At 47.3% G+C, this 71,815-nt stretch overlaps 1 protein-coding gene across 1 annotated transcript; it reads right to left on the reverse strand.

Moving 5' to 3' along the window:
• Positions 1-2,009: 2,009 nt before the first annotated feature.
• Positions 2,010-50,084, reverse strand: NGF (nerve growth factor). The gene is made up of 3 exons (XM_024570407.4): positions 49,872-50,084; positions 8,915-9,038; positions 2,010-2,906 (listed from the first exon to the last, which is right to left on the reverse strand). Exon 3 carries the CDS (start codon positions 2,892-2,894, stop codon positions 2,169-2,171), a length of 726 nt encoding a protein of 241 aa, XP_024426175.1. The 5' UTR covers positions 2,895-2,906; positions 8,915-9,038; positions 49,872-50,084; the 3' UTR covers positions 2,010-2,168.
• Positions 50,085-71,815: the final 21,731 nt, after the last annotated feature.

The following is a 71,815-nucleotide window of genomic DNA, read 5'->3' on the forward strand; positions in this document are numbered from 1 at the left end:
GCAGGCAAAATGATAATCCCACGCCCTGTGTAAGAACATCACTCCAGGGCTTGGCCTGGAGCCAACGCTGCCTTTGGGGAAGGCCTGGTCAGCAGGGTTGGGGCTTCTCCATTACCTGGCCCTTAGCCTCCATCCTTCCTCAGATGCTGTCTTCCCTCCAGGCAGGCCAGGGGAGTCTAACACTTGTTTTGGGGGTCCCAGTGTCTTGTAGGGTAGAGCAGCTCTCCAGAAAAGCCTGAATTGCCTCCCTCAACAGCCCTCTGTCACCATATCTGGGACCCAGAAGGCCCATGCAGCTCTAGGGGAAAGGACCCCAGGAGCTGTTGGCTAAGTGGGGTCCAGGAAGGCCAAGGACCCTGGCACTGGAGCCCAGTGTAAGCCAGACACAGGTCCGTGGGAGGGCTCCCGCCCTGCAGCCTTTATCTGACCAAGTATCTCCGCACAGAGTGTACTGGTTGGTGTTCCTTTAACATAAATCTTCATTCCAATTGCAGTAGCTTTAATAGGAAAAACAAGCTACATGTCATCATGCTTTCACCCTAATCAAATTCCTCTTGTGCCAAAGTTCTCTACGTTTCTAATTTGCCTTATTTGGATTGGGTTGGGGGTGGGGTGGGCCAGTAAGAATTACAGACGAATAAAGATGATCATTTGCTTTTTATATCAGGGGGACAATTTGGGCCTGTTCTCATAAAAACAAGGGTAGGCATTTCACCCTGGGGGTAAGGGGATGGGTAAGGAAAGCCAAATTTCCATTTCAATTTAAGTGTTCTGTGTGTATGTGTTTGGGGAGGGGCGTGGGGGGAGGAGGTGGGGATTGTCCCTTCAGGAAAAATACAAAAAAAAAAAAAACAAACAAAAAAGTTACAGGGGAAGGTGACAGCTGATGCTGTAGGCTAGACCCTGGAGTCTCTCTGTCACCTCCCTCTCTCTCTTAAGACAAAATGCTCTTGATGTAGTCAGTGTTGATGAGCACCTCTACCCCCCAACAAGGGAAGACTGCCCAGGGTGCTGGATTTCTTGGAGGCAGGGGGAGGCTGGTAAAGTTGAGATGACCTCTTCCCCCTCTTCTGCTCTGTGCTCCCCCCCTCCCACCCTCTCTACTCTCCTCTCTCTCCTGTTTGGTTCCCTTGTGGGGAGCAGCAGAAAGGCCTTGTTCCCTCAATCTTGGCCCACCCCCACCTTACCTGGTTTATTTGTGTTGGCTTTCACTCCATTTATCTTTGTCTTTTCTCCCTCCACCATCTCTCTGAGGGTTCCATGACCCTGTCCACCTTTGGTCACTTGTGGAAATCACCCAATTAGAATTAAGAGATTTTCAATTATTTTTCAGGGCAGGTCTCTAGCTCCCCTGCATCTAGGCTGACGTGTGAAGTTGCTGTGAGTCCATTAGGGGGTAGCAAGAGTGTTGGAGGCCCTAATATTTCCTTGGGTAATGAAATCTTTCTGTAGGGAGCCTCCAGGGATAAACCAGAGGACCAGCATTAGTACTCAGGCAATCTTAACATGAAATCAGATCTACCGTGACAAGCCTCATGTGATTATTTTGTTACAACTCCGCCAGATAGCTTTTCAGCAAAAAGATCATCCATTAGAAGCAAGCCAGCTCACAGGTCCTTGGGGCTAGTATCCTCCTATCTACAGAGAGTGAGTGGGTCGCTCCAGGACCGAGCCTTCTGATGAGGCCCCACTAATTTCCCAAGTGGAGCAATCAAGGCTCGTGGATCCAGGCTGGGGGGCAGGTAATCCAAGGATTAGGCAGCTTTGGCTCTGGAATGCAGAACAAAGTTGTAATCCCACAGACTTCCCTTTGTAATCACGCCCAGTTTAGGCTAACATCTCAAACCAGTGAGCCTTCCCTGAAGCCATAGCGTTGGCTGGGGTGGGCTGAGGGTGACAGGCAGGCCCAAGGGGCAGCTGAGTACTGCTGTGGACAGTGCGCCCTGTGTGGACCGCAGACTTGCAGATGGCCACCCTGGGGAAAATGACTGGAGTGCGAGCGCACAGGATGCTTCCAAAAATTTAATAAATAATGACTTTTTAAAAAATTGTATAAACTATAAATTACCATGCAGTCCTTATAACTTAAAATAATTTACAGGTTGAGGTAGGGAGGGGCCCAGAAGAGTGTGGAGGGGAGCTGGGGGTGGGTGGGGGCTGGTGTGTGGTCAGGCTCGCCTCCCAGTCTTCCTGCTGAGCACGCACACACAGGCTGTGTCTATCCGGATAAACCGCCAGGCAGCCTGCTTATCGTCCATGGTCAGCGCCTTGACGAAAGTGTGTGTTGTGGTGCAATACGAGTTCCAGTGCTTGGCATCAATGCCCCGGCACCCGCTGTCCACGGGGTTGGGGTCCCGGCACTTGGTCTCAAAAAAGTACTGTTTGAACACACTGTTGTTGATGTTCACCTCTCCCAACACCATCACCTCCTTGCCCTTGATGTCCGTGGCCGTGGTCTTGTCCCCCACCCACACACTGATGCTGTCGCACACGGAGAACTCCCCCCTGTGGAAGATGGGGTGGGACGTGGATCGCTTGCTCCTGTGAGTCCTGTTGAAGGAGGCTGCACCGCTGGCCTCAAAGTCTGGATGCTGGGCATCTGCAGCGACAGGCGGGGGCTGGGTGCTGAACAGCACACGAGGTGAACGCAGTCGCCGCTTCTTAAAAAGTTTGGGGTCCACTGTGATGTTGCGCGTCTGCCCTGCCACCCTGGCAGCTATTGCCCGGGCCGGGGCGCTGCGGGCTCTGCGGAGGGCTGTGTCCAAGGAGTGTTGGAGGCTGGTCCAGTGGGCTTGGGGGACGGCGTGCCCTGCGGGGACATTGCTCTCTGCCTGTGGGTCTGCCTGGGCGCCGATCAGAAGAGCTGTGATCAGAGTGTAGGACAACATGGACATTACGCTCTGCACCTGCAACGGAGCAGAGATGAGGTTATTCACTGAGGACGCCTGTACAAAGGCGGTGTCTCAGCTGCTCAGAGTCCACCTCCCAAGAGGATTACCTGGGAGTTGGTGGGCAAGGTGACCCTGGAATTCATCCTTTGAACTGGGGTACTTTTGGAATTGAAAGGGGGTGATAGCCACAATGACACTGGGACAACGGGCATAAACAGGACCGGCTGAGACAACCCAGATATATGGCCACCCCTGTAAGGGATGGGCTTTTCCAGGAAGGGGCAGAGGCACTGACATTCTGCCCTGTGGTCTGGTCTGAGCTTGGGAGCATCCCTCACAGAACCCCTGGAGTTCTCTGCCTGCCAGCCCGAGGCAGCCGTGAGCAGGCAGTGCATGCGCATGGTGCACTTGGGCAGCAGGGAGGTGGGTTTGACCCCTTGCCCCAGCACTGAGTCCTGCCTGGACTCCACTGGAAGGCCGTGGGGAAGGTTGACTGGGACTCGTCTGGAAGCCTTAGCCTGACCACATGCTCTTCAGAGCAGCAGCATGGTGTCAGTTCGGAGATCCGGTGACTCTGGACCCTTATGGTGGGTCCACGAAGCATCATGTTTGAGCAAAAACTGTGTGGTTCTGAGGCCATCTTAGCCAGTCCTTCTAACTGGCCATCAGCCCTCACATATAAACATGATACTAATAACATTTCCTCTTTGTGTTGCTGTGAAGCTTTTCCAATATGTTCACTTCTAATTTCTCATTAGTCTGCGAGTTAGGCTAGAATTCATCCTCTGTCTTTCATCCATGAGGAAAGTGATCCACAGAAGATTAGCATAGGCTTAAAGTCACTAGCAAACACTGGAACAGAAATAGAATCCAAGTCTGATCCTTTACTGAGCCAGTCCACCCTTCTATTCTTCTTTCCTTCCTCCTTCACTTTCTCTTTCATTCTTCAATATGTCTTTTCTTTTTATTGTTTGTGTAGACCAAATGGCATAATTATATCTGTCCCCAAAGGCAGTGTAAGTCCCTCTTCAGCACGTGCCAGACAGGACACCATGCTGCACATGCTCACCATTGACCAACCCCCACAACCCAGGTCACATAAACTGTGGAACTCTCTGGGTTCCTAAGCTGACTTTTGGTGAGCTTTTGTCCACACCAGGAGGTTCCTATCAAATGTCACCTCCTCTGTGAAGCTACCCCTGATCTTCTCGGTAGGTTAGAGCATCACCCGTAGAGGGTTCTCAAACTTCTAATTCTATCACTTCCCCCAAGTCCCCTCCCCACGCCCCCTGGTCATTCTACTCCCTCCCACTTGTCCAGCCTGGCACAGATACCGCCTTTGTCTTGAGGATGCTGTCTCAGATCACCCCAATCAAAAGTGATCTCTTTCCATTCTCAACTTCAGAAGTGTGTGTGTGTTCATTCTCTCCTGCTAAGTCAACGTAGTGAAAAAAAGTCTGCATTGGATCTGGGGTTCGAAAACCTTGTTTGGATTCCTATCTTGTCTACTTGTTAGCAAATGGAAGCCATTAATCTTTCTGAGCCTTTGTTTCCTTATTGATAAAAGTGGATAATAAACACCATTTCACAGAGTTGTTGGCGGATTAAATAGGCACTCACAAAATCTGAGTTAACTCTGAGTCACTCTCATTTCCTGTGGGCAAAAGCTTGGTCTTCTTCAGTTGTATTGCTGCTTGGCCACTCCCTAAGCTCACTCCCCAATGTCCTTTCATAGCACCTTGTTTTTCCTCTACCAGTCTTCTTTCAAAGTGTGATGATTGGAGCCTGTCTCCTTACTGGCTGTGACATGGTGGAGGGCAGAGCTGTGTCACAGCAGCTAGTTGCTCCATCCCTGGGTGTGCCCCTCCCTTGTCTTCTGTGCGTGACCCTCTCACCCCTCCTAGCTGCGGATGATCATTTACATGCCTGTCTCTCCGAGAGCGCTTTAGAAAGCCATTTGCCTTAAAATACTTCCAGGGCCATGTACAGTGCCTGGCATTGTAGTAGGTCCTCAACAACTATAAGGAGTATGGATGAAAGGGTGAACAGGGGTGACCAGGGAAGCCCTCCATTTGCCTTCTTCCCACCATGGTGCATGGTTTCTCTTGGATTTTGTACAGATGGCCAAATACAGCATTCCTCATGTTTTCAAGTGATGCATTCTTCTCAGTCCTGTGCTTTTCTGCAGCTAGAAATAGACAGTTCTTTGGTGAGATACCAAGAACAAAACTGCCACATTCTTTTCTCTTTGATTACTTTGAAAATGGTTGTGTTTGCTCCAGTTTTCCAGCCGGCCATGCAGGGGGTGGGGATGGATCTGCACTTCTGACCACCCCTGTTTCTGTCCACCAGTGGCCGTGCAGCTCACGTCCAACCCACTGTTATAGGGCTCACCATTCAGGTGGCAGCGAATCCAAGCCCTTTACGTTTGCTCCTTTTTGTGTTTCATTTCTTCCTGCTTCTCAGTCCACGATATCCCGCATCCGGTTGATGAAGGGAAAAGAAATGAATCTGATATTCATCCCTTTATATACAAATTAGTAGTAATACTTAGAACTTGGATACTGAAATGAAAAAAAATGACTAAAATTTAGGGTTTCGATGGTACTAAGGGCCACACTGCTCCCTGTTTTCCATTTCCAAGGGTTCCCTCGCTCCAGTCTCCCCTTGGGTGCGCTCACCCTCTTCTAAGGAGTCGACTGAAACTTCTGCGCAGTTGATACTTGTTCCAGGTCTGCTCTTTTGCAAGCCAGTTTGGAACCTGCAGCTTCCTGATGGGCAATGCTCCATGGATACTGACATTTTAAAAGCAAGATGCCAGAAAGAGTCCTCTTTGGGTTCATCACCCCTTCCTCCTCTTTCCTCAACAACAGCAGCCCATTTGGGGCCCCTTGCTGATTTACAAAGCCATTCCACAGCTATAATCTCCTATGAACACCTCTCCCTATCCTTCAAACAGGTTTCTCCGCATTTTCCTTTTTCTGTGACTGGGACCAATATTCCTTCACTCACCAGCTCCAGCCCTTGGCTTATCCCTGGACTCTGTTCTTTCCTCTCTGCTCTCTGCCAGCCCTTTAGGTTCTGGTCAGTAGCATCTCTTGAAAGTAATTTCTCACCTCTGTGCTCCTAGTTCAGGTCATGGCACAGTATCTTAACTTATGTCCTGGACTCTCACCTCTCTGCTTCCAGGCCTGCTATCCCTGGCCTCCCCATTTAACCCCATCACCCTGCTGGGAGGACCCAGCGCTGGGCCCATTGCCCAGCTAAGCCAGTGGGACTGCTAGGCCTGACAGGCCCTGCCTGCCTTCTCTCCTGTCACATACTTTGCATTCCAGGCAAACTCCTCCCAGGAGCACCTGCGCTGTGCTTCCCTACTGTCTGTCGCCTTCAGAGTCTCTGTACCAGCCATACTCCCCACTGCCCCGGTGGAGGGTCTGGCCTCGCTGTGGGTGAAAACGCAGTATCTGCGAAGTGCAACAAAGCAAAGCATAATAAAACGAGGTCTGCCTGTGTGATGTTTCCTGCTCTGCTGAGCTGCTTTCACAAAGCTCGGACAGTCTAATGCGCCTTCTGGGCTCACTGTCAGGACATAGCACGTGGTACCCGGTGGCATGTCATCCCAGCAGAGGTTTGTGTCGTGGACAGATCATTTTGTTAAGGTTTGAAAATGTTGCAATTATGTTTCTCATTTGGGTTTCAGATGAAAAGGTGGTCTTTAAAAACCACTTATTTGACTTATAATAATGTGCCCCTATAATCTTCTTAAATTAAAAAGTATTTCTTAAAAAAATCATCATTAGATAAAAAAAAAAGAAAGAAACAAGAAGTGTGTTTTCTATTCTAGTGATGTAATGCACAACTCTTTCAAAAATAAAATAACAACACAACCATTTTTTCTTTGGTTGAAGTGAGCCCTGGGGAGGACTTTCACTTAATTATTTTTTAAAACAGCCTTTGAAGCGATGACAGCCCCCACCAGGGCTCCACTAAGTGGAGCGATGCGAGCTGAATGATTAGCTGGGGGAGATGCAATGAGGGGCTCACAGGAAGGAACATGTTCCGTGTAATGTGTGAATGTTCTGTAATGTCCCGCTCCTCCCAGAAGGGAAGATCAATGACTGAGTGTGGGGGGACCCACTGGTGCCTTTTATCCAGTTACCAGCAGGGCACCCAACTCTGTTGCCCTCTCCTGGTCCGGGGGTACATTCTGGAGCTAATTTCCAGTAGCTCACACATGCCAATAGTAAGAGAAATTTCCTGCACCAGGTCAATGATCTTCACACAGGTTTTGGTCTCACCTACATAGGTAATGAAGCTGCTGGACAGAGGTAAGCAACTGGCCCAAATAGGAGGGCTTGGCAACCTGCCTTTGGAGGTATGTTGCAAAGGGGAGTAAGATCATTCCTGCCTTGACAAAGTGATGCCAAGAGCTCTTAGTGATTGGATCAGGGAACCAATCACTGATTGGTCACTGAGTGTTAGGGAGAGAGGAAATTCTTGCGGCTGAGGAAATCCAGCCTCCTCCTCCTCCATTTCAATTGCCACATTATGACAGTGGGTCAAGTGTCATGTCTTGTTTTACACTTGGCCCGCACTGTAAATGTAAACTGGCTGCTGTCTTCAATTGTAGACTCAGACACTCTCAGTTGTCGGGGCCTGTGTGGCATGTGAGAGGCATTCTGCGGCTCCTCAGCTCCCCAGGGGAGGTAGTCCGAGGCTGCAGCGGAGAAAGGCATTGACAGAAGAGAAGCCAGTGCCTCTGCTTAGCATCTCCCAGGGGGCAGCATGGACTGGAGGGGACATCAGAGCTTCTCAAGTCCAGAGGTGCAGTGCATGGAAAATGCCTAGAGAGTTTGTTAAATCACAGACTGCTGGGCCCACCCCCAGTTTCTGATTCAGTCGACCTGGGGCGGGGCCCAGGAATCTGTATTTCTCACATATTCCAGGTGATGCTGATGCTGCTGGTCTGGGGACCGCATTTGGAGAACCACTAATCTAGCACAATCATTGAACTTTACAGAGCAGAGAAATGGGCCTTGAGAGGCTAAGTGATCTGGGGTAATGCACCTAGTGAGCGGCAGCCTCCACATGCAGGCACTTGATGTTGCTTAGCACCTTCCAGGGGACAGAGGCTTGAAGCCCACACACATAGTAACTGATGGGTCCTGGGATGTGTTTACTCAACCCCCAACATCAAAGTGAAAATTCCTTTCAATAGACTATAAGTCTTGCTGCCCTTAGGCCACAAGTCCAGATACCAGGGAACACTTGGATATTTAAATATTTTAAAATCTAGTTTATCAGGTTCCTGGGCCTCAGGTAAACTTGATTCAAAAGCACTAAAATGCCCATGATGAAATATGCAGCCAGAAAGCACTAGCAGGTGCAAGCATCTGGGGTTATATTAGTCTATTGCAGGACAAAATGGAAACAGAATCTACTGATGCTCATTCTTAGAGACCCATCTTAAGAGGAAATGATCACCTGTTGGGCATAATTGTCTCATTAACCATCACAACAAGCCTGGGAGGTAGGCCTTATTATTGCCACTTTATAGAGGAGGAAACAGGCAGAGTAAGAGTAACTTGACCACAGGCACAAAACTGGAGGAATGGAACTTAGAGCTGAGCCTCTGTCTACAGATCTGGAGCTCTCCCCATGCTCCATTCCATAGCCAAGGGCATGGGAGTGATCAAGGCCCTTCCATCTCACAAGGCTGCCTGCTCAGACAGACCAGAGGCTGTGTGGAGGGTATGATCAGTACTCTGTGTCTGTTTGAGGCCCTGTGTTCTGTTACTTTAGACATGGGCAGCTCAGACTCCCAGTATGTCCCTGGAAGCCATGGGGCCAGCCTGAGAGCACAAGGGACTTCCTCTCTCAGATGGGCTAGGAGTCACGTGTGTTGGAGCCCTGTGATCAGCAGTTGGATCCAGTGCCCCTTCCTCAGGCTGGGGCTCATTTTCAGCTGTCCTGGCAGCTCCAGAGCCAGGACCCTTGGTAAGACATATACCCCAGGTACTCACCTCGGTGTGGCCAGGACGGAAAGCTGCTTCCTTGGAAAAGCTGTTATTGGGCCCGGACGCTGAGCTGAGCTTGGGTCCAGCATGCCATCCAGCCACCTGGACTGCACGACCACGGGCCAGGACTCTGTGAGAGGAAAGAGCTGGCATTAGATGGACACTTCACCACATTCTCGAGCAAATGGAGAGCTGTGCCCTAGGCAGGCAGGGAGGGATGTGCCAACAGGACAAACCCCATTTCCCTGAGTTCTGGGATTTTACCAGCAGCAGAGCTCAGGAAGCAGCTCGAGCCCAGCTACCCAAACTGCCAGGGGCCTGACCTTGCGCAGGCCTAGAGTGGCATCTGCTTTTCACTCTTGTGCCAACACTCTTGGTTTCTGCCTGGACACGGTCTATGGCTGAGCTTATGCCCAGTGTAGGTGCTTCCAGTCTCACACCAGAATCCTGCTCCAGCAGACCTCTAACCCAGCATCAGAATGGGTATTATTCTGTACGTTATACACACGCAGAGTAGTATACCCACCTCTGGACCGGCCTCAGACACCTTACACAGAAGGAAAATCCCTGACGATGCAGAATAAATTTGCGCTTTGATGGAGCACCAGACAACCTGACCATGTGGCAGATAACAGAGAGCTCTTACAGGACTCGGATGGGGATCTCGAGAACCGTGCCAAAAGTCAAGTTTCAGGAGTCGGAAGCTATGGAGATCACACAATGAGGAAAAAAATGCTACTCAGGTTGTAGTTCCTAGGAAGCAATGGAAGGTTCCTATTTACTTGTATAAACCTTATATATGTTTGTGCTTCATTCATTTATTTAACAATATTTCCTGAGCACCTACTATGTGCCAAGCACTAGACAGACAAGGTCTCCACTCTCATGAAGCTTATAGTCTTGTGTAAATAAGCAAGATTATTTTCAGACTCTTCATATACCATGAAGGAAATAAGTGGGGTGCGATTACAGAGGGCAAGTACAGGGTATAGTGAGGGGTGGCTGTAGACAGGATACTCAATCAAGGGTTCTCTGAAGAAATGGCCTTCAAGTTCAGATGTGAAGGATGAGAAGGAATGAGGGAGAGAGCATTTCAGGTAAAAGGAACAGCAAGTGCAAAGGCCCTGAGGCAGAAACAAGTCAAAGTTGCTGAGCATGTAGGGAAGAGTCCTGGGAAATGAGTTAGACAGGCAGAAAGAGCCAACTCTGGTAACTGTGGTTTTATCCTAAGGGAAATGGAAAGGGAGTGGAAAGATTTAAACAGAAGAGTTACATGACATTTAAAAAAAATGAATGAATGAGTAAACTATTGTGTCTATGGCAGAACTTGTAGGGTAGGGTAGCCCCCCCTCCAAAAGAAAAAATCTAGAATGACATTGTTATCCTTCCTGTCCATATTCTCTTTCCAACCCCCTCAATCCCCTTTCCCCATCATGACTTTTCCCAGTGTGGACCCCTACTGGTTACCTTCTTTCGACACTCTCTTATTTTGTGCTACAGAAGCAAATGTTACTAAAGACTCCGTGGCTCCAAGTCCCTCACATGGAGGAGCCAGAGGACAGAGGAGGCCCCCAAAGGTGTTTTCCTACTGTTAGAAACCATGATTAAGAACTGGGGTGTTTCCATTCCTCTTTCTTACCCACTTTGCTTAAAATATCCTTTTTTGCTTCAGAAGTACCAGGAAAATCTTCCTACTCAATTGGGGTTCAGGCTTAGAGATGAACACTTATTCAGACACTCTTAAAAATGGTTAAATTCTGTGGCAAAGAACATTTTCACTCTCTCTGGGTTGGATCTGGTGCTGGAGAGGGAGGGTGTCACATAGTCCAGGGTCAGACGTGGACCTCATGGGGTCTGGGTCCATCACGTGTGCGCAGGAGGAGCTGATCTAGTCCACAAACTCTCCATCTGGGTGTTCGGCCGAGCCTGGCTGATCTCTAGACTGGAACCCAAAGTGCTGCATTTTGGTCCAGTCCACTCTCCTTCTTGTGTAGGTCACTCTGTATCTTTAAGCATCTCTGAGCTTCCTCCTTCATAGGATGAGGAACTGCCGCAGGTGATAGCTAAGGTCCCCTCCAGCTCTGATCTTCTGTGACTCTTTGAGTGTTAATGTTTTCCAGCCCACATTCCTACTGGTACTGAACAATGCTTTCCCCCATGCAAACACTGGAATTCATTTATATCATTAATTAAACACTAAACTGTGCCAACTACTGTGGTAGGTGCTAGAGACATGAAGAATAAGACATAGCACTTAACTTCCAAGAGCAAACAATCCAGAGGCAAGGAAAGGCAAGTGCAGGGACAAGCACTTGTAGCACAACGTGGTAAGTATGATGTGTAGTGGGCATGATATGGAAGGAGGACTTAGTTTTGTCTGGCCAGATTAGCCAGAGACATATGTCCATAAAGGAAGCAACATCTGAGCAGGGTTCTTAAGGATGAATAGGAGTTCATCAGGGAAGAAGGAGAGGAAAGGCATTAGAGAGACCTACAATTCAAGAACTGCCAAGAAGTTTAACATGACTTAGGAAGAGGTTTGGGGGAGGTGAGAGGAGTATGTGATGGGCCTTATACAGCAGCAGGTGCCTGTGAGCTTGTCCAGCTCACTGCCGCGGCCCACCTGTTGGCTATAACTACCTCTGTGATACAAAAAAGCCTCTACTTTTAATCTAGGGAACACCAGGGAAGTAAGAGTGACTGTCCCTAGAAGTATTCTGGACATTCTGCTATAAGCCAGGATGGCCTCCAATCTAGATGATTAGAAGAAGAGAGAAGTTTGCTCTCAATAAAAAAACACCACAACCTCTAGGCAGACCTGCTTTCTTGGCAACCAGCTATAGACCCACCACAAAAGGTTTCCTGCCTCCATGTCTGCAACCTCTGGGTCACACCGCTTTGGTGCATGCCAGGGTCCCCTGCCAACCACACTGAGATGCCTGATTGCTATATTTGAGACCCTGTCTGGCATCTCCCATGCCCACGGCCTTCTCTTGTTCAGTGCAGGCAGAGGTGGTTTGCTACTAGAGAGAGCAATTCACTGTCCAGAATACTGACACATTAAGTGATTTTCACAGATATTACTGTCATTGTTTTCAGTCTCATGCTAATAAAGGTTGGGAGCTCTAAAATTAAATCTGATTTAAATATTACCAGTTTCTAATGCAAAAATATTAGGAACAAACAACCCAAATGCATATCTATTTTTAAAACCCTGTCTGTTCTCATGAGGTAATCACTTAATCAGAGGCTCTCACATTTGTATACATGCATGAAAATAAACCCCAGCTCATCTTGGGATCATGTTCTATTCCTTCTAAGGGCACAAAGGAATATTATTGACATCTGGCGTGTCTCTTCTAGACCCAGACAATCCTGTCCTGTCATGGGTTTCATGCTTTAAAGCAGTGATTCTCCAAGTGTGGTACATAGGGGTATTAGCAATATCTCGGAATGTGTTAGAAATGAAAAATCCTTAGGCTCCCCCATAGACCTAGCAATCTGTGTTTTAATCCCTGCAGGTGATTCTGACACACACCTAAGCCTGGAACCACTGCTTCAGAGGCTCCCACTCTGGCCCTCCTCCAAGTGCAACCTCCCCATGGGGTGAGGGATCCAGGGCTGAGAGAGGGTGCCAGCCCCGAGTCAGTCTGCTGCAGTGGGCTGCCTGCCAGCCCATAGCCTTCTACATTACAGTCAATATCGTGTCTTGACCATGCTCCCAGAACCCACGACCCCAGAACCCCTGACCAACCAGCCTTGAGTCAGCTCGAGCTTCTGAAGACCAGCCCCCCACCTGCCCCCCCCCCCCCCCCCCGGCCGAAGTTAAGCCTGTTGGTATGGCTTTCATCACTGGTATGATGCTTGCCTCAGGATCCCCTTCACTTTCTTAAGGCCCCTGTGATACTTTGGTCGATTTTGGCCAAGAAGCTTAAATTAATGGCAAATCTTTCAAAATCTGATCAATGTAGAGTTTCACGCAACTGAGCCTCTGCTGGTAGTTTATCAGGAGACAAGGGTATCAGCAGCAGCTGTGGCAGCCTTCTAACTTCAATCAGTGCCCTCCAAACTCCTCCAGGCTCAGACTCCGTGGAAGATTCTACCTACCTCCTGGCTCTCACTTTCTGCTGCCCTCCTCCACCCCCAAATCCTCTGTAGCGGCTGCCCTCAGCCCTGGCCACACACTGGAATCACCTGGGGAGCTTTATGAGCTCCTTACACCTGTCCCACCTACAGAGATTCTGATTTAACTGGTCTGGAGGGCTGCCTGGCTCTCAGTATTTTGTAAGGATCCCAAGGACAAGCCAGGGCTGAGAACCACTGCTGTACAGGATGAACAGGATGTTTGACATTGGCTTTGATGAGCTAGTAATTAAGAGAAATTATTGAGAAATTAACATAGCTCAGCAAATGAAAGTGCAGGTGTGGTAGCATTGTAGGCAATGAGGTGTGAGAATATAGCTTGCATGCTCTCTGGGGGATGCTGTCCCTATCTCCCCTGCTCACCTTACGCCCTAACTGTCTAGATATAACCGATATTTGTGAATTGCAAGGTTTTCTTTTTACTCCTTGCATGTCACTTAAAATGTTTGATATTGGAGGTATGGTTAGCTTATTTTTAAGCCTGATGGTTATTGGCTGACATTTTTAATACCAAAGATTTGGGGATGCCTAACCAAGAAGATCTCTTGGATGACTCTTCACATGTGCTTGGAAGCACAGGCCAGTCCCAAGAGCTGCTTACACCACCGGTCCCCAACCTTTTTGGCATCAGGGACCAGTTTCGTGGAAGACGATTTTTCCATGGACCACGGCGTGGGGGGGATGGTTTTGGGATGATGCAAGGCTTTGCATTCAAGTTCACCTCCTGCTGTGTAGCCTGGTTCCTAACAGGCCCTGACCACTACTGGTCTGTGGCCGGAGTTTGGGGACCCCTGGCTTACAGCACATCAAAGATGCTAGAACAGCTGGCATGAAGTGCACTCTCCTTTCTCCTCACTTCTACCTGCTAGAGGCCTGGGAGTTGGGAAAACTTACTAAAAATGTTGAGCTTAAGAGCCTGTTGTTGGGGGCATAACAATAATTGTTGGTGCCATTGCTGTAATTTTCATTACTGTAACCGTTCCCTCCCATTCTCTCCTCTCTCTGTTAGATCCTACTCTGAGCCTTACAGAAAGAGAACATTTAGAGTCTCACGTTGCAAGTCTGTTTTCCTAATTTTTAGTCTAATCAGAAGTTTTCTATTATAGATTACGATTGTGAGGTTTGCTGAGTAGGAACTCTTTTTGGGGGGGGGAATTCAATTTTGGCCATTTTGAGATGATTTGATGTGTTTTAACTATTTAGTGGTTTTGGCACATCCAATAGGAAAATAGTGCATCTGGCACCAAGGACTTAGGAAGACATTCAGGTTCAGTAAAACCACTATTCTTTCTCACTGGGAGTTTCAATACTGACAATTCTAAAGGGCCTTGCCACATTTCCCCCAAAAGGAAATGGTCCTATGGCTCTCTTGGAGATTCTGGGATAAATTACAAAATCTTCCCTAGTAGCTCCCCAGAGAGTCAGGCAGCTCAAGGAAGAAGCCATCGTGGCTGGTTGACCTTGAGCCTCAGAATCAAAGAACATTTGCTAGGATGGTGCATGACGTTCTGCTGTGTGTGGTGGGCCCCAGTCTGCGTGGTGCTTACCTGACTGGACTTATGAGCTGTGCAATGCCAGGACCACAGAGAGGATGTCATAGTGTGGGTAGTTACACCATCAGTGTGGTCGGAGATAAGACATCAAACAGAGAGCTACCTTCCATTACGGAGCTGAGAGCAGGAGATTTCTGCAAGAATGTACTGCTAAATAACAGTCGTAGTACAGCCCATCAGCTTAGTAAATTATAGTAATATATCTAAAACCTACCTTCAAGTGTCAAAAACAGTCCAATAATTTTTCAAACTTTTCTGCAACCCTAAGAAAACATCTCCTTGGTTCCAACTGGCTGATCCTTAAACCACAAGGAAAAGATCCATTTCAGCTCTGCTTTTGGCTTCTCCCTGCCTGTTGTTCCCATATTTGGGACTAAGAGCAGACAGAAGGATTGGGGAAAAAAGTGGACTCTCGGGTTGGCTGGAGTCAGGTTTACATCCAATAATACTAGCACCTATTGAAGTTTCCACCTGGGAGGGAATATGTACATGAATGAAAACAAAACATTGCCAGTGAATGCAAACTCGGATCCAAGCTCTTTATTCGATTTATTTTATAGGATTAAATGTCCTCAGCTCTTCTTGAGCTAACCTTTTCCTCTCAGTGTGTGGTATGTTTTCCAAGCAATAGGTCAAGCAATGTTACAACATATAAGTCTATAATGCAATTCGGATGTCATTTAGGAAAGCCAGACAAGCTCGAGATTCATAGCCTTGAAAAAGACCAGGAAAAATCCTGGCTTAACAGATACACAGAGTTCTGGAGCTTTTATAAAGGCAAGCAGTCAGTCTATCCTTCAATTAAAGAGGGATAAAGGACAAGCTATGGGACTCAACTGTAAGGATCCCAGTAAAATGCCACCCTTACTGGTTAAAGTGTCTGTGAGGTGAGGCCCTTTCTGCCTGAGCAGCTGGACGTCAGTGTCACTGCAAAAACAGCTCCACCTCAATGAGCCTGCATCCGAACCCCCTGGGCGAAACCCAGTCCCAAGGGCACGTCAGATGCCTTCTGACTCCACACCATGCTGGAGTGACAGCTGCCACCATGTCTCCAGCTCCCTTGTTCTTCTGTGCTGATATTTCCTGTCTTGTCTGCTGACTTCACACCCAGAAAATTTGACTCAAGGCATGAAAGAGAGAATTCAGCCCAGCTTTGCCCAAGCACGCAGCACAGGTAACCCAAGGCTAAGATAAGAGCTGCAAATAAGACTTCACTTCTCTGTGTTTGTCAGGGTGCTTTGCGCTGGTTCAGCTACTTCCTGTGTATGACTTTAAAATGATTCCAGTCCCAAATGGGCTCCTGCCACACAGTGACATACACGCCTGATGGGGGATGTCAGAATGTCACCGGGGTGGTTAGCTGTCATGAAGGGCTCTTGGGCAGGCATCTTTAAGTTTCTTTCAAGGAGTTCCCTCTAGCTCTTTGATTATCTCAGGAGGAAAGGCCAGGAGAGATGAAAACCTGCTGTCCCTTCTAAAGTCATTTGAGTCTCATAGAATTATATTTCAGAACATTCCTGGTCATCTAGTGTTTCTCCTTTTAGGTTTTACTTGACTGTGACATGAACAGAAGGGAAATCTGCCCTGGGGACATTCACCCCCTAGCTAACAAGAGGCCCACAGAGTGCGTCTGTCTCCAGAGACTCATAACACCATGGGCAATTAGACATTCACACGTGAGGGCAGTTTTCCCCACTTGATCACGCACACACACAGATCAGCCACTCATCCAGCTGCTTCTAAAGGGTAAGTTTAGGTTTTTAAGATTCAGAGAAATAGAAACTAACTTCAGAATCTCAGTTGTTATTTTACATAATTATAGACTTAGAGCTGTACAGCAAGGGCCACTGATGGCTCTGCAGTCCATTGGCTTCCCTTGGCAGTTTTTAGCTGGGTGACCTTTAGTGACTGACCTAACCTCTCTGCCTCAGTGTCTCCACTCCAGAAGCAGACTAATTATACCTTCCCCATAAGGTCATTGAGAAGATTAAACAGAATGCACACTCAGCCCAGTGCCTGGCACCTTGTTGGTACTATATAAATATTAGTTATTAATATCATTAAAGACATTCAGCTAAAATCTGGTAGCGGGTTAGTGGCAGGCTGGGTACAGACAGAAAGAGAAGCCCTGTGTTCATCCCATGTCCCCGTCTGGCTGTCTCTGGCAGGAAGAAATCCTGCTTTGCGTCCCAACCGTGGCTACAAAGGCTGGCTCTGCACGTGCTCAGTGGCCCTGACTGTGCAAATGTAGGAGGCTCAGTCTGCAGCTGCGGGACGATTATCTGCAATCATTTGCCTACTGAGATGCTGAGTAAGGAACTGAAACACTTGTTTTCGAAATGATCCATTTTCTTCATCCATGTCACAGTCAGACAGAGGGAGCTACTCTTGCTCTAACTCTAGTTTGGGGAGCACAGTGTCCTTTAGGTGCCACAAACACTTGCCAGGACCTGGAGAGTTAACAGCATCTTGGAGTGGGGTAACTGCTGCCTTCTAAGGGGGATACAACAGGAAGGTGTCCTCATGGTCAAATTTATGTCGATGATCCAGGGATTCGGGACACATTTAGACACATGCTAGATGGTTAACTTCTTAAGGTCTTAGTTTTGGGGTTTTTAAAAAAATCCGTGGCATTGTTCTGGGACTTGGTGCTTAATAAATGTTTCCTGAACAAAATTGAAAACTTTTCATGCAGCTGCACCAGTTTATTCAAAGTAAATCATTATTTTGGGAAATAACAAGTGGCCCTATTTTATAATCCTGGATACCTGGGTGAGCCCCCCATACATAGGTGGGCTGATAGGTGTGCTGCTAGGAACTAAGTCTCCTAGCTCTCAGCCCACCTTCCTTCCGCCTTCATCACAAGTGCTGAAAAGCACACACAGGTGTTGCGCCAATCCAACGCCGCCTCGTTTCCAGCTTGCTTATTTTTCTTGTCCAGAATTTCTTTGGAGAAAGCTCTGCTGGTAATGTTGTGCAATCCACTGGGATGGCAATCACCTCATTGTTTAGTTACAACCCAGGAAAAGATGAAAAAAAGAAAGAAAGCAGAGCGCACACATACAGCTGAGGGTGGAGGCTGTGCGATAATAATGAGAACCATTTGGTAGCATTTTACTCCTTCCTTCGTGCATCAGCCGAGCGGCTGGCACCAGGCCTCTGTCTGTGAAGGGGGCTGCTCCCCCAAGGCCTTCCAGAGGCTCTCTCCACCATGTCCGGCCTAGAGTGTCACCTTTTGCCCCCAGAAAGGAGGGGGCTTGGCTGACCACTCCAGCTCCCTCTGGGCCATGGCCACGAGGCTGTCTCCAGCTCTCACCTCCTGTCTCATCCCAGGCCCAGATCCACCCTGTGTGGTTGTGTGTGGACCCTCAGTTCTTTGCAGGCTCAGCCTCAACCAACCTCGGCGGTACTGTGTGAGAAGGGCTCTCCTCTTTGTCTGCCGGCTGTCCCCCAACTGTGTCCAGGACTTGCAGCCCTGGCTTTCTTTTTAACTGTTTCTACTTTTCATTTTATTCCACAGACCTAGTTTCCATATTCCTAAAATATAGATTCAAACTTTTCCTTAGGATAAAAACAAAAGTAAATGAAAATTTAAAAATAAAACAAACCAAACCACCTGCCCCCCAAACCACAACCAGTAGAACAGTGTATATGTATCTTTTCCTAAGCATATCTGGCTGGCACTGTCCCCAAGAGAGGAATAACCTCAAAAGGCACATGCTGTAGTTATGCACAAGTCCCACCAAGTGCTGTGTGCATTGTGCTCAGTAAGTCCTAGTACGTAAGTGCCTCACCTTTCTCTGCCCAATTCTCAAGTCTGATGCAGCATTTACACAGGTCAAGTCTTACTCAGATCCACAGAGCATGGCAGCGTTATCTCCGACAGCCACCTCCTCCATCACTGTGACTGTCACCTCCACCCGAATCGCCGCCTCCAGTACCACCATCACCACCACCACCACCATCTCCACCACCACCATCTCCTCCAACACTTCCTCCCCATCACCATCCTATCACTACCCATCACCACCAGCAGCAGCACCGCTTGCACCATTTTACCATCACCGTTACCACTCCCATCTTCAATACCACATCACCACCACCACCACCACCACCACCACCACCACCACCACCACCACCAGAGGACGAAAGAGCTTTCTGGAGTTAGAGAAGTCTGACTACTGTTCCCCAAGGCCTCCTCATAGGCTGTCAATAGAATCAGTGGAGCCATGAGAGAACCAAGCCTGGGGGTCATTTAGTCCCTTCCCGAGTAGTTAGATGAATTGTTTAGGTCCATGTAAGTGCCAGCTGAGCTGGGTTTGTTCACCACTCTATACAGGAAAGCAGTGCTATTGCTATTGCTTTCCTGTATGTTCTATTACATTTTCTAGCACTCATTCTGGAAGCTGTTCTTTATTTTCTTTCTCCTGATTTTTTTTTGTTAATTTTGTATTTCCAATAATGTAGATGTCAATATTATTCATTTTAGACCTTGATAAAATTATCTCCAAAGAGGAATATCTATGACTGTCACAAGGACATCTCTCTCTCTCTCTTTCTCTCTCTCTCTCTCTCTCCAGAAGGTAAATAATGAATTAATTAGGTACCTTGGTCCTCCAAAACACAGCAAATTCTTCCACTTGCCTGATGCAATGTGTTAAGGACATGTGCACAGTTTTTGCCATCTTGGAGTTTTTCTATGTCTTCACCCCTGAAGACAAGGGGACTTTGTGCTGAGGAAAGCAGGGAGGGGAAGCTCTCCCTGACTCCACCCGCCAGCCTCCAGGAGGAGGTACTCTCGTGACTACACTGATTCGTGGCAATGATTGGCTCCTGCTTGCAAGAGGGGAGTTCCCTGGGAGTTCCAGGCCAGGCTCTCTCCTGGCCCTTCTGTCCCAGCCGGGGAAGGGGCTCACAACATAGCTGTCCCAGGAGGCATGCTTGTTTCTCAGCCACTTGTTTGGACTGAGTGGGGAGCTTCTTCCTTCTAGGGGTGTGAAGGGGAGTATGTCAACACTGGAAGTTTGAGCTTGAGGTTGGGGGGAGAGAGAACAGGGGTGGGATAGAAATCCCCCAAAGAGTCCCCTTAGTGTGCTCCATTAGGCTGTTAGAGAGGTAGTAATTAGGGTAGAATTACCTACATTTTAGGTGTAAATTTAAATGGAATGTAATATGATGTATTAAAATATGTTAAGTACTTCCCTAGCATAAACTGTGAGTTAGAAATGCATACAATTACTACCAATAATAACATTTATCGTGTTTTATGTGCCAGACACTAGACTGAAAGCAGTCTATGTATTCTCTTTTAAAACACTTACTAAAAATCTTCTGAGGTCAATATTATCCCTATATACAGGCGAGGAAACTTCAACTCAGCTTACAATGGGGAAGTGCAAGGTCACCCTGCTTAGGGGATGCGAGGATAGAAAAGAGCCCAGGTCTCTCACTCCACAGTCCATTCCTCTTCACGCCCTCTGGGTTGCTCAAAACCTGACCATGTAAAGAAGCAATGGCTGTGTCCTTTGGGTTTTGTGTTGAGGTCCATTCCTGCTTCTGTGATATGGATAATGTATGGGTAGGATTCTGCATACAGTATTTTCTGTTCTTGAATTTCCTAATTTCTTTTTAGAATCTAGTACTGATTTTCTTATTATAACTAACATACCTTGTCTTCTCCCCTTGTCTGTCACAAGAGCTTCCGCATTTATAACCTTGAGGGAGACCACAGACCATATTCTCTTCTCACTGATGTACTCTAACCAGCAAGGAACAGATTCTTGAAAGACTCACTATTCTGACAGAAATGTAGGCACAGAAGATAGATGCTTAGAACATGCAGTTGTTTCTTACTGGGTAATCTATAAACATTGGAATGTTGCTACTCCATTTACTCACATACATTCTCTGGATAAGATTTACTCTTAATTGTGAGACTGGGTGGGGCGGGGAGGGGGACCACAGGCAAGACAGGATCTACTCACTCTGTGCTGGGGTGGGATTCTCTGTCAGTTGGCTTTTCGGGTATGAAGACCAAGCCTGAGGCTGATGGAGCCAAGTGGGGTCTGTTCGTATTTCCATTCATGGGCATGCACTAGAACACCATCTCATACATTTACAGGAAAACATTGAATATAATATCTTTGTTGAGCTTAATCAGAACCAGAGTAAAATTCCAGTCACCAAGAATAGAAACCTACCCTAATGATTTCATTTTTAGTCCAAAATATACAGTGTTTTCTCTGCCTGCTCTGTTTGTCACTTTCTAAAACAAGAAATTACCCAGCGATGACTTTGGTTTGAGGGATGGGAGGAAAGTAATAAACACTGAGCAGACATGCAAAGAGATCAAATGTCAAGGGTCCTTGCTGGACCAGCATTCAGAAGTGAGTTCCCTCGATGAATTTATTTCGCAGGACTCTGTGAATTACTCAATCAAGACTCCATTGTCCCAGCTTCATGCTCTCAGCAGCAAGTACTTCATAGAACAGAAGTGAGTCAAAGGCAAAGAAGAGAAGGTTGAGTTATGTTACCATTAATGTATTTTTCAGGCAGACGTAATTGCGTTCATTGTTATGGGTAGAATGGTCTTTTTCTAGAAGAATGAATCTCAGGCTATGAAAACAGACAGGACACCTAGGCAGACGAGAAGCTGCTTGTTCTGATTTGCCATGTTAACTTAAGTAAATGGCTTAATATTAGGAATCACGCTGCTATGCGTGCAGCAGATGGGTGGTTTTCACTGTAAGATCTGGGGTGAAAATCTGGCAGTCTCTTTAGCCTGCCAGCCTACTGCCACCCAGAAACTTTTTAAAAGAGACAGGGTCACTGCCTTCTTTTAACTTCTCAGGAATAGTTTGAAGAGAAAGGGGCAAATCAGAAGGCTCTTCACCAGAGAGCACTGGCTGTCACCTATGGGACAACAGTCACATTTTGGAAGACACATCAGAAGGGCACATACTGGCCATGAATTATGTGGTTTGGCCCTGTCCCCACTGGGCACCATGGGGGAGCTGAGTAATACTGGCGCTGAGTTTGGCCTTGGCTCTGGGGCTGGATCTGCTGCTTCTAATTAGGGGCCAGCCTGGGGCTGAGACCAGGTCAGGGAGAGAGGGAGAAACACCTACTTCCTTTCCTATCAACTTGGAGCTTGATGCATGTTTGTGGCATGAATGGATGTATCCTGAACAGATGCAATCAGACCAGCCCAACACCCGCCAGGACTGGGACCAGCTAAGTGAGCTGGGGTTTGCCCTACCCTTAGGAAACCTGATGTCATCATCGAGGGAAAGTGAAGATGTGGAATGAAAGATGTAAAATGAAAGATGGACCTAGAATCCAAGGCAACTGAAAGAGGAGGGGAGGTGGGAGAAAGAACAAGAACAGTAAATGAGAGGTGAGAGAGGGCAAGAAAACAACAGAAGGGAGCAGGCAAAAAAAGGAAGGTCAAGAGGGAGACCCAAAGAGCAAAGGAGCAATAGCAAGGAAAGGGGGGGGGCAGCAGCCTGAGAGAGGACCCAGAGAGAAGGAAATTGAGGGAAAAGGCAGAGATGGGGAACAGGCTTTGAAGATGGCCTTGGACTCAGCTTTAGTGACATGGAAGAAACCCTTGCCCAGATCACAGACCCCTGTGTTAGCCTGTGCTGCTGAGATGTGATTCCAGATTTCCCTAGAGAAAGAGCCCAAGCAATAGGTAAACAGCCACTAGAAGCTCCCCCAGAGAACCCAGATTTCACTGAACTGGCTTCTGGTAACCTTACTGGATAATCCTGCTGATACTTCAATTAACAGTCTATTAGAATACAATTTTTTTGCTGGAAAAATTCCATTTGAGCCCAAACCCAGTGATAACATTGCCTTGGCAGAGTGACTCAATGATTTCATTCCATAGGTTAGAACAAGGCCGTATCCCAGGGTGCACATGTTCAACACAAAACCCTTCATCACAGAGCTGCCATGCTGGGTGTGCCATAACAGGGCTTGAAATAAATGAGGTTGAGTGACCTCACCATTATCAGATTCAGAGAAAATGCCTTGGAAAGAAATGGTGAGCGAAAGGACCAAAAGACAACGTCGGGGGAATTGGGGCTTCCCACTGATGCTTCCATCCAGCTGGAGTTTGTTATAATGTAAACTTTGTTTAATCAAATCCCCTGTCATGAATAAAACCCCAAACCAAATCCAAACACAGATAAATGATGATATACTTGGATTTCACAGTGGGCTTGCATCATTGCTTCACCAGGTGCCATCCATAAATCTGGGGTGCAGGCCAAGAGAGCTGCAGAGAGGCTGTCTTGGGATGTGCTTCTGCCATTCTGCTCACGCCACTGCCCTTCCCCTATTACTGCTGCTCACTCAGTCAGTAAACGGGCTGAGGAGACCACGGGCTCCACCAGAGACCCACAACCCTTCTCTTCCCAGTGCTACAAGCGTTAAAGGCAAACCAGGAAGGCAAGGCACCTGGAAACCACCCCATAACGAAAGGGATGGATCAGGGATGCTACAAATGCCGGAAAGCTTTCACAGTGAGAGGGGCAAAAGTGGCTCTCCATCGTTCCAGGAGACACAACTGGGACGAATGGGCAGAACTGGGAGAGACACAGGTCTTCTGTCAACAGGAGGCTGCTGAGGATTTCCAGCAAAAGGAATAGGCTGCCTACTAAGGTGGTATTCCAGCACGAGCCATGTTCAACTCAGGACGAATAACTACAATGGCCTTTCATAAAGGAGTATTAAACTTGTGACTATTCAAATAAATTATAAGCAATTAAGACAAATAAACGGATGGAGTGGCAGGGAGGGAGGAAGGAAGGAAAGAAAAAGTGGATAACCGTGCAAATAGTGAGGGTGATTCTTGATTTGTCCTACAAAGTGAGTGTGTGAGGTGGAGGCCTGCACATACAACACTCCCCTTGGTGCCAGTTCCCATCGACCTCTCATTCTGTGAGCCCGTGTGTGAATTTAGCGTTACAGATTTGTATGTTTTAAATAATATGGCACCTTTGCAAGCCAACTACTTCATCTGGTGCAGAAAAAAGAGCTGTCTGTCCCCACACTGGAGGAAAAACTAGCTAGTTGGACTTAGTGAAAGGAGTAATGTAATTCTCCAAGGTGGGGCCTTCCTAAGGAGGTTTTGAGGGTGAATTTGGCTACAGTTCCCAGATCTCTTATACATTGACTTTAGAATACAGCCCCTGCATGAGCTCAGCCAGGATGACTCTGATAGGAATGTAGAGAAGAGTCCTATTGGCAGGAAGGGTAGGCAGATGGCCACTAACAGGTGGCTAATTTGGAGGAGGCTGTGGGGGCACTGAAGCAACCATGGTGGCCCCTAAATCATCCTTGACATTCTAACAAGACCCTGTTAGTAAGCCGACTCAAATTACTCGTGTCTTCATTGAGGCTACTACCACATATAACTGCTTATTTGGAAAGCCTAGTCTTGATCATATTATAACAAAACTAATTTTAAATAGATGCATATGTTAAAGACAGACACAGAAGGGAAAGACTGGAAGGAAATACAGCAAATGCTAGCAGTAGTTGAGCTAGAGGATTATGGATGATTTGTCTATACTTTTCCGTATTTTCTAAATGATTGCAATGAGCTAGGAATAGCTTTTATAATCAGAATAATGTATTTTAAAATATTTTGACATATTATATTTAAAACTATTGAAATGTCCATAGATTTTACCTATTAATTCCACTTTTGAGACTTAATAAAATAATCCTAAAAGAGAAAAAGTCATACTCATGAGTTTTTTTTTGTGTTTTTTGCTAAATGATTTATAATTGCAAAGTCAGAAGCCAAGTATCTTCAATAACAAGATAGTTAATTATTTTGTGGAAATTCTTTTTCACAAACTTCTCTGTAGTCATTAAATATGAAAACTGTGAAGACAGTAAGAACAAGAAGAAATGCTTGTGACCTAGTGTGAACCGGGTGAGGGGGAGACAGGTTAGAGAAGACTGTGTATGAAATCATTGCAGCCCAGGGAAGTCACACGTAAATAGGAACCAGGCCTGGAAGTAAATACCTAAAATGAAAACATTCGTATTGAGTGTTAGACCTTTGGGAGCTCTCCTCCTCTCCTTCATTTTCCAAGTGGTTCATAATGTTGTTGTAATGTCTTTATAATGAAAGTAAAGTCCATAAACCTTTCCATATGTTCTTTCTGTAAACCCTTCGGGTTTCGTGCCCACGTTAGTGTTTGCCCCATGGTGCCTAGTCTAAGCTGTTTCATTCCGCAGGGGCTCAGTCAGCGAAGCTGACTAAGCCACCAGGTTTACTCTGTGGCTTTGGGCAGGTGCGGGTGGGGGACATGCTCAACCTGTGAGCAGCATCTATTTTCTCAAGTTACAGTTTAATCACATTGAACAGAGAATAAGAAACTGCTGAATGGCTTGGGTGTCTGTGGTCACACTCCCTGTATTTGGCAGCTCTTGGCCATGAAGGCAAAGGGTTGAGGACCTAGATTCTCCTTTATCTGTTGTTGACTTAGGTGGTGCATACTCCAAAACTCACATAAGGTTTGGATATAATGTCAGCTTCTGATTATCTGTTATATGGAAGGAAAAAACTGAAACAAACCACCAGGCTGTTTATAGTGCCTATCATTTGGTTGTGTTCACTCCCAGTTTGGGGGAAAGGGGAGTAGGAGGAGCAGTAGGAGGAGGGGAACCACTAACATTTAATATGTGCCTGCCACTTGCCAGGCATTATACTCAGGCTTTTTCAGCGTGTTGCTCACTTACACTCATCAGACAAGGGAACTGAGATGCTGAGATGTTAGGTAACTTGTTGCAGGCCACACAGGCTAGGAAAAAGAACTATCTAGTCCCAAAACATTGTAAGTACCTACTACTAACAGATAATCCACAAAATGAAAAACATCACTTACCATTAGTCTAAAATCACCAGGGATTCTTTTATCAACAGTGGTTCTCAGCCATGAGTGCTTTTGACCCCCAGTGCCACTCCAGGGGACATTTGGCAACATCTAGAGACATATTTGGAGCCATAGTGAGGATGCAGTTGTTACTGGCATCTCACAGGTAGATGCTGTGGCTACTGTTAAACATCGTATAGTGCACAGGACCACCTACCACAGTAAAGAATCGTCTGGGCCAAAATGTTAATCAAGTTGAGGTTGAGAAAGCTTGCCATATCATAACAGAGCCCAGTGTAACTTACCCCGTTGAATTCACATCCTGTTCACTTATGAAATTAAGTTTCCATGGTTCTGCACCATTCTCAGTGATATAAAGTATCTGAGGTGCTGTTTACTGGTCATATAATTAGGAATCACTCAGCATATGTACATCAAATAAATGTGCATAAAATCTAGATGAAAATGCCAAGTTTAAATCTGAAATTCATAAAGGGAGCTTGTAGTGAAATTGCCAGCAAGAAATTAACAACTCCCCAAGTGTTACCAATTGTGGCTAACCCTAATCTGTATTAAATTCTACAACGAATAGCTAAACATTCACTTGAGTCTCAGGCTCCCATATGTAAAATCAGAAACTTGGCTGTTCTCCGATGACAAGGTCAAATCATGAAGTTTTAACGCTTCAGCTATGTCTATAAGCAGAGAGCAAATTAATTGATTTAGTTTGCTGTGGCTTGCCTATTTGGAGGGGAGCACACATTAATTTTGTTATGTCTATGGCATTAAGACAGCCCCTGAAAAACTAGAATGAATGAATTAGTCAATATTTTTGTGGTTCACAATTTTGAGGCATAGGGTTGTATTACTATTTGAGAAAGACTTAGAAACTCTGCACAACTGAAAAGGACTCAGGGATCATCTAATTTAGTCTTTAATCATCACGTAGTATTCAGTGGATGACCCAAGATGTGTCCAACTCCATGCTCAGTGCCATGGAGTATAAATCATGAGCCCTGCCTTCAAGTAATAATATGGGGAGGAGATAAGACAAATGCACAAGAAATACTTAGGGAGTAACTTGGGTTGTAAGTTGGGTTGTACAGATGGTCAGCAATAATGGGGTTCAGAGAAGGTGTATCACATAGAATTGTTGGTATCTGTTCACACGCTTACCTGTCCCATTGCACTAACAGCTACTGGGATGCAGGGGCCTAGGCACTTGTCTACTTTGTATCTGTCTTGGTGTCTAGGCAGAGGCTGACCTGTGGAAGCCACCTCATAACTGTCCATTTAATAAGTGAGTGGGTGATCTCAATGGGAAGTGGCCCTTGATCTTGGCCTTGAAGCCACAGGAATGTCTCAACCAGTGTTTCCCATTCCTGGGATGTCAAAAGAGGTTTGGTAGAGTGAGGGTTCCATGGCCAAATGCATTTGGGAATTGCTGGGTTAGAAACGGCTTTCTTTAATCAGAGCTTTCGTTCCATATTCTAATATGCACTGGGAATCCCTAAGACTCACTGATTTGAGGTCAAATTTATTTGATCATGGAAACATATGTTCACCAAAGATCTGGTAACATAAATTTGACTTGAGATACAAAGAAATTCATGTTGATAATAATTAGTCTATCCAAAGAAAATAGCTTCTTGAGTTGACTAATGCTTTGAAAACCAGTATACTGGAGCTTGTAGAATTATGATTTGGGGATTTTCTAGAGAGAATTAAAAGGAAGCCTATCCTTCCAAGCCAGGCCTGTGTGAAGGAAAGACCAGCACACTTTTTATGCTGCCCTTCAGTAGCTTTTCCAAGCAGCCTCCTGTAGCTCTGGCTTAGAGAACCCTGCTTTGGCCCGTTGACATGGCTTCAGCCTTGGATGCATATTTTTTAAAAATTTGGATGAGCCTTTTCTTACTACTCCCACTGGGCATGTACTTTTATTTTTAAAATGTGTTTTGCCCTGAACTGCTCAACTCTTGATAACTTCTCAGCAGACTGCTGGCCGCAAAGCCCTAGGTGACCTGGGGCAGTGACTGCTTGTTTTTCTGTAAATCTGCACTCGCTTTGATTTTGGTGGGTCTCCTTCTATAGCTTCCCATTATGAGGATCCCTTAAGGGTGCCAACCCATTGAAAAGGTAAAAGCAAAAACAGCTATCCTATTAAGTTTCTTTAATAAAAACTCTTCCCCCCCTCTTTTTTACTTTAATATATCTTTCAAATGTACAGTTATTTTTCTTTTCTGATAAAACTGAAACAAGTCTTCCAGATCCCAAAGGGTTTTTATTAAAAAACAAAGTAGTTTAAAAATAATTGATGGTGAACTGGGGAGTTGAGTAACATTCTATTACTGTCAGGAGTAAATACAAGCAGACGGTGACACGTTTTGTGAATTATTTCTATTTAAATGTTTGAGCCTGAGGATACAGTTGAAGGCAGTGCTAAATCCATTTTTGCAAGTAGCTTTGTCTTTAAGATAAATTTGTCAAATGATTCCTAGCAGATTGTGTCATGTTCTATCCCAGCGTATAATAATGAATTTTGCACCTGGACCTCTTGCAAAGGAGCACAGCCTCACCTGTACCTGGAACCTGGGGGCATGGGTCTTGAGGACATCATTGCAGAAAGACCCCCACCCAGTGCATTACTGCAGATCAATGGACGTGATTCCAAAGTCAAGGAGCAGAGTTGTTAGGTTCTGTAGAAGTGTGGCAGAACGAGACAGGAGCAAAAATCTGGGTGTCTGCATGGTGCTGTGGTGGGCATACGGAACACCTTCCCCTTCTAAGACAGACCCTGTGACCCTAGTTAGTGTCTCAGGTCTAATCAGCACTTCGGTCACATTTGCTTCTGCTGCTATCCCCAGAGCTTTGTTCTGACTACTTAGGCCTGACGGAAGGTCGCTGTGCTCTGCTCAGCTGTGACTGCACCTTCTAGTTTGGTCCACCACCCAAAGCTCCGTGAGGGCTGCTTCTTCTGCCCAGACTGCTAATGAAACACGGGGACCATCTCACAGAAAAATGAACAAACCCTTTGGCACGTGCCTCTTGTAAATGACATGAACTGGGCTTAAGTCACATCATTGTGTAGTGCTCGGCAATTGTTCGACTGAATTCAGCAAACGTAATGAGTGCCTGTGCCATGCAGGTGCCATATGCCAGGAAAGGCAGGAGTTAGGGTGGAAGAGCCTGGTCTGGGTGGGGTAATAAGAGAAGGACACAAACAACTAACCTGAACCACAGGATGAAAGTGTACTGTTGGCTTGCTTGTTTAGTGAACATATATTGACCTCCTACTATGTGCTAACTGCACTGTTCTACATGTGGGGATACAGGAGTGAACAGACTGGGCAAATTCTTGCTCTCAAGGAGCTTAAATTCTAGAGCGGGTGGACAGAGAACAAAGAACAAATAAGTAACAAAAGTCAGCTGGTGGTAAGTGCTGGAAAAAACAAAGCATGGTCGGGGTTGGGGAAGGGCAAATTGGGGAAGTGCTAGTTTGGTGAGGGACAGTTTGTCTGATGAGGTGATGTCTACAAAGAGACCCAAATGAAGTGTGGGAGAGAGTCATGTGGAAACGTGCCAAGGACGGCCAGCAGAAAGGTCCTGAGGCAGGAGCATGCTGGGAAGATGATCGCTGGGCAGAGGGGCAGAAGATGAGATCGGAGAGGCAGCCAGGGCCAGCTCTTGTAGAACCTGATGGATCCTGGAGAGGACTTTGGATCTTATTCTGAAGGAGGGAGAGAGCCACGAAAAGGTGGCGAGCAGGAAGGTGACGTGATATGTTTTTAAAGAAGCTCTCTGGCTGAGCCTACACAATGGGGAGCAAGAGTGGAAGCAGGAAGATAGGTTGTAATAATCTGGGTGAGAGGAGGTGATGGTCTGGGCTTGAATGGCAATGTAGGGAATGTGAGAAGACACAGTAAGTGGGTTGTGTGGAAGGAATAGGGGAACAGGATTCCCTCATGATGGAGAGGAGTGAGGAAGGGGAGAATTAAGGATGATTCCAAGGTTTTAGCATCCAGTTGGATGGAGGTGTGATTCACTGAGATGGAGAACACTGGGGAAGAAACAGATTTTAAGGGCAGAATCAAATATTTTGTAGGTGCCAGGTATTGCAGCAAATACTTTACATGGATTATCTCAATGCTCATAATAGCTCTACAAGAACAGTTGTGCCCTGGCTGGTGTGGCTCAGTGGATTGAGCACCAGCCTACAAACCAAAAGTTCGCCAGTTTGATTCCCAGTCAGGGCACATGCCTGGGTTGTGGGCCATGTCCCTAGTTGGAGGTGCACAAGGGGCAACCACACATTGATGGTTCTCTCCCTCTCTTTCTCCCTCCCTTCCCCTTTGTTGAAAAATAAATAAAATCTTAAAAAAAAAAACCAGTTGTTTTCTTGCACAAAGGAGGAAACTGAGGCTGTATATATATTTGCCTAGGTGAATTTCAAAAACTAACCCACCAACCAACAAATTCACTCTAACTCTGTTTTACCCAGATTACATCCCTTTAACCCAGAACATCTCAAAGAATGTCCATGCAACTGAGGTGAAACTTTGTAATCTTAGAGCAATTGAAACAGTTTATTAACTAGCTAGCATGTCAAGGTAAAGTTTTCTAGAATGATACTGCATATAAAAAAGACTTCTCCATAACCCCCAGATTTGCTTGTGACAAGAGGAATATGATTTGGGGTTGAGTGTAACTTTCTCAAACAAGTATGCAAAATTCCAGATATGCCATCCTGTTTTTTATTCCCATCCCATTTACTCAGGGATAACTAATGTTAACATTTAGGGCACATCCTTCTAGAATTGTCTGTGGTATTCAAATTTTTATACTACTTTAGTTATCTAGACACAGGCCTGGCCCCTTGGAGTGTGTGATGGAGAAGGGAAGGCCTTTCGCTGGCCTGGTAGGTAAAAACGGAGCTTGGCCCGGCAGTGAGGAGGTGGAGTCATGGCTCTTGTAATTGTCCAATGGGAGGGCACTTGCCTGGAGCCACCAGTGGTTTGCAGGGCAGCTCTCAGTGCTGGGCATCTGATTTCAATAAGCCTGGAGAGCAGTTCCCTCCTATAGCATATCAGCAGGCAGGCACATCGCTTTGTGTCCACAGCCCTGAAGCCAATGGAAAGTTGGTCTCATGGCGCTGTGATCCAGCTTGACAACAGAAGACAGTGGTTGCTGTTGGATCCTGTCCAGCCCCTGCAGAGGTCAGGGTTTGACCCAGAGCCTTCTGGAGCACCGAGAGGCCAGGCTGGTATTGTCCTTTATGATTAGTTGTGTTATCTCAATTAGAAAAAAGAAATCTATGGAGTCTGGATGCAGAATTCTCAAGTCTGGAATTCCGCCCACATATGGAAAACAAGGCCCACTCAAGGAAACAATGCTGCTGTGTTTGTCACCCACGTGCTTGGGGGGTCTGACCACAGAGCAGGATTTGCGCTTTATCCGAGCACTGTTCACCTGAGACTGATAAAGTGCTATCACTGGCTGAGTGGCAGCCAGTCCCCAGTCAAGTGACTATGGCAGCGAAGTGGTTGCTCACTCTCACTGTCTAACTGGAAGCACACCCCTGCCGCTGGCAGGGGTCCCGTGTTCACTGCGATGTTTGGATACTTATCAGCAATAAGATATTTTATTTAATAATATTTAGATAATGAATGTAAGAACATAAACAAATTAATTATTTCAATGTTAGTAAATAAAACATCCCTTCATGGCCACACCACATGCATTTATTTTAGCGGCGTTTTGGATAACCCTGGGCTGACTCTAGGAAACCTTGTTAAGTGAGCAGCATTGCACTTCACCTTGCCCTTCTCCAAAGGCTGCCTCTCCGCTGGTCCCCACAGTGCATGCCTTCCCCACTCTCTGGGCCTTCCATCCTCACTCAGGGCCTCTCTCCCAGGGCCCTTGTGGGCTTCCCAGGGTCAGGCTGCAGCTGGGCCACACGGAGCCCTTGTGTGAATTAGCAGCAGGTGCCCCTTTCTCAGGCAGATTCAGCTCTGTGCCAGGGGGGTAGTTTGATGAACAGAGCCCTGACTCAACCCCTCGGCTAGATGCCCTATACAGGACACAACTCGCACAACTGCCATGGGGATGGCCCATAGCGCCCCCCCCCCCCACCCCACTGATGACTGGACAGGACTGGCCTGCAGACTTCCTCACAGACTGCAGTGTCTGGCCTGGGCTCCCCAATTATTGCACAGGGCCAGGGGGTCAACAGACACCCTTGGGCCCCAAGTCAGTCTCAGGAAAGGAACAGGGAGGGCATGTAGCTTCTCTGTGGGGCAGCTAGGGGTCTGTTATCACATCTACCTGCCTTTTGTCTGCATTACCGGGGGTTGCTCGCCCCGTGCCAACCCCTCTCCTCACACCTGTGATCTCCAGCTGCCCTCTCTCCTTTGTCTCCTCTGCACTCTAAATACACAGCACCTGCAAACAGCAACCACCCCAGCACCCCCACCTCCCAGTGCCCTGGCAGCCCACCTGCTGGCCCCTACGCTCCCGAACACACCCCCTTTGGGGAGCCTTTCTCCCTGAGCCCTCTCCCAACTGAGTGTGCAGCTTGATAATCTGAGAGTGAATTCAAATCTAGGTGTTAGAAGCTGGTAATGCCACCCTGACCACTCTTGGGTGTGCTTTTAAGGGAAGGCTCCCTGAGAGTCATTGTCAACCAGGTGGTGGTGCCCAGAGAGGTACTAACAGCAGAGAATGTTGGGGAACTTCACGGGACCCCCACAGAACAGTCAGTGAACATTCCCTGCATGTTCACTGAGAATCCTGGTTCAGAGAATTACTGGCATCACTCAACTTTCAAATCTGAATAGAGATCAAGCTAGTAAGGGGTTGAGCTTGCAGAGGCTAGGGCAGGGGGTGGGGGTGGTAGACAGGGGTACCTTCCCCAGCCAGGACAGCTAGTCTTGATCAGTGAGAGTCCCTGGCTCCTGCCCAGGAGCTGAGAGATGATCAGAGGGAAAGCAATAATTCTGTTGATTTGGAGAGCTCAGCTTCTTTTCCCAACCAGACCCTATGGCCGGTCTATTCCTTCAAGATTCTCCATCTCCCCGCCCTGCCTGACGGCCTCGTGGGTACCCTGCACCACTGTCCACTGTCACTGTTTGCTCCCCCCCACGTTCTGTGTGCACAGAAGACACTCTGCACACACACAGGTGCACACACACCCCTGAAACAAAGGTGCTTCCATTACAAAACCCTACCTCCAGGATGCCCACCCATCCTTGCTTCCTGCCAGTCTTTGTAAGAGCTCAAAACTTTTTATTTGGCAAATCTCTTCAGAGTACAACGGTTCAGTGGGAGGGCAAGGTCCATAGAACCCATTGTTTTTAAACTAGATCAAATCGTGTATATTGTAAGCTCTGACCTCCACTCACCTGGTGTTTCCTGAGCCTAGAAACCTACTGCAGGAAACAGCAGGGGCGTCATCTCCTGATCTCGTGCCCTTGGCTGGGCTGTCAGCCCTGGTTACTGTGCCCCGAGCAGCCCGAGTTATATTAAGGAAGAACAATGTCAGCCTGGTGGCCTCAGCCAGGCCCCAAATTCCTGAGGGGTCAAAGCCTGGCTGGAGATCCGCCTGGCTGGGTGTCTCCTCCAGTGCTGGGCATGCGTGGGCGGTTGATAAATATCATTAGATGGCAAGGGGTGACAGAGATGGCAAGAAAGGGCTCTTTCTTAGTTGCTTGCTAATAACTTGCTGGGATGGCCTGGATCCTGGGAGAAGCCAGATGGCCCAGGGCCCGAAATAAACAGCCCTAGGGCCCAGGTCCCTTGTTGACAGTGCCTTTCTGGGAACAGGTTCTTGATGGAGTTTCAGCAGGGAACTAGACATTTGGCTTAAAGGGTAGAGTCTGTGCTGCCCACAGGTAGGCAGCAGGTGAAATGTATGCAGCCTGTGTGGCGTTGGTAAATGACTTTCTAAAGGCAGGGGAGGGTGGCCTGATTTGTAGCATCTACTGCTTTCTGAGACGTAAGTACTCCCACCATGGCCAATTTCAAGCTACCAGCGTGACCTCACTGAGTGTGGATTTGGAAAGAGAAGTTCACAATGGAGCAAGTGTGAACCCATATGAGTGATTGCTCCTGTGTGCCCCTGTCTGAAACATTTTCCAGGGTGAGAAAGGAGGAATTCCTTTTATCTTTGGAGTACCTCTGTTTCTCCTCCTGTCTACCTTTCAGATATCAAATGAACCATGCCTTCCTCCAGGAAGCCTTCCCTGCCTGTCTAATACACCCTCTCGAACAACATGTGGATCTTTCACATATAGCACCGATCAGAGTGGAGACTTCCCCTAACTGTGCGTGGTGACTGGTCACTGTCTCCCTGACTAGTCTGTGAACCCTGTGAGGGAGGGAACTATATACGGTTTTTGTCCCTCTGGTCACGGGTGCCTAGCATGGCTCCTGGCACAAAGTTGGTGCTTGATAAATGGCTGATGAGAGAATGAAACAGAGAAACAGACCTGAGCTGGGCCTTGCTGCTAACTCTGGTTTTGGATAAGGTACTTCATCCACCAGTTTTTTGGTTTTCTTTCCTTATTTTTTCCCCCATTTTTAAAAAAGGACTGCCTCATTTCCCATGATTCATTTGACACTAGGATTCTATGGATCTTTGAATCAGAATGGTTGGCGAGGATCTTGAATGTCTACAGCTGCCTCAGCTGTGCCTCTACTTTGTGTGTGTGGTTACACGTGCATATGTGTGCGTGGGGTGTGTGTGTGTGTGTGGTAGAGGGTGAACAGGGGCAGACAGAAGAAGCATGCAGAAGGGGAGAAAGAAAATTTTATGATGAAAGGCCTTTGTTTCCTTTTCATGTCCAAGGCTACCAGGTCATAGAAGAATCCATCAGACCCTGTGGTGTTAGATTCGTCCCAGTGATTCTTTTCCCAAAAGGCTAAAGGCTTCCTTGGAAATAAGATGGAAGTAAAAAGTGCCAATCAGCTTGTAGGTCCCTCATGGGCAGGTCCAAGTCTTAAATGTCCTCAATGCAGCTAATGCCCAGGACAGTGCTATGCAGTGAGGATGCAATAAAAATGACTGAATAGTTAGCTTTGAGACAGACCTCACCTGGGCAGTGAGAACTGGTTCTAATTAACAGTTTTGGTGGGACCAAAAGTTCTTCTAGTTTTATATGTTTCCTTAGGAACATATGGGCAGAAACAGCCTCAGAGCATTTTATAAGTTTTGGTAGCTTTGATCATAAACGAGCCAACCCTGCAATTTACTTCTCCCTGAGTCCAAGCAAGCTGGAGGGCTCTTGTCTCTGGGAGTTCTTTTCTGTCCCTGTCCAGCACTTTCTGGCCAGGCCAACGGCAAACGCTAAGTTCTGGGCCCCTTTCCCTTTTGCTGGTTGCTGAATTTACTCATTTCAGAGACCATGGCTTTCCTGCTTTTGTGACCATCCCAGGAATGAGAGGTGAGAGCCAGGAAGCACACCCCCCAGGCCCCTGGCAAGAAAGGACAGGAATGGTTCCCTGTCTGTGTGCAGCATGGCGTTGCCTTCAAATGTGACAAAGCCAAGTGGAGGCCTCCAGGAGAGGCTCCCAGACATCTGTGGGAGTGATATTCAGCTGTCTGTAAATGCCCTGTGATGGGAACAGACCCTTGGGGTGGGGGGACAGCTGTCACAGCCCCAATTCTGGAACAGTGGGCAGGAGCTGAGGCTGGACCTGTCTGTGTAGAAGCTTGATCTGAGTAAAGAGCTGATAGAGGAACTGGCATGGGGAAGATGGGTTGTGACAATGAAAAAAAGGACAACAAGAACACTAAACTTTTTGAGGCTTATGTACCTGGTGCTAAGTTAACCACTTTATAAATACTATTGTATTTAATCATTACAGCACCTTATTATTACTCCCAGTTTATAGGTGGCTTAACTGAGGCTTATCCCACAAATGAGCTCTAAATCACAGTGATACCATGACACTGAACTTGTGCCTTCCTTGTCTAGCGATTTCTTCCCAGTATCTTATACCCCATGTCCCTTGTCTCTCACTTTACAAAGACCTCAAGCTCCAAAATATTCTATGAGTCATTGACTGCTACTTGAAATTTCACTCTAAGATGTTATTAATATAGGGAGAATAGCTGCCACTTGCTGAACAACTTTTATGTGCCAAATACTGTGCCGTTACACAGATTCTCTCATTTAACCACTACTTTGTAAGGATGTATTATTATTATTATTATTATTATTATTATTATTATTCCAGTTGTACAGTTCAGGACACTGAGAATCAGAGGGAGTTTATATAATGCATTTAAAGCCACACAATCAGTAGGAAGAAAGGCCCAGGGCCAGCCTTTTGCTTGCTCTGTTGCCTGTGAGGGGTCCGCTGCCTTCTGATCAAATTCAATGGCTGCTGAAAGCATCTGCCCCTGGGAGAAGCAGCAGCCTGAGTCTTTACCAGCTATGTGTTGCTTATGAATGAAGGGTCAGAAGTCACTCTTTGATGGAGTAGAAGTTTGGGAGCATCAAACCTCTGTATACCAAGAAGAGGATGTATGATCAAGCGGGCCCTGGTGACAAATTGGCTGGAAGACTTTGTGAATAGAAAGTTGAGGTGGCATGCCAGCACCTCTCTGAGGAAGCAGAGGAGGCATGGCCAGCAACGGGCTGTTTTATGGCTTCCAAGGCTGTGTGACCGGCAACCTCATCAGCTCAGCCCTACAAGGCACACAGGGCCCGTACTGCTATGAGAAGATGTCTGCGGGAAGACCGTATTTCTATGGACTGAGTCAGGGCTAAATTAAACACTAGGGTAATCCACCACATCTGAATTTCATTAACATTATATCATTCTTCAGACCTTGTAAATGTCCATAATGATATTTTTGGTAGGTTGGAGTAAGCTGTCTACATCTGAGGTGTATTACTTTAAACCTACATTTACAGACTAATAAAATGAGGTATTGGCCAACTCGTCTCCTGTAGTCATATCCTCAGGAGTATCCAGGCAGCAAAATGAACCAGCATTATGAGTAAGAGTGCTGAGGTGGCCCTGAGGGCACAGACCCTAAAAGGACCGTACTGTGTCACTTGATGGAGATGTGGGGATGACCAGACCTTTGCATCTAAGACCAGGCACGCCCCTCCCAAGGGAGACTCCATGAGCTGCATACCCTGGAAATCTCAGACCTTGGAAAAATGATCCATGGTCTGCCACCCTCCCCACCAGTCCATCTCCCGTAAGAACTGGACATCAACATCCTTACTGTGGGGTGGCACTGGAGGCTGACCTGGGATGGGGTGCATGCCCACTTGGCATGTGCTAAACACGGACTATACGTTGTCTCATGTGGCATTACAAGAATTACATTTTTTTACCTGAAGCAAAGGACCAACATCTGACAATGGATCAGAGTATTTGGAATCAAGACTCTTTTGGAACCATGATTTCCCTAATTATCTCACATAGAACCAACCCCCTACAGGTCAGTATGTCTATTCAGTACTGTCTCTGCTTGGCTGCGTGAGAGATTCAGTTTTCCCCTCCCTGGCCTCTTTACTGCCCCTGATCCACCTCCCAGCCCCCTCACTCACTCCTGAAAAACCAATGGCAGAAGGCCCCCCATTTCCTTCCCCAGGAACTACTGTCAGCCCATTAGGGTGAGTGACTCAGAGATTCTCCCCCAGAGACAGCTGCTCTTCCCTCCGGGCCTCTCCCTCCCTCCATACTGGGCTCTGCTCCTGACTGGAAGCAACCCCAGCCTCGGTTTCTGCGTCCTGCTCCCTCATTGCCCCTACTCACCTCTTTCCTGACTCCTCTATTCAATCACATGTGTTGGACCTCTGAGACTTCCAACTTTGCTCTTTATCCTACTGAATATTAAAGTCCACAGCTGGCTCTAATCTATAAGACAGCCCCCCAGGTACATCTGTGCTTGAGAGGAAGCCACGCCTCCAAAGCTCTGCTCCACTTCAGGGCCAGCTTAGCTGTGGGGGTGGGGACTCCAGAAACTTGCAGTGCAACCCCTGGCACGCCTCCTCCAGGAAGCCTTTCCCAAAATGCTGCATCCCACTAATCTCCTTTCCTAACCTTCTGCAGTTTCCACACTTATCAACTAGTCATTCATTCAGCAAACACTCACTGAGCTCCCACCATGTGATGAAGCACTTGGCAAACACAGAAGTTCCCGCCCTCGTTCTTAACACAAGAAAACAAATAACAGAATGAATTACTATGCAATAAATAAGGTCGAGTCAGGGAATAGAGTCTATTGGATTTGTAGGGGTGGGGACAGATATTTTAAATTAGGGTGTCATCTGAGCAGACCTAAATGGTGGGCAAAAGCTGACCAGGTGAAGAAGGTGTGTGGGTAGGAGTGTCTCAAACAGAGGAAACAGCATGTGCAAAGGCCCTGAGATAGTCACAAAATTAGTGTTTTGAAGACATAGCAAGAAGGTCAGCGTGGCTGCAGTAGAGCAGGCAAGCATGCTACGGGATGTTGGAGAGAGAGTCAGGGCCGGATCATGAAAAGGCAGAGCTTCTCTACCTCAACCCTGCTGACATTTTGGGCCAGATAACTCTTTGTTGTTGGGATGGGGGGGTTGTCCTGTGCATTGCAGAATGTTGAGCTGCATCCCTGGACCCCACTCAACTAGATGCCAGTTTCACATACACACCCCCTCACACACATACACCTGTGACAATTAAAAATGTCTCCGGCTGTTGCCAAATGTCCCCTGGGGGGAAAATTCACTCCCAGCTAAGGACCACTGAAATAAGGCCATGACGGGAATATGGATTTTATTCTATGTGTGATGGGAAGCCATTGGAGGGCTGAGAGCTGGGAAATAATGCGGCATGATTTACATTTTAAAAGGGCACTCTGACTGCTGTTAGGTTAAAAGGCTGTGAGGGAACAAGAATGGAGGCAGAGAGACCCATGGGGACATTTCTAGAGTCGTCCAGGTGAGAGGGGACAGTGGTTTGGACTAAGAAGCAGTAGTGGGATGGTGAGAAGTGACTGGATTCAGAATTAACTTTGAAGCCAACAGAACTTGCTTGTGAGTTGGCTAGGAAAGGGGCTGAGGAAGGCAAATCAAGGATGGTTTCCAGATTTGGGGTCTGAACAGCTGTGGGAATAATGCTGTCATAAAGACTGAAATAAGACTTGAAGGATACTGGGTCCGGCAGAAGTAACACCTGCTTGAGTGTGGTTGGTAGGGTAGTAATACGGGTGTAATAATTTATAGTTTTAATTTGAACATTTCACCTAAAGTGTCATAGGGTGTGCTTGAGTGTGATATTGTTATGTTACAGAATTATCTGCTTATGATTTTGTAATAAAAGATTTTGTAATTAAAAGGGGAAGTTATTTGTGCTAGACCCTGTAGTTTAGGGGTCAAAAATTCTACATGCAAGATGTCCATTAAATACCCAAGTGGCCATGGATATTTAGAAGTCATTGATCAGATTTAATGCCTGGGGAGCATGAGGTCACCTAGGAAAAGAGTGATACAGCAAAGAAAGGATTCTGGACTGGACTCCTGGCCTCTCCAATATTTCGAGGTCAGGAGAAGAAGCTGGCAAAGGGCCAGAGGAGGAGGCCAGTGAGAGAGAAGGGGCATTAAGAGAGCTTTGTGTCTCCAAGGCACCCTGGTCCTGAACTCCATCTGCCTTAGCCTGTCCTTAGCCAGGTCACCCCCATGTAATTGGGGAGTTCCTCAGGCATCCTTTTGTGTTCAACACCAACAACCACTCTAAAACCAGATCCTAAACAATGGAAAGACTTTACAGAAGTCACCTTGTTCAGTCCTGACACTAAGAAGTGCTATTAGTCCCACTTTATAGCTGAGGAAACTGGCCATCAGAGAGCTGCAGCGCCTTGCCCTAGATCACATGGTTCAGTCCCACCTGGACCTGGCACTTGGAGAGTCTGATTCCATGTTAATGTTTTTTCCACAGTGCCCTTGGCTTCTGCCTACAAGGGCCCACTCAGTGCTGAGCACAAGCCTTCTGCACAGGATGGGCAGGCAGGAGTGTGGACCACTTATGTAGGGCAAGTGACTACACATCCCTCAGCCACCAAGTGCAGAGCCGGCACTGGTACCTGGAGTCTGATACTCCTTGTCTGGGGCTCTCACATCTTACCTCTTATCTACAGCCAAGGTGTTTCCCAGCTGGCAGCCATATTCATTTCAACAGGCCATCCAGCAGGCAGGGGCGGTACTATTATTCTCCTTTTACTGGTTAAGAAACAGAGGCTCAGAGAGGTTCAGTGATTTGCCTGCATTACCCAGCTCGGAGAAGGCTGAGTCTGGAATCAATCCTGGTTTCCTGAATTGCAGTTGAAATAAATAATCCATTCCTGACTTAACCGTTATCCTTTCTTACATAACAACTTTCCCAATCCATAGGAGAAATAAGATTCAGACAGGTTTGTAGAATTCTCCCAAGCACAAGCATCGCCAGTCCAAATTCTGTCCACAATCATTTAAGAGGTGAAATGACCAGAAGTGAACATTTCAAATTACTTTTTTTTTTTGCTTAATCATAAAGGTGCTTTAAAAACGACCTTTGAAACATATTTGTTGCTTTATTAAGCCCTCTAGTTTCTGACATGTCCTGTTCTTTTTCAGAAAAATTCAGAACAACAATGCTTAAAAGCCCCACCCCCAAAATATTTTCTTTCATTTCTAAGATACAGAGATGCTGACACATGGCCAGGAAATCTGGAATCAGGTTTTGATGTATGACCTCCTCAGAAAGGAAAATGAAAACATTTCTAAGTGTTCGCACTTTCCCCATCAAAGGGCAGACACAACACTTGAACCCAGATGAAAAGAAAGGTAATTCGTTTCGTGCCTAGGAAACATTCTTGGTGGTGTGTCATGTCTGGGGACAATTGATTCCATTTGTTACTGAATTTCAGAAGGGGTAGAAATGTGCTCCCACCCTTTTGAGTACAGAAAAAGTAAGTTGGCATTTGCTTTTTCCTTAAAAACAAACAGGAAAACCAAAAACCTGGGTGCAATAGTGATGAAGTCAAATAGCCTCTTGGCTGCTGGCCTGTGGTCCAGTCGAGTTCAATATAGTCCACCTGCTTGGAGGGGAAGGGGCTGGGTATGAGGTGACAAATGTCTTCTGCTATAAATGTTATTTAAAATGTGCCACTGGCCTGGTGACATTAATTTTACAGTGAGTGGTGGCATGAGTGGTGGAGGGGAACAAAGGATACTCAGACTAAATGAAAGTTGTACTGGAACCAAACCCATTCTCTCCCCTTCTGCCCCACTGCCTGGCAGGCTCAAATAGAGATGTCTTCACTGCCTAGAAAGGAGCGTTAAATCTTTGGTCTGGATTGGAATTCGGCATTGGAGGAGATGTCACTAATAATCCTCTTTGAGTCTCGGTGGTGAAAACGGGGCCCCATGGGAGGGCATTTTACGAGCAGAGAGTTGGAATGAACCCCAGGGGAGCATGGGAAATACAGAAGAGGGGAAAAGGTGACGCTTCCTCGTTAAAAAAAGAGGCAGGCAGTTTGTCATTGCTGATCTGTCTTCAGGGGTTGCATGAGCCAGGCTCTCAAGAAAATTGGGACGAGTCACCTCTGTGGCTCCCTCCTGGTGTGGGTCATTCTTTCACACAGCCCCACCCCTGGAAAGGGAAGGGAAGGTCTGGAGTCAGTGATGGGTTGTAGCTGGGTTGAGGTCTGCAGTTACGGAGCTGTCAGCTCCAGGGTTCACGCTAGGAGCCTTTACACTGCTCATAGGAGGGGAGAAATTTAAACCCTCCGCACTGGGGCAGCCTGGAGCCTCCCTCATGAGAAAATGGTAGGCTCGTTGCTCCGGGCAGGGACTTCGTAAGAATCTGACAATGTCAACACTTTAATGGTATCTTAGCCCTGTTGTCCTTATAAAAATATACTTCAGGAAAAGGATGTGATTTGTGGGAACAGAAGCTCCCTTCAGAGTGACTGCACCCACCCAAGGACCAAGGCACTCATCCCAGTCACAGGCCACGAAAGGCAGCTATACCCCTCTGTCATTCCCAGTGATGCGGGGGATGTCTGTACCCCTCGGACAACAGCTGTCATGGTCACATCTAGGGATCAGAATCAGAGATAGATGGCTTTGCAAGCATGAAGTGGGAGAAAGATGAAATGGAAGGTGCAACAAAGACAAGATATGATTATTGTTTTGCTGGGTTTGCCAGTGAAACAGCAAACCTTAGGGATAAAAGCATTTAGGGAAGTCGTAGTTCTGATGAGGTTGGGTCATCCTTAAGAAGATGAAGAAAGAGGAGGAGGAGGAGAGGAGGACAAAGAGTAAGGAGGAGGAGAAGGGGAGGACAGACGATGCAGCAGCTCTCCCTGAGAGCCTCCTTGGTGGCAGGCACAGCACCAGGCCCTTGGTCAATGTGCGCAACGGCCCTCTGAGTGGGTGATCAGTCTGACCCTACAGATGAGGATGCCAATGCTTAGAGGACCCAAGTTACCCAAGATCACACAACTAGGAACCAGACAGCTGGCGTTGAACCCCAAGTGTGTCTGGCTTCAGAGCTATGCCTTTTTTCTAAACTATGCTGTCATCTATGCCAGTAGCTTTTAAGCATTTTTAACCATGACTCACAGTGAAAGTACATTTTTCATCACAGTCCAGTTTGCACATGTATATGTATAATATATATACAACTAAAACAGAAGTTTCATGAATACTTTCCCTTATTACATGCAATGCACATTAATTTTTGAAAATTTTACTCTTTCATTGAGAGAGAGAGAGAGAATAGTAAATTAATTTCATGTCTCCGCAATGGGTCTCAGTGTGTAATTTGAAGAACATTTTCCTTTCCTCTAGTCTATGGCAGCTGATTTGAAATGTTTTCAACTCCCTGCTTGACCTTGTTGGACGCTGGGCAGCATCTTTGCTTCTGAGGCATGCTGCTAATTGCGCACTCTGGACCATCCCTCTGGTAAGGGGCCATCATTAATCAAATATCTCAGAAATTACAAATATCTGACAAAGCTGTTCACTTGGAAAAGAGTCAGTCCAGGAAACCATCCAGAAAACATAATCGCTGATCTCAGGCACCGACTGGTAATATTTAAAGCAGTTGATGCATGCTTTCACAAAAGCAACTATTTTCTCTGTTTTCAGAACCTAAAGGTCTCATCTGGTCCGCGGGGCAATGCACAGTCACCCTCCGACAATAAATGCCAAAGGAAAAGAAAAGCACGTGGGGCTGTAGGGAATCTATCAATCCACTATCAAGAGTAGGCCTGTCTTTCTTAGTTTGTGGTGAGCATCCCCAGGATCTGAAATCAGATTGCTTTTCAGGGCCGTGTGTGCGTCTCCGCCATGGTTTCGGATTTGGGGGGTGATTTTGTCTCGACAGCTAGGGGCAGGGACAGGGGTGGCTGAATCAGGTTTAGGTCACAGAAAGTGGAGTCTAGATCTGGTGGCTCAGTGCGACTCAGCCCGATGAGCCGCGGACTCGGTGACTTCACTCCAAACAATGTGCACACTAATTGAGAAAACATGTTCCTGTGATGGCCTCATGCAAAAATCCAGATTTACGGATTTTTTTTTTAAATTCCTAAGAATTCCTTGAATATTTGCTGTGCGTGTCTATACAGCCTCCCGGAGTACTTGTCCTTCTTACTGAGGAGAGTCGTATTTTTCTGTGGTGGCCCAGGTCAGATCTTTAAAAGGATGGGATTCTGACAAGTGGGCACAGGGACACAGGCCTTGGGCAGGAGCAGGAAGAGGGCAGGAGAGGAGAAAACCTACACCTTCTGTCCTTTTCCTGGGGCAGAAAATAAGCCATTGAGCTCAGGCTTACCAGGCACTTGCTACATTCCAGACTCTGGGCTAAGTAAGTACTTTGATGCATTCTCTCCACTCGCCTCACAACTGCCCTCTGAGACTGACCTTGTAATTCCCTTTTACAGATAAGGAAATTGAGGCTTAGAGGGATTAAGGAATGTGGTCACAGAACCAATAAAATCTTCTAGTAAATCTGCCCCCCTCCTCCAGGAAGTCTTCCCAGAGGGCACCTCGTCATTCAGACCTCTCCCTTCTCTGAGCTATTATAGCTACATGGTTAGCTGCTCTTCAGCTTGCTCCCCTCTGATACTGCTCTCGATTGCTCCAGGTCCAGATGAGAAGATAAAAAGCCTGCTGACACATTTTGTTTGCTCTGTACTGATGTTTTGAAAGTGAAAGAATTATCCATTCGAACTCAAAGTTTTGAGTTTTCTGGAGAAGTTCGAAGACCTGGCCACATTGGACCTATAACCTGGCAAAGCAAAGGGGGCACATGGCCTGTCCTCTTTCAATAGGCATACTCTTTGTAATTTACCACAGACCCTACCAGCCTATGGCCTTCCCTCATTCACATGACCTGATAAGCCCCTTCTCTATTTTAATTTTGGCTCCTGAGCCAGCCTCTTGGGCAGGATTGTGATTTATATTGATCACGATGGGCCTACAATGCCCGGTTCCCTGGTTAGCATATTAGTGAAGATGCTGATTGGGAGAAAGAAAATCAACCCAGTAGTCTCATAGCTGGTGGTCCTCCCTCCCCAGTGGGGTGGGGACTGTCCCCCACTTTAACCGCAAGTTATATGAAATTCAGCAACAGCTGGTAAGCCCCTGAACCTTGGCATCACAAAATGCCCTGCTACCACAGAAAAATTCACAGCCTCCTCCTTTCTTCTCTTGTACATTCGATAAGATACAAAAAAATCCTAAAGACACCAGTTGTTAGAGGAGGAGGAGTTGTTGTGTGGGGTAAGGAAATCAAAACACTCCAAAAGTTGCCAGTACAAATGGCCATCCTCAAGAAATGCCTTATTTAGAGAGCATTGCATAACATCTCTGAAATAAAAGTCTGCGGAGAAGTTTGCCTCTGAGAGAAAATTACAGGAGAATATCCACAAGTCTCCTTTTACCCGGACATTATGAGGCAAAGAAAATTCACAAGATGAAGTGTTCGGTTAAAATTCTATCAAAATGAGAATGTTAATCACAGAAGGTCAAAATACAGACATACAAAAAAGTCAAAGATGATATTGTCTGACCTGAAGTGAAAGGCATCAAGAGAGGACCCCCTCACGATCAGTCCTGGTGAGGGGAAACATGAGGGAAAGTGCCTACTGTGTGCCAGGCCCGTGCTGTGTTTCAGCTACATCATCTGGCCTACTGTGCACAACAGCCTGGCTGACGGAGAAGGCTCTGCTGGTATCTCTGCTTTCCAGAAGAAGAACCGGGTACAAGAGGTGCTCTCCTTCGCCTGCTCCCCACCTGCTCCTGTCCCTCCTCTCTGCTTACCGAGTGTAGCATCCTTTGTGCAGTTAGAGCCTGGCACAACTGCTCCTCCCTTCAAAATCCTGCTCCAAGGCTGGGGCCAGGGGAGCTGGCTCTCCCAGCATCTCCCACACCAATGGTATCCCAGGGTGCTTAACCCCAGAGCCAGGTCTGCTCAGGTACTAGCATGAGATGGCATTTCACCAGACTGAGCCAGTAAGGCTAGCAAGTCACAGTAACCACACCTCAGATCCACAGCGATGAGGAGCTGAGACAGGACCTCCCTGCATGCCCAACTTGGGCCGAGCACTCAGGGCTTCTTCCAGGTGGTTGTCTCTGGGCTCACTCTGGAACAGCATGCAGCAAGCAGACCCTGGCTACTGACCGAAGAGCCACAGGAAAATGGAAAGTCAGCCCATCTACACCAAACAGCAAATACCCTGTGGTTCCTGAGAAAGTGTTCCAGCCGCAGTGGAAGTGGATTGTAACTGCCCTCCACGTGACATGGCTTCTGTGTGAGGCTGGGGCTGTTCATTCCCACCAACCTCAGAGCCAGATCCTCTCCACCTGCAGAAGTCACCAAAAACGGTGCCAAAACTTCTCCATCTGCTTAGCCCAGTGGCAGATTTTCAGGGAAATCCTGACTGTCTGATTCTAATACTACTGCTAATGAAAAGATTTTCCGCAAGTGAGAGAGTTTGGCCAAACTCTTGGGCAATTCAAACAGCGTTTGCTAGTCCCACTTGGCAGACTGTAGTCTCAGACCCATCTCAGCCTCACTGGGTATCTCCTTACGTCTCCCAGTCCTTGCTTTATTTATTTTTGCCTCATTAGAAAGTAGTTCCAAACCCTACCAGCCCTGCTGCTTTGGTGGTTTCCTCTCTCCTACTGCTTAGGGGTGAGCAGGTTCTCTTGTAATATCCTCCAAAGATACTCATTTTAGCCCTTTGCCTATGAATAACCAAGCAGCTCTAATATTTTGTCTGCCAGTAAGAGATTGGGCCAGAGGTAAGGATAACGGGAGCTGTTCTCCTTGAGAATCAACCCAGCACTGCCAGCACCACCCCTCCAGGGCAGCCTTGCTAGCCTACTTCTTAAAATCAAGTGTCACAGTACTGATGCCCATTTATTCGCACAGCTTGGGCACTGTGTGTTAATTTGATACCAACATGTACCCACGGGGTATGGAGTGCTGTCAGTGCTGGGGAGGGCTCTGCTTCCCCATTCTCTCCCTCAGGGAAGGGACCTCCCGGCACCACGGTGTGAGCCATTTAGTGTGGGAGGGGTCGGCCTCCCCCCAGTGCTGTGGACACTCACGCAAGCAGTCTGCCTGTGTTTTCAGTAGTATACGGTACAGGCGGAGGCCACCGTGCTCTGGTACCACCTGTCCCTTCCCCCTGCTCTTTCTGGTTTTGTTTTCACGTGGGTCATTTGTAGTCATGCTCCATTGACAAAAGGCAAAGGATGACACCAGGTGGGACGACAGCACTGACGTTCCTGTCAGCGGCTTCTTGGAGCCTGAAATGCTGGTTCTTGGAGGGTCAGGCTCAGGGGTGGACTTCTGAAGTCCCAACTCAGTGACAAAATAGATGCTTAATATCAGGGCCTGGAAGAAAGGGCCCCATGGGTAATTTCCAAGGGAACTCTCAACTGGGAGCAATTATATTCTTTTAATAAGCCTCTAGCCATATATGGCATGGCGGGTGGGGGGTAGGAATCTTTGGTAGTCACCACACTTCTGGCATTTGGTAGATAAGATAGGGATACTAAACTTCCTGCATTATGTCAATAGGCCATACTTACCCAAGATTGTTTCCAACTGCCAGTAGCCCTGTTCAGAAACCCTAATAATTCAATGCCCTTGTCCTACAGATTGGGAAATTGGAGGCTGAGAAGTTTAGTGACTTGCTTGAGGTCACAAAGCTACTTTCCTTCCTGTCTCAGAACTCAGGAAACTGCCATAGGAAGGCTACCCAAAACACAGGAGAAAAATATCTAGAGATCATCTCAATGCTTCAGTCTGATTCTTACTATGTTGTCATCTGGGGCTAGTAGTTTATAGAAACTCCTCAAAAACATGTAAAGTAGCCCACAGGAGGATAATAAAAACATCATGAAGCATGAGAAACTCTTATTTATTGTATGCTTTCACTATTCTGGTCTTGGCTAGACTTCGTGGCTGAAGGACTATCTTCCTTGGCTTAAATAGTGACAATTCTTGTGCACCTCCAACCGAAAGGCTGGTGACCCCAAAGCCTCAGTTTCCCCAGCTGCATTTCTGCTTCAGGGCCATCTTGGCTTTACCCCTATTTGGAGTTCAGATGTTAAGTGCTTCTCCTCCATCAGGAGGCAAGGTCCCTGGGAATAGGTTGGGGAAGGGTCTTCCATCTCCATTTATTTGCCTGATGCCACCACCCTATGCTGGTCTGTAAAAGTGGCCCATCACAGAGCCGATTTCTCATACCAGCTAAGCCTGTGAGCTGATGGTTTATAAGATCAGAGGTGCCAGTCAAGGAAAGAGAAACCCTCTGGGAACAGGGAGTGTTTGCTCAGAGGCGTCCAGAGATTTTAAGTGAACCCTCAACAAGCTTTCCACTGCCTCCTAAGAGCAGAGTGTTTGCTGCCAGCAAAGGTCTCCAAGACCTACCTACCCTGGGCCCTGAAGTCCTACAAGGTCTTCTTGGGAGAAGACACATGGCCAGGCCTCTAGTCCCTGGTGTGGCACTGACGTCTGCTTGGCCACTGCTCTGTGCCCATTCGGGAAGAGCAGTAGCCGTGTTTCCTTTGCAGTTTCTCTGTGGCTCCCGTGCAGCTGCATGGCAATGGGGCACTCCACGAGTGTGTGGCAGTAGTGCCACTCACATTTATAAGTGAAGTTGTGTGGTTTGCTCATCAGCTTAATCTCAGTAATGATGAGAAACTTCCCTCGGGCTGCAGCCCTGCCCTGCCCTGCCCTGCCCTCCCTGCTGATGTCGGCAGCTGGGGCCCCCTTTCTGGCCAAGGCACAGACTTCTGAGAGGGAGAGATTGAGAGAGAGAGAGAGAGAGAGAGAGAGAGAGAGAGAGAGAGAGGAGTATGGAGTTTCCTCCCCTCCTTTCCCTGGTTGTCTGGGTGGGAGGTGCTGGTGGGCAATGGCAGAAGTGAGAACCTCTCTCCCTGAGAAAGCCTAAGGATACAGAGAGAGTCACCAATACAAGGATGGGCACCCTGAGTGGACCCAACTTTCTAGTTCTCTAGTGGGGTGGGCTGCTTTAGGGGTAAGACGGCTGCTGGTTACAAAGTCCTCTCAAGTACTCCCACAGTTCATTCAAACTCGTGGCCCCTTGCCCCAGAGACCTTGGGGGTGCCTCCGAACATTTTCCCCTTCAAGACTGCCCTTTTTTTCACCTGCATAAAAATGTTGGGAAAAGCATGGGGGAGGGGTTTGGTAGCATGTGATATTAGCCACACCCCCTCCAAGGACCCAAGTATGAGGAACACTGTTGTCCATGCCAACAGTGTTGGCCAGCAGACCACTCTCACCATCTCCCACCCCCAGGCTCCTGTCCCCTCTGATACCCTAGGGACACTGCCCCTCACGGATTGACAACGAGGCTGCTCAGGCTGACATCTAAAGCAGACTCTCTAGACTTTTTTCTGTGGCTCCGCTGAGGGAGAAAGTTTCAGACATTCGGTAGGAAACTGTAAACACTGTGCAAGAAATATTCCCCTCCAGCAGGCTTAAATGACAGCTTCGAGAGTTTGAAGACCCTGGAGATAAGTTACTAGTGGGCCCTCCTGCAAGTTTCTGGATTTGCAGAATGCAGCTGGCTGTGCACGTGGGGGAGGAGGGGCTGGCACGGGCAGTGGGTGCACCCAGAGGATGGAGCCAGGACAATTAATCAAGTGCCTTTTCTCCAGGATGACAGACGGGGCAGAGACACCCAGGAGGGCACTATTTCGGTTTCCAGCTGGGAACGTGCACTGAGTTTTCCTTAATACCCACAGCACCCAAAAGGCTTTGCAGTAATACACTTTAATGCATGAAACACCCATAAATTATCCTTCATACTGTTACAACTTCTAACCTGGAACAGCTTGGAAAAACCAGCCTAGCAAGCAGGCTCTTTTTTAACCTCTCTAGTTGCAAGAGAAGAGAAAGTTCAAGCAGAAAACACCTTCCGTGAGAATTTCAGAGATTTTTGTTGTTGCCGTTGAAAGGATAAGGGAAGTTGTAATCAAACGGAGCTAAGCCTCTTGTTTGTGTTGGCCCAGAGATGCCGCTCTCTGATCCCTGAGTCCTCTCTCCCCTCAGTCTTTGCTGCCTGGACCCAAGGCGCTGCCCGCCCCACCCTTCCATGCCAGCTTCTCCCACACCTGGCAGCAGACAGCTGGAGGTGAGGCATGTGACCCAAGAAGCCCTTCTGAGCCTTGGGGGCCTCGATCCAGCGTGGCTCCATGGAGGTCCCTTGGTGCGCAGGCTTCTGCCTTCAAGCTCCAAGGACCCTCCCTTAGGACTCCCAGGCCTCCAGCTAGCGCAGAAGAGCCCCAAGACTCTTGCTCCATTACTGGCACCAGATCCAGCGCGCCTGCCCTGCCGGTTCCCTTACTTGGGGGCAGCGCAGCACTTTCCAGACTCGGCGCACAACCCAGCCCGATCCAGCGCGGTGCGCTTGGCCCAGCTGTGCGGACCACCACTCCCCCGGTCCAGGCGCGCTCCCGCCCGCGCATCCCTTTTCGCCTCCGTCACTCTCTCTCACTTGCGCGCTGTCCCCTTCTAGCCCTAGAGCTAATAGTCCCTGGCACAGCGGGGCAGCTACTGCAGGCTCCCGGGTGGCCTCCTGAACTTCGGGCCATCGGGAGACCGAGAACTCTGCGACCAGAAAGACCGCTGCTCCCCACAACTTGCCTGCCCTCCCACCGAGGCTCCCGCGCTCCCGCACTCCCGCACCCACTCGGTACATTCTTCTCACCACTGCACTTCAGCCCCTGGGGGTTCCCGGAGGTGTTAAGCCAGGATCCATGCCCTGACTCCAGGGGAGCCCCGCCGCGCCGGCCCTCACTCCCACCGGTGCTGCGCCCCTCTCGGGGCTCGGTTCCCGGCCGCCAGACTCACCCAAAGCTGCGCTCCCCTCGGGCTCCCGGCGCTCTCTGCCGTGCAGGAGCTCCGAGCGGCTTTTACACTGCTTCTGCAATTTCTTAGCCCCTCCTCCCAGACTCCTCCTCACATCAAATCCGAATCCGGCACTGCAGGCCCCCCCTAGCCCGAGCCCCGCACCTGTTTGGGCTAGGCTGCTGTGCCCAGCCGTAGGAGGTCTTGGGGACTAGGGATCAATCACTCCCAGTAAATCTGGTTCAACATAGCCAGGGAAAGGTCAAAATCCCAGAGGTTAAATGGAAACGCACAGGGGTCGAAGGGGCTGTGCAAGCCAAGCACTGGTGGGGATTTTCTAGGGGCACCAGGCAGGGGTGCTGACTTCTGGTGGCCATTGGGCCAATGGGCTGCGGGTGGGCGGAGTTGCCTGGGGCTCCCGGTCCCCCCTCCCCAACACACACACCAAGTTTGCACACCGCCAGTGCCTGGGGGGGTGCGGTTTACCCTGTTTACCCTCCGAGCCTTAGGTTTGGCTGCTTTTCACCGTCTAGGGAGAACCGCCAAGGGAGCTTTTCTCCTGGGATGCCTCCCGTCACTGGCATCCTGAAGCGAGCGCCCAGAGGAGCATCGTAAGATGCAGGTTCTGGCTCTGCCCTGACAGGGGGGAGGGCCGCTCTCCACACAACCACAGCCAGCTGGAAGGCTCCTGGGCAGGGGCGAGTTACACCCGGGGACAAGAAGCAGAGGCTTTCAGTGTCAGAATCCAGACTCAGGGCCTTAAGTTCTGGAAGTTCCTGGGTTCCCTGACCCCTCTGAAACTGTAGGCAAATTTGTACATTTGCGCGCAGGGCGTGCATTTTTTTCTGGGAGAGGGTCTACAAGTTTTATCAGCTTGGCAAGGGGTCTCTGACTCTAAACTGACCCAGACAACCAGCCTTCTGTGCTACCCCAAGCCCAACCCAAATTCCTCTTTATCCCCCCGGGGGGACTTTGAGTGAGGCGGGATCTCCTGGCTGGCCGTCCAACATTTCTTGGGTTCCTTGGATTCAGAGCCTGACAGGGGAGCTTGCCTGACCAACCACCTGCCCTTTCCTACCCCAGCCCTAACTGGCAAGCCAGAAATATCCCTGAAGTCAGATTTTCCGCCAAATGTGCATACTTAATTGTAATAATGTTCTGGGGAATCCATAGGTCTTAAAATTGACACCCCACTTTCTCGATGTGGAACGGTCAGATGTCTTCACTCCTTCCCTGTATGCTGAACCCCTAGCCTGTGCCAGATACACAGGGGAGAAAGGGATGTGGGGAGAGAAACTGGGTCCCTTGGTTGGCGCCTGGATTTACTAAGGTATAGGGGCTCTTGCTGTAAGTCCAAGGGTGGCCCTTTACCCCCAGTGGAAGGCACTTGAGCAAGGTGAGGCTCTTGACAGAGATTGGTCTCAGGTCTCCGATTCTTTCTAGTTTCACCTTTGCCCCATACCTAAGTTCACCCCATTTGTGCATGTTCTGAGAAGGAGGAGGTAGGAAGAAAACCTCAGAATTGGAGTGGTGTGGCCTCATTATTTCCCAGCAAAGTCTTGTCCCCGTCTGAGCTGTTCACTGCAGACTGGTGGGCGAACACATTTGGAGGTGAGTGCTGGCCACCGAGGTCACCATAAATGGCTCTGTGCAAGTAGCATCAGAGTCAGGGTGATCCCTCAGGAAATTTATCATTGTCAATTAAACAAATTTCTGGACAATAGGACAGATTCATTCATCAATCATGCCATGCATAAACTTGTTTGAAAGCGCCAGCCCTAAGCCTTACATAATAGCAGCCCAAGAATTTAGGGACGAAGTCGAGAGTTTTAGAATAACAGAGAATTTAGTTGTTGAATGCAGAGCTCTGGTATATGCCCTTGCAGCATCACCAGAAGGACAAAAAGATCTGGGCCACTTGTGGGCTTTTTTTCATGTGGTGTGTAAGAAGGAAATGTAAAAATGATGTAAGCAGAATATAAGCTTAGGTGCTCCCCCCTCAAATTCTTGACCATGTTCTGATGGCACATGTTGGTTTAATTTTAAGGATCTGGAGTAAGAACATGTAAATAACAATATGTAGGCTACAAAAAAGTACTGCAGAGATTAAGTGTGAGAGTCTACTCTGTGCCAGGCACTGTGAGCTAGCCGAGGTGCCTGTTCCCAGAGAGCTCATGTTCTAGTGGGGGTTGATTATCGGCCACACTTATTTGAGTTCCCCCAGATCCTAGCCCTAGTGCAGGACCTGGCACACAGTAGGCGTTCAGTAAATGCTTATTGAATCCCAAACTGGTCTGAGCCATTTGTGGCTGCCAGACAACCCATCCACACTGGATCGGTTTCCAGCTGACTCCAGATCGGGCCAACCTTGGTACAGAGACCATGCCCAGATGCCTCTTCTCCAGCCTCTTCCACTTTCATGAATGGTGTCAGCAGAATGTCCTTTTCCTGGGTCACTGAGAGGGACCTTAAGGTTGGGACCAGCTACATTTATAGGAATGAAAAACAGCAGAGAGGGCAGTGGGCAGAAGGAATGGTGCAGACAATCAGAGGATAAGAATGTTTTTCTGTACTAGATCGTCCTGAAAGAGCTTTTTATCCAGGGTATCAAAATAACCAGCAGCTGATGCATTCGCCGCCTTGGAGGACAGAGTGTGGAGTGCACAATAATTGTTGTTATTTCTGAGGATTCAGAAGGCTGCAGCCACGAGTGCCTTGTCAACAGCAACACTCAGCCTTGCACAAAGCTCCTGCTTGGTTCCAGGAGACCAAGACAAAGTGCACAAGCTATTTAAAATTCCAGGAGGCTCAGCCTCGATCTGCCAGTGTGGACGGTATTGGGTGTTGCTAGATCTGCTGGCAATGCGTCTGAAACAGGAACACTGTCCCAATTGCTGGAAGAAGTGATAGCTTCCCCTCAAAGATTTATTTTTTTTTCCTTCCTTCTAATCAGAGTGGAGAAAAACTTTAGAAGAGGAAATATTTCATGATGTTTAGTGTGATGACATGGCTATAGAATCACTGAGATGACCGCTCTGGGGACAAAGAGGAGGAGGGCACAAGACCTCACGAAGGACTGGGGCGCGGCCAAGTACGAATGGCCCGGGTCAGACTGGAACTCGGGCCTTTTGACTTCTAGGCAAGTCTGCTTTCTACCACACTCTCTGAAAGAGGCTGAAAGAAAGACCTTCCAACCCTGGCCTAAGGGGGAGGCTGATGAAGGAGCAAAGGCAGGCTGGGTGCCCAGAACCCGGGCTATCCTTCTCCTCAGGGGAGAGGGCATCACCGCCTACTCCTGGGGCCTGCTCCCAGCTCTCACCTCTCTGTAATAGCTTCAGTTGCTCATCTCTGCAGGCTCCCTCCCTTTTGCCTGTGCATGTTCACATTCCTTTTCTCTCTTAAGGAAACTGCTTGCCCTTCCCACTGCCCAACATCTGAATTTGTCAACTTTTTGCCCTACTGAGTTCCTCAGCAAAGCAATCTACACCCACTGATTCTTTGGCTCCCCTTAACTTCCTGCTGTCTGATTCCCATCTTCTTTGCCATCTCTTCCCTTCCCTTCCCTTCCCTTCCCTTCCCTTCCCTTCCCTTCCCTTCCCTTCCCTACTGAACTGATATTTTCTTCTTCAAGGTCACCAGTTGCAATAACAGCACCGCCACCAACCTAAAAATCACAGCATTTATTGAGTGCTTCCCTTGTCATGGGTTCTGGGCAAGCATTTTATGGGCCCTATAAGTAGGTAGATATGTAAACCAGGAAACTGAAGCCCTAAGAGGCAAGTCTCTTGCTCAGCAGCCTAAGTCACTCAAATGGCTGGGTGGAGACTTGAACCGTGCCTGTGAAGCTCTTAACTTCTTCTTTCAGCCAAGCTCAGTGGACATTGCCAGTCTTCAGCCTCCTCCCTGAGGACCTCCTGCATGGAACACTTTCTTTTCGAGTTTCCATGGCTCTGTCTGCTTTCTTCTCTACTCTGTCTTCCAGGCGATTCCTCTTAAGGTTCTGATTTCTCCCCCAGCTTCCACTCTCACCTCCCACTCATGCTCCTTCAGCCACTAACATGTTGAGTGTCCGTGCAAGCTGAGTGCCTCCTGGGTTGTTGTCTCAGACCTCTGGCCCTCAGTGCCCCCATCCCAGGCCCTGGGTCCTCTCATCACTGGGACCAGCCAGGGATCTCCTGATTAGCAGGGCAGTTCAGCTGTCCTCCAGCGGGGGCACCACAGCCCAGGAAAGCTACCAGCTCAGAACTGGGAAGGCTTAGCTAGCTCCCCTACCTGGTCTGTCCTCTGTGGTGGTGCGACCTTGGGAAAAAGATCTGTCCTCTTTGAGCCATAGTAACTATAATTTCTTACAGTTCTATCATTCACTGTATTAGATAAGTAATTTTGAGCACCTGCTATGTGCCCGTTTTATTCTAGGTTCTGGGGATTCAACTAGGGAACAAAGCAGCCTCCAGCCATGGGCAACTTCAGGTCTAACAAGGAGCTTCACCCGTTTAATAAATATTTATGTAGTGTTCACTATACAGGGTGGGGCAAAGTAGGTTGACAGATGTTTTCAGGGAAAATAACAGAATAATAAATAATAATACAAGAATAAACTGTGTTTCGTGTACTCACCACTGTAATCCTATTTTTGCCTGACCCTGTATGCCAGGCCCATAAAAAGAAAATTGTGATTTTGGTGAGCTTGGTTTGGAAAGGAGTGTGGGACACATAGAACGGGCACCAGCGACACAGGCAGTGAGCTCCTAGGTACGAGGAGAGTTGAGTGAGCCTCCCAGTGATTGGAGTCCGCCCTCTGCTCCCCTAACCCAGATACTGGTGAGCCTCCAAGTTCTCCGACGGGTCCAACTCCATCCCCACAGAGGTCTCTGGTGACCCGATGGTCACCACGTGTATGGCTCAGCTCAGGTCTTCACTGGTCTTGTCTCCAGATGCCTCTGAGCTTCTCCAGCTCCTCTCCCACAAAGTTAAGACTCAGTACTCCTCGTGAGCCTGTACTGCCCAGCTGCTGTTCCAGAGCCTTGCACTAGCTCCTTCCTCCGCAGCTCCCATCAGCCCCAGCATTGGGGCTTTCCCGCTGGGGTCACCCCAGAGATGCCCTAGGGGCAGGGGCCCCCAGTGATCAGATCTGCCTGCAGAGATTCACAGCTGCTCTTTCCTGTCACGTGGTGCCATGTGGACAGTTAGGGTTTTGTGGTGCTGAGGCAGGCAGGAGCCTTACCCCTTCCTTTGTAAGCTCCTCTGGAGGGGTGTGGGCTGGGTGGGCTCTGCCACATCCTGGGTGTCTCTCTGTCACCTCAGTGGTCCCACTCCATGCATTTATTACAGTCCTGTTCTGGGGCAGGGTTAGGGATCTGTGTTAGGTACAAGGAAACAGATCAGAAGAAATGTTTCCTGCCCTGTAGGAGCTTGCTATCCGAAGGGGAAGTGGACACAAACAGATGAGACCTATCCCAGGGAAATGGGCAAGCTCAGCGGTGAGCATTAGACCAACATGGAGCTTCAGGGACTATTCCCTGTTGTCCCATTGTGCCAGCAAAAGTTCCATGTTCCTACCGGGACCTAGGAAGCTCCGTGTCATCTGGCCCCTCATGCCCTTTCAGCTTCCTCTCTTGCTGCTTCCTTTTCTTTACTCCGGTTCCAGTCTTGGTTATCTATCTGTTTAAGTTCATTTAGCAAGTTGAGCTGCCATCTCTGGGCCCTGTATACTAGTTGTAGTGCCTTAAACACTGTCGCCCTCGTCCCCTCCTCCCTCTCCATCTGGCCTGTTTCTCTTCTTCTGAGACTCATCTCTTGGAACTTAGATGACACTTCTGATGGGGTTCTTTCCCTGATCCCCCAAGGCAAGACGGAGTGCCCTTTCTAGGTGCTTCTGTGGCACTCAGTGATGCACACAGCAAATGCGTGATAAACATCTATAAATGAGGTACTGCCTGAACTAAGTAGTGGAACATGAGTCAGAGCCAGGGAAGAGTGTTGGGAAGGGCATCATTTCAGACAGAGGGAACAGCTTGAACTAAGGCACACATGTGTGAAACAGCGTGGCACACACAAGAAGCTGCAGGCGGTTCAGGATTAATGGGGCAGGAATTGGCAGGAGATATAGCTGGAGCAGTCATGGGCGAAGTCAAGGAGGGCCTGGATAAAGGATGGAGGGTCAGACCAAGTACAGGGAGGGCCTATAGTTACTCCCCCTCTCTAGGCAGAATAGTCATTCTTAGACCTCTCATAAGAAGTGATGAAGCTGGGGTATTTATTCACCAGCTCCCAGTCAAAATTGGCTGAAGGCTATTTCCAGGGAGGGGAGAATAATCCCTCACCACGAGTAGTCTGCCACCTAACCCTCTGAACACACTTCTCCAGTCAGGAAGGCCCCCAGGTGCTGGTGGAGAAGGCGGTTGGCATGCTTTACTTTGACGAAACAAAGTTCGGATGCAAGTGAACGATGGTGATGACAGCCTGATGGGGCGCTTGGGCCAAGCAGAGAGGTGAGATGCAGTCAAACTAAATTCAGGGGGTAAATGTGTGAGGGCGTGGAGAATGGTCAGATGGGATGAGAGAGAGGAAGGGGTCTCCTGGATGGCCCCCAGATTCTCGGTTTGCCTGACCAGGTAAATGGTGGTGCCAACAACAGAGATGGGGTGTCTGGAGGTGGAACCCAAACCCTGGGCAAGGAAGCAGAGGTCTTCCATTTAGGGCTTGTGAGGCCCGTGGACACTCAGTTATGCGACGCAGGTCTGGAGGTCAGGAAGGAGGTCAGGTTAGCGGTCTCTGCATGCTGTGCACAGGCTGAAGGGAACCAGTGGCATTTTCTCGAAGTCTCTCCTGGGGACTTCCCTCCCTGTCACTGTCATCCTCTCTTTCCTTCACCATGTTGTCCCCAAGACAGCTGTGGGGCATCTCCCAGAGGCCTGAGCCTAGGACACAGGCCACTCTCTCCAGGATTCTCTGGTTCCCTCCCTGCTACCTATTTCTGCCATACTTACCATCCCCTACTCCTCCCTATGCACCCCACCCTTCAGGTGCAGGCCCAAGAGTGAGGAAAAGCAAGGACCCCGGCCAGTCAGCACCTGGCCTAGCCTGTCCTTCCCCTCCCATTCTCCTCTCTCGATGGAGGGGCATGCTTCCCACCTTCTTTCCTCAGTCACAACCCCTCTGAGGCCACAGCAGAAGCTCTCTGCATCCTGGGCTTCTGATCAAACTCTCTGATCCAGTCCTCCCTGCCTGCTCTTGCTATTTGAATGGGAGCTTAAGGAATTCAGGAAGCCCTTTTTTTCCTCCTGAGAATGGCTGGTTTTCAAAACCATTTTCTTGCTTTGGACTCAAAAATCCAGTTCTGGATGTGGAAAGCTGAATATTGACTCTTAGTTTCTCTTTGCAACATTCCCAAAGGTCTCCTACGAAAACCGCATGCCTCTGGCAGGATGGGGGAGGTAGAAGACTGGGAAATGCAGAAGGGAATATATTGTATGTCCATATCCCATTTCATCCATACAATAGGCAATAGTTACTATCCCCACTAAATTGTAAAATCCTGGGAACTATAAATTCCTAGTACTTACCAACACCTGGGTACAGCAGGCCCTCAATAAGTGTGTATGACATAAATGAATGAATTGACCAGCATGAGGTCACACAGCTAGCAAAGAACTAACCTAGTTTGTTGACCTGCAAAGCCATGGCCTCATGACTGCCCCTTACTAATATTTGGGAAAATTCTTAAAGAACCCAGTGTTGGGTCTTCTAAAATCATTTAGAAGTGCGGGGCCTCTATGGCACCCACACTTGATTATAAAGGCCTTCTGCCTGTTTGGCCTCCTCTCTTCCCAAAAAAGCTCTCTGGGATGGCGGGGACCCTGTCACCCCCAGCAGCTGACACTGGACCACGTTCTTAAAAGTTGCTTAACTGTGTTTACACACATGCTGTTTATTTCTTTTTTAAATTTACGTGTGTTGTATTTTTTCCATTACCGTTTACCCCCCTTATACTCCCCCCTCCTCCTGCAGTCCCTACACTCCTGTCCAGCTCCATGTGCTGTTTAATTCTTTATTCACCTTTCTGTGGCTGTAAGTAAAACACGCACACTCACAGTAGTTTTTCTTAGCTTATATCTCTCGCCAAGAGAAGCAAAAACAACAAAACAAAACACAATAAAACAAAACCCTAAGCTTTAGAATCAGAAAGATCTGGGCTCCTAATTCCAGTTCCTTTGCTTTTTCAGCCCAGCACCTGTCAGTTAAAATGACACCTGCTTGTAAGACTTGGGAGAGGCTGTTTAGTGGGTGCTCAACACAGACCTGGGCGGGCCCCTCCCCCACCACACCCCATGCACGCATGCCTGATGCCCACACCTCCCACGTGCCCTATCATAGGCTGAGCTGGAGGGATTATAGCAAGGCATAGGTGGAGCTAGGGAGGCTTGAGTGACTGTCACAAGGTTAAAGAGAGAGGGACTGCCAGAAACTCGGGACAGCGGGAGGCAAGGCTGCAGTACAGTAGTCTCCTCCAGTCCTCCAGACCCTCTGGGCGCTGGAGTGTCCTCAGCCTGTCTTTCCTCCTTCTCCCCACCAGCCTGCAGAGCTTTGCTCTCAGGATGGAGATCCACTGAGTGGCTTGCTAATTTTAAAAGTTGCCCATGTGCAGAGATGACTTTGCTCTTCAGCAGGACTTTATTTCTTCCTATTAGCATCACATTATACAGTCTCTGACAGATTAATCACAGCTATTGTCGTACTGTTTATTCTACACAGTGTGTAATTTTACTTTCAAAATGTTGTCTTCATTAAGAAGGAAGTACATTAGGGGAAGGCATTTTTCTGACAGACAGGCTTCTCTGGCTGTGGAGCAGGTGTATGCGCTGCTGCCTCCAACGGCAAGCAAGGAAGGAAGTGAGTCCTGGGCTTATGTGATGAGATAGGAAGACTGGGAATACCTTGGTTGAAGCCAAATTATATATTTTTCCAAGAAATTTTCTTCTTTGTCTTTTTTAGAAAGCAGCATGCCTTTGCATTGTGTAGCACAAAGAATGTGGCAGTAGGGGCTTAAAGGATGGGCCTGTGGCCTTCAAAGTTCCTTTATCCTAGGTTCCTGTGTCCTGTCTCAGCCACTCACTGCCTGGGTGACTTTGGGCAAGTTACTTAGCCTCTCTGGGCAACAGATTCCTGAGAGGAGGCAGTTCCCTGTCAGGGGTGCCCATGGGAACATGGGGAGGTTAAACCAGGGCAATGCAGGTAAGGCACCCGGAATGTTTCTGGGCACATAGTGAGTGCTCCATACAGGGATCATATGGATTTGATCCCATAGACGTGCTTCCTCTGGCTCAGATCGAGCGAGGGGTGATGAGAGAGGTGGGGAGGCTGGCTTCGCCAGCTTGACAGTTTGTACAGGGCCCACCCTGGTTTGGAAAGCGTCACCACTTTGAAACCACAGAATCCAGAAACACATTTCAACTCCACCATTACCCTCAAGCTCTGGACCCAGAGCCAGATACCAAACTGGTTGGAGCAACAAGTTCATTTTTTAAAAAAAAGAAAAACATTTTGTGGTGAGGGAAAAAATGCCTGCACAAGAGGCCCCACAAGAAAAGCTCCTGTGTTTGATGTCGCCCCACTGGACTGCTGTGAAATGAAGAGCTACTTTGCCACCAAGGCCCTGGGCTGGGCCAAGAGCTGGCTTATACTCTGCATCTGATGTGGCCCTGGCGCAAATGAGTCCCAACTCAGCTGTGTGGCGTCTGTGCCAGTCTCGTACTATCAGACCTGACTGGTGTGGTGAAGGTGATAAGGAGGCCTCCTCAGGTCCCCCTCAGACATGAGTCTGTGTTGTCACAGAGAAGTGGAAATTGCTGGAGGACGATTACCCCTGTGATGGAACCGAGGAGCCACCAGGCCCCTGACCAAAGAGCTGCAGAAACTTCTGTCCCCTCCTGGAATTCTAGATTAGGTCCCAAAAGAATAAAGTTCCAGGGAGAACCAAAATTCTTTTGTTGTGTTGGAATCCTGCCCTGTCAAACATTGAGCCCTCTGAGGTCAGCTATGTAGCTTTTATCCAGCTCTAAATCATCAGATCTGGGTACCTACAGTCCCCGACAGAGTTTGTCTTCAGTGATAGTCATAAAACTGAACTGGGTAAAATTGTTCTAAGGAATGGCCATTGTTTGGGATATTTGGTAGAGAGAAATCTTTGTTATAATGACACTTAAGCACTGTTCTTTCACACTAGCTGGTGTGTATCAGGGTGGAATAAAGGAATAAACGGGGATAAAAAACGAAGACAGCCCATATGGCATTGTCATTCATGGAATTTAGAAGGCAGTTAATACACAAAACAGGCTGTGTGTCCTGAAGCAGTGCACAGTGTCATGTTGTTCCAGGTGTGGCTTTAGCAGTCTTTCCAAACTCCTTGCATGTGTACGAGGAAAGACAAAGCTGGTTTGCACTGGAAGAAAGGGAGGCTTACCCAGGACATCAAGGACAGCACTTACAGACCTCTCAACAGAGGAATGAGGCTCTGACTGTGCCTTCTTATGGGGACATTTCCAATGAAAGCAAAATCATCTGTCTTAACGAACATTTTTATAGGCTTTGATATACTTTTCAGCACTTTTATGTAATGCAAACATTCATTTCAGCTTCAGAAGGAAAAACTAACACCATTTCAGTTGATTCTATACATGTTTCAACACTGGGGCCCAGTAAACACTACAAACTGGCCCTCGGCTGCCCATGGCTCTGAGAGCTGCTCCTTTGGTCTTCGCGACCGTGAATCTCTTTTGCAATGTTTTCCTCTTCAGGTTATTCTTTACCTTCTTCTTAGAAGAGGAGATTCAGCTCTAAACCTCCTTGTTGCCTCTTACCACTCAGCCACTCATAGGAAATTTCTGGTCACTAATTACCTAAAAAGGCAGTTTGGCTTCCCTAGACCCCAGAGTAAGTCTAAGACAAAAGTCACTAAAAATGGGCATTGTCTAAGATTTGCAAAAGTCAGAGGGGGGTTTCAGTGTGGAATGTTTCTAATAGCTGTTTTAAAAGGTACAACTAATAATAAAAATCTAATAAAAATTATAGTCAGGCACTTTGTAAATTTGAAGCATGACATAAAAATGCATAATACAAACGATTCTAGTCAGTGTGCTAGGATACAGTGTGCTAGGCTGTGAAGAGGCGTGCTGGCGCTGCCTGTTTTTAGCTGTGCCCGACCCTTGGGGAGCAGCTCAAAGAATGCCTTGCAAGAAGGGTGGCACAAAGCTGGCAGGGCAGGAAAACATCCAGGAAGACAGCGGAAACAAGGGACGTGAATGTGCTCTGTGCTTGCAAGGTGTCTCTCTCTCTCTCTCTCTCTCTCTCACACACACACACACACACGCACACACTCAGAGTTGAACTGTATTTTATTCACTTTTTAAAATAATTTCCCTTCACGGGTTTGGTCTTTGGCTCAGGACAAGCAAAGCCAAGGTTAATGTGATGGAAAGATTTGCTACCTTGAAGAGAGATGCACTGGATCTTACTCAGGACTGGTCCATACAAAATAATGAAGGAGACAACTCGCCTTTTGCATGGCTCCCCCTCTCTTCCCTACATCCCCTCCAAGGCCCATGCACAGCCAGGAGCCCCCTGCCCAGGCTGAACAAGAGGCAGGGGAGAAAGCAGTGCGCTAGGAGGCAGGAGTCCTCTTTGGTTATCAGCCCAGCTCTAATTTTCTACATGGCCTTGGGCATGATCACCACCTCTCTGGACCTCAGTTTCTTCACATGAAACAAGAGGCTTGGCCTAGATGATTTTAAGGGTGTCTTTGAATTGCAAGTTGCTAGAATAAATCAATCTACATGAAGCAACCTCTCTAGCAGGTATTTCCATTTTGAAATAAGCTGCCTGAAAAGGGCATTGCTTCTCCAAGAGGAATGACTCTTCCATGGTGAGATTTCAGGCATTCTGCCTGCTGTATAAAAAACTTAGTTCTTTTTCAGAAGCGTGTGTGCATTGCATGGGAGTGGAGGGATTTTAGAAGGCCGACAGCTGAATTTCCATACCTTCTAGTTGCACACATCAAAAAACTTGGGAACATCTTTGACTCCTTTATTTCCACCCAATATTCAATTCATTAGCAAATCCTAATAGTTCAACTTAATGTATCTAGAATCTGATCACTTTCCATTATTTCCAGTATTACCGTTATGGGAGAAACTTGGTTCTTTCTTCTTGCTGACGCAGTAAAGAATTACAGAGCAGCAAGTCTGTTAGAATGCAAGCAGGTTTATTGCTGATATGTTCTCACGGAAGAGAATGGGACCTGCTGAGGTAGGGGGGACAGGCAAGGGCAGTGGTGGCAAGACCTTTGTTCTGAGGACTTACAGTTGGTGGGATGGGTGTGAAGAAGTTACATATTGATTGACAGGTAAAGGTGGTGTCAACTTTCGGCAGGGGTAGAAGGGATTGGGGTGTTGTGAAATCCCAAAGGTGTTTATGGGCTTCTTCCTTTGGGTACTGTGGGCCTGTTCCCACATTTCAGGCCTTGGGATGAAAGCACAGTTTCAAGGCTTTCTTTTCCAGATAGCGGAGATGATACCTAGAATTTCAAGGACTGTCCTCCTCCCATGTTAGCATGGTGTTTCCTGTGATGTTGGGACATGTGGCAATATTATTGGACCAGGCTCGGGACTACCGAGTCAGTGGGTGCACATGTCTCCCTCCTCCTCCCTGTCTTGGTTTGTTATCTATCCTCCCTAACACTACCAATGATCAATAGACCATCATCTTAGTCCCTCACCTAGACTGTAGCAATACTTTCTTAATTGCTTTCTCAGCTTCCAGCTTCAGCCTATTCTGAACACCCATGGTTGCCAGAACGATCCTGCTAGAACTCCTCTTTTCCAAAACCTCTCTTGGAATCTGTATCAGTCAGTTTGGGCTAGATTGTGCTGAGGTAACAAACAACACCAACATTTCAGTGACTTAGCCCAGCAAAGCTTGTTTCTTCTTAAAAGATTCTGCTTGAAAGTGACCACATCACCTCTGCTCCCATTTTGTTGACTGAGCAGGTCACAGGGCCACACATAGCTTCACAGGGACAAGGAAGGGCAATTCTATCATTCTATCATGTGGCCAGAGGGGGAATATTTGGCAGAAATACAATGGTTATCACAGCTCCTGTGTCACTCAGAAAATATCCCAGGTCCTCATCGTGCCCTCCAGAGCCCTGCCTAGAATGGCTTCCCAACCCCATTACCTCTTTGGTCTCACCTCATCCCATTTTCCCCCTCCTCCCCACCCCAGCTGCTTCATATTCTCTGCAGGCTCCCTGTGATATTGTGACTTACAATAAGCACTATATACAGAGGTGGGCAAAAGTAGGCTTCCAGACAATTTTATGGAAAAAGACAATAATTAATAAATAAAAAGTAATGCAAGAATAAACTGTTTTGTGCACTCAGAACTGTGAACCTACTTTCGCCCACCCCACCCCCAACCCTTAGAATTTCCTGTAATGAGAGCAGTAGATCTGTCTTTTGTTATGTTAATGAGGCAACTTTTGGATCACAACTAAGGATGAGGTCTACTTAAGGGCCAACCTTGTGATTAAACTGTTGGAACTTTCAGTCCCAAACCCCTGATCTCAGAGGAGTTTGAATCAATCCCCAATGGCCAATGATTGAATCAATCACGCCTATATGATGAAGCCTCCCTGTAAGCCGAAAAGGACATGCCTCAGAGAGCTGCGGGGTTGGTGAACTCATGGAGATCAGGGCAGAGTGGAGCACTCAGAGCGGGTATGGAGGCTCCACGCTCTGTCCTCGTTTATCGCCCTGTACATCTCTTCCATCTGACTGTTCCTGAGTTTTGCGCTTTTATAATAATCCAGTAGGTAAAATATTTCTCCGAGTTCTGTGAACCCCTCTAGCAAATTAATCAAACCCAAGGAAGGAGGACCATTGGAATCTCCAGTCTATAGCTGGTTGGTCAGAAGCACAGGTGGCAAACTGGATTGGCTCTTGGTGTCAGAAGTGGTGTCGGGGGAGGGGTAGTCTTGTATAATTGAACCCTTAGCCTATCTCTAGGACATCTAGCTGGTGTCAGAGAATTACTTGGTGGTATGGAAATACCCCCACCTCCCATGTTGAAATTGGAGGCAGAACCTTTGGTCGACTGTAGGGCCTTTTCACTTGCTCTTTGCTCCTTGTAATGCTCTTTCCCCAGATGTTTGCATTGTTCACTTCCTCACTTCCTTTAGATCTTGTCTCAAGGGGCCTCTTCCTATTGAGGATTTTCCTGACCAGAGTAATTAAAAATACAAACCACCCCCTCCCACACACACATACCCCAACGCATTCTATCCTGCTTCCTGGGTTTTTCTTTTTTCCTCCAGAACTTGTCACCTCCTAATATAACACATAACGACATTTATTTGTGGTAGAGTGTTAGGGTTGAAAGCACAGGCTCTGTATTACTTAGGTTCAGATCCATGACTCCTCCACTTTCTAGCTGGTGACCTTGGGGAGATTACTTGACCTCTCGGTGTCTCTGTTTCCTTGTCTGTAAATTGGGATTAATAGTAGGACCTACCCTGTTGGGTGGTGGTGAAGGTGAAACATGTAAAGCACTTAGGACAGGGCCTGGCACACAATGATGGCATTTGCCATTCTTGTTTGCTGACCGGTTTGCATAGGCTGTCAGCTGTACGGGGCAGTGAGTTTGTCCAATTTCAGCCCTGGCCCTACAGCTGTATCTGGTGGCAACAGGCACAGCACTAATGTTCGTTACGTGAACAGGTGAGTGACTGCTTGAACTACCATGTGTTCGTCCAGCGACAAATCACTCACTCTACTCTGCCCCCTAAGTCACTTCCATGGTCCCCAGGCCTCAGCACAAGGAGGATGGCAGAGGGGCCAGCTCCCCCCACCAGGCCAGACTGCGTATGCTCAGGTCCCTGAAATACTTGCTGCTCCCTTGAAAGTAATGATGTGTGATGGGTGGCGTGGATTCATTTTACTGGGAAGCGTCCTGCTGCACTTTGAATCTGAGTATAAAAATGGATCCCAGATTGCAGATGAAACCCGAGTCTGCTCCATAATGGCAAACACTTCATCAGCTAGTCTGCCTCAGTTGTGGCCTTGACCCTGTACTCCGCCCCTGTGGTGGTGGGCATGCCTTTTCCTCTTGCACATTGGTCACTTGCCATTGTCATAATTTGTCTCCAGTGGGGAACTCTGAAAGCCCAGTAGCCGTCACTGGGCCAGGTACACAGTAGGAGCTCAATATAGGTTTGTTAAATGAATGAGTCAACAGATTCAGAAACCCACTAAGTGGGCAATTATGTTATCAAAAAAGAAAAAAAAGAGAGACAGAGAAAGAAAGAACTCACTAAGCAGAAGTCAAACTGTTCACATCCTCACCAGTATGTTGGAGAGAATTTTGATCCCTGAAGTGTGGGAAATTGGCAAGAGAGCAATCAGTGTCTAATTTTTTCTTGTAATTGGACAAATTAATTTAACAGCACAAACTCAAAATGTCTTAATAAGGAGCATCTGGATTCCTGGACGTTGTAGCACTTTCTAGTCCAGCATCTCAGACCTCCCCAAGTGGGTGGCTGCCTGAGGGAACTCAGAGCGAAATCAGCCATTTCCTGATCTGTCCCATCTAGGATGCACCGGAACTTTGTGGTGAGCAGGCTTAGGATTACAAAGCAAAGCATAGGTACTGGGGGCGGTGCGTATTTTCAAATCTGTTCCATCTGGCATTCTTTGAGGAGTATGGCGGAGAGGGAGACGCAGGGAGAGTATCAGGTACCATAATTCTTAGTTCTGGGCTCGTTTCCTTTTGTCCATGTCTGATTCTGTGTGAGGACTGTGGGGAATCTCTTTCCTGTTTGCTGCTACTCTCAACCTATAAAAAGTCAGTGGATGAGCGCAAGGCCATCACGGACAAGGAGAGAAGAAGGAAGAATCACCCAGTTCTTTCCTTTCCCACCCTGAAACCCGGTACTGGAAAATGAGGATGGATGTGCTTGATCAGATGACTGCGTGGCTTGTGCCTTACTTTCTGGGTATCCTCGCCCTCACCCCACCTCATGCCTGGTCTTGTACTGGGAAAACAGAAGAGAGTTGTGCTGTGACTTTTGGAGGGGCTTGGCCATAGAAACAGTTGTGAAGCAGGAAAAGCTTCCCTGTCTTCATAATCTTCTCTCTCCTCAACCCCTGTAATTCTCAAAAACCCAACGCAACCCAGGCAAGTTCCCTAAGGTTTCAAAATGTCAGTTTTCTCCTTTATAAAATAGTATTAATACTAGTCTGCCTGTCCTTAAATTTGCTTGGAGGATTAAAGGAGGTAGTTCCCAAAATGGATGTTTGGTATTCTCAATGCCTCAACCCAGGAAAGACTCCAACATCACCAAGGTACCTGTTAGTGATTTAAACCAGCATTTCCCAGAACAGTTGCCTTTGAACTTGAAGAACTGAGCAGCATGACTACTGTAGGAAGCACTTTGGCATCTGGTGAGCACCTGGGGGGAAATTCCTTGGGGGATGGGGCACAAGTGCCCCTTGAAATCACACCAAGTCGAGAGGTGCCTGCTCCTTCTCTGCTTCCTTCCTGAGAGGGGAAGGTGAACTAGGAGGAACAACACTGGTTAAGTCCTTTACAGCCTGCCCCACCCCCTTTATGCTTGAAAGAGAGACTCATCCTGCAAAGGCTGCAAACACATCTTCTTTGCCCTTATTGCCCTCCTTTGCAGTGTTTATGCCATGATCATGTTCATAAATCCTGGAGCTTTTTAGGTGGAAGAAATGGTTCTTAAAAGATTGCCATGAATATCCCTGTCTGAAGCAGACCTCTGAGTGTCCAGCCTAGGCAAGAGAAAATTCCTAATAAACACAACTTTAGTCCTAGTACTGATTAAATATCAGCTTTAACCAACAGTTCAAACAAGATTTACAAATCAACAAATCAGAACAATTCACATGCAACATCTTAAGTGGGCACCTGTCTTTATGGCCACCAGTGTTGGGGCGGGGGACGCTGCCAGTGAGACTTACTTAACTCAGCCGGACTGGGTCTAAATGGAACCACTGAGACACATAGGGGCCTGACCTTAGAGTCAATGAAAATGCTATTGAAACAGAATTTTGTTTGTTGGCTCAGGAAGTATTGGCTTCTGGAGTCTTTCTGCTGTCAAGTCACTGAAAGGCCATTTGTTTATGAAATTCGCTGTTGTCCAAGGAGGAACAGAGTCTGGGGAAGTGAATTTGAAGAGATGTAGTCCTACAAGAATAGAATCATGGGAAAAGATTGTTGGGAACAAAAATGTTAAGCTTTTTCTGCAGGTACCGCTATGTTATTTGTGGGTTTTGGAGGTGTGTGTGTGTGTGTGTGTGTGTGTGTGTGTGTGTTAAGGATATGACCTTGGCCTTGCTCTACAAAAAGCCAATAGGCCACAACCCAAACTTATGGAGAAAGTAAAGGAGATTTTTCACACCATAGATGCATTTTGCTATGCCCCTTGGTGCCTCACATTTGAAAACACAAATCCCTTGGTCTCACATTCAGTTTGCACACATTATTTCAGGCATGAGTGCAGAGTGGAAAGTAAGGCACAGCTGTGCTTATTTAAATACAGAGCAATTCTATGGGGTATACCAACCCTTTTGCAGAATCCCATGCACTGACTTTGCATCTTAAGTTACATAAGGTATGAGTTTCCACCTTAGCAAACTGTACCTTTTAATTTATTATTTGGGATAAAATATTTTATGGCTTAATAATAAACTCAGTGTACAAGGTTATTGAGACAAGTCAGCCTTTCATTTTATCTGCTCCCTTGCCGTGTATATCACCCTTTTCTTGTCCTAGGGACTTGTATTTGACATCTCGCCTGGCTCCCCCCACCCAGGCCCCACTAACTCATTGTGGTAGGAGGTGCTCTTCGCGTCTTCAGCATCCACAGCCCCCACCCCATCCTCTGTTCTCTGAGTGGGGTGATAGCCATGGATGCAGGGTGAAGCACATGGCCAAGACTGAGCATGATCAGCATGTCACATTCTCGGACCACAGAGGTCAGTTCAGGAATAGGTACAGGGCCCCGTCAATGCCAATGAGAGGTAATGGGATTTTGCTGGGAATTCTGGGACAGATGAGGTACCTCAGTATAGGCTGCCACTTGAACCTGGGGGCCATATTTGTTTCACTGGGGCATGAGCTTTTCTAAGAAGGAAGCTGTTCAAGAGTAAGAAGAGATGGGACACTGGGAGAGAAAGAAAGATAATAGGACAGCTCTGAACTCCTGTAGCCAGCCATCATGCCTAGAGCTAGACCTGTTCCTTCACCAGCTTGCACTGCTGTAACAAATGCCGTAGACTGGGCAGCTTAAACACAGTAAGGTTGGGTTCTTGTGAGAACTCTCTTCCTGGCTTGCCTATGGCTGCCTTCAGATCCTCCAATGGGAGAGAGGGGGTGGGACTCCTCTCTGGCCTCCTTGTAAGCGGGCACTGATCCTGTCATGAGGGACCCACCCTCATGGCCTCCTCTCAATCTAATTAGCCCCCAAAACACCACCTCTGAATATGATCATGATGTGGGCTGGGGTTTCAACATAGGAATTTGGGGGACACACAAACGTCTAGGGTGTAAAAACCTGCCTCTAGAATTGTAAGTTATGTAGACTTATAAATTAACAGATTGCTTTAGAATAATTTGGGCTGGGTCTTTGTCACTTATAGTTAAGCCATAATTGATACAAAAATACAGGTAGAAATATAGGTGGAGGGTCACAACGTGGCAACAGAGTAGAAGGACCTTTCTTGCACCTCCTCGCAGAACCAAACTGGAAAAAAAACTAAAGAAGAGAAAAGTCACTCGAAATAACCATCCGTAAACTATCTGAAGAGACACTTAACCAAGGTTGGGAAGAAACCACCTTGAGACCAGTAGGAAGGGCAGGGAAGCCAAAGGGGTGGGCCCCACTCCCATGGGCGTGGTTACAGCACCCCTGAGAGAACTGAAGCCTGGATCCCAGATGAGGCTCCCAAGCACAGAGCCGAGATCAGCCACCCACGTAGCACCCAGTGGTGAAAGGCTGAGTGGTTTCTGTCTGCCAGGGAAAGATGGAGCCCATTGGAGACAAACCCACTATTTTTTTTAAGAGACTAAAGCACAGATTTTTCATCCACAGCCACGACCTTGGGCTCCAGCTAAGGGAGGGTGGTGTGGACTGGAGTGGCCTGTGGGGAGTCTGGAGTGGGAGGCATTGGGGAGAGATCACAATGTCATGAAACCAGAAATCAACTTCAATAAAAAACCCTCAAATACATGGAAGCTAAATAGCACATTATTAAATAATGAATGAGTTATCAAAGGGATCAAGGAAGAAATCAAAAAGTACTTGGAAAAAAATGAAAATGGACACGCAATAACCCCAAACCTGTGGGACACAGCAAAGGCAGTCCTGAGAGGGAAGCTCATAGCATTTCAGGCCTACCACAAGAAGGTAGAAAAATGTCAAATAAACAATCTAACCTTACACCTAGAAGAACTAGAAAAACAACAAGCAAAGCCCAGAGTGAGTAGAGGGAAGGAAATAAGATCAGAGTGCAAATCAATGACACAGAGACAAAAGAAAAATATTCAAAAGATCAATGAATCCAGGAGCTGGGTCTTTAAAAATAAAAATAAAATAGATGAATCTTTAAACAGACTCGTCAAGAAAAAAAGATAAATAAATAAATAAAATCAGAAATGAAAGAGGAGAATTAACAATTGATATCACAGAAATACAAAAGATTGTAAGAAGATACTATGAACAACTATATGCCAAGAAATTGGGCAACCTGAGGAAGATGGACAAATTTCTAGAAACATGCAACCTTTCAAAACTGAATCAGGAAGAAGCAGAAAACCTGAACAGACTAATAACAACTAATCAAATTGAAGCAGTAGTCAAAAAACTCCTAGCAAATAAAAGTCCTGGACCAGATGGGTGGGGGCCAGGCTAGATGTCAAATACAAGTCCCTCGGACACGAAGAGAGTGACACACACAGCAAGGGAGCAGATAAACACCAGAAGGCTTCACAGGTGAATTTCACCAAGGAGGTAAAAGACCTGTGCTTGGAAAACTGGAGGAAGAAATTGAGGAAGATACAAATAAGTGGAAACATATACCACGCTGATGGATCGGAAGAATTAACATCATTAAAATATCCATACTACCAAAAGCAACCTATAGATACAACACAATTCCTACTAAAATACTAATGGCATATTTCACAGATCTAGAACAAATATTCCAAAAATGTATATGGAACCAAAAAAGACCCCGAATAGCCTCAGCAATCTTGAGAAAAAGAACAAAGTTGGAGGGATCAGAATACTTGATATCAGACTATACTATAAGGCCACTGTAATCAAAAGAGTTTGGTACTGGCATAGAACAGAACAGAGAGCCCAGAAATAAACCCATGCCTTTATGGTCAATAATATTTGACAAAGGAGGCAAGAGCATGCAATGGAGTAAAGACAGTCTCTTCAATAAATGGTATTGGGAAAACTGTACTGAAACATACAAAAAAAATGAAACTAGACCACCAACTTACATCATACACTAGAATAAACTCAAAATAGATATAAGACTTAAATAGAAGTCATGATACCATAAAATCCTAGAAGAAAATATAGAGAGTAAAGTTTCAGATATCTCATGTAGCAGTATTTTTGCCAATATATCTCCTAGGGCAAGGGAAACAAAGGAAAAAATGGCACTACATCAAATTAAAAAAACTTCTGCACAGCTAAAGAATCTGTCATGAAAATGAAAAGGGAGCCCATTCTGTGGGAGAATATATTTGCCAGTTTAATCTCCAAAATGTATAAAGAACTTACACGACTCAATACCAGGAAGACAAACAATCCAATTAGAAAATAGGCAAAGGACTTGAATAGATACTTTTCCAAGGAGGACATACAGAGGGCCCATAGACATAGGAAAGGATACTCAACATCACTAGCCATCAGAGAGATGCAAATTAAAACCACAAGGAGATACCACCTCATAGCTGCCAAGATAGCTATTATGAGTAAATCCACAGACAAGTGCCGGTGAGGATGTGGTGAAAAGGGGACCCTAATGCACTGTTGGTGGGAATGCAGACTGGTGCAGCCACTGTGGAAAAGAGTATGGAATTTCCTTAAAAAACTAAAAATGGAACTGCCTTATGACCCAGCTATTCCACTTCTGGGAATAAATTCTAAGAATCCTGAAACACCAGTTGAAAAGAATATATGCACCCCTATGTTCATAGCAGTGTTATTTTCAATAGCCAGGATTTGGAAACAGCCTAAGTGCCTATCAGTAGATGAGTGGATAAAAAAGCTGTGATACATTTGGACAATAGAGTACTACACAGCAGTAAAAAAGAAGGAATTCTTACCTTTCGCAACAGCTTGGATGGAACTGGAAACTGGTTAGGCTAAGTGAAATAAGCCAGTCAGTGAAAGACTAATACCATATGATCTCAATTATATGTGGAATCTAATGAAAAAAATAAACTAATGAGCAAAATAGAATCAGAGGCATAGAAGCATGGAACAGACTGATAGCTGTAGGAGGGGAGGGGCGATGGGGGGGACTGGTTGAAAGAAGGTGAAGGGATCAGTCAAAGAACATATATGTGTGACCCATGGCCATGGACAACGTTGTGGGGATTGACTGTGGGAGTGGGGTAGGCTGAGTGGAGGGGGACAATTGTGATAGCATAAATAATCAAATATATTTTTAAAAAATATATAGGGAAATACGCCTTGGAATTTGTTTCATTTCATTTGTTCCATAATTAAAACTGTTTGTTTCTCCTCTACTCCTGCTCTCCTCCCTCCCCCCTCCTGAGGACAGGTGTGCCCCATATTGGAACACTCTGAATAAGAGTTTTGGACCCTAACTAGCTTTGGATCCCCGCTTCCT

Source organism: Desmodus rotundus, chromosome 12 (genome assembly GCF_022682495.2).
Source record: "Desmodus rotundus isolate HL8 chromosome 12, HLdesRot8A.1, whole genome shotgun sequence".
In the NCBI taxonomy this organism is placed as follows: Eukaryota; Metazoa; Chordata; class Mammalia; order Chiroptera; family Phyllostomidae; genus Desmodus; species Desmodus rotundus.

Bases quoted from the DNA above. Each gene is read 5' to 3' on its own strand.
- NGF (XM_024570407.4), bottom strand. From the start codon at position 2,894: ATGTCCATGTTGTCCTACACTCTGATCACAGCTCTTCTGATCGGCGCC.